Source organism: Rhinopithecus bieti, unplaced genomic scaffold, assembly GCF_001698545.2.
Source record: "Rhinopithecus bieti isolate Rb0 unplaced genomic scaffold, ASM169854v2 scaffold_15813, whole genome shotgun sequence".
In the NCBI taxonomy this organism is placed as follows: domain Eukaryota; kingdom Metazoa; phylum Chordata; class Mammalia; order Primates; family Cercopithecidae; genus Rhinopithecus; species Rhinopithecus bieti.
Genome location: NW_016809040.1, coordinates 799,291 through 870,270, shown reverse-complemented (window position 1 = coordinate 870,270; position 70,980 = coordinate 799,291). Strand labels below are relative to the sequence as shown.

At 42.2% G+C, this 70,980-nt stretch overlaps 2 protein-coding genes and 1 pseudogene across 9 annotated transcripts in view; all 3 read left to right on the top strand.

The window, feature by feature from the left end:
* The first annotated feature begins 11,790 nt into the window (after window positions 1–11,790).
* HSD11B1 (hydroxysteroid 11-beta dehydrogenase 1) lies at window positions 11,791–42,422 on the top strand. Its single transcript, XM_017888319.1, has 6 exons — window positions 11,791–12,030; window positions 12,810–12,940; window positions 13,701–13,812; window positions 13,936–14,121; window positions 40,216–40,359; window positions 41,814–42,422. The coding sequence occupies exons 1-6, from the start codon at window positions 11,943–11,945 to the stop codon at window positions 42,029–42,031; spliced, it is 879 nt and encodes a 292-aa protein (XP_017743808.1). The 5' UTR covers window positions 11,791–11,942; the 3' UTR covers window positions 42,032–42,422.
* Window positions 42,423–51,634: 9,212 nt separating this feature from the next.
* On the top strand, window positions 51,635–52,618 carry LOC108539532 (adenosine receptor A2b pseudogene; annotated as a pseudogene).
* An 11,430-nt stretch (window positions 52,619–64,048) lies between these two features.
* Window positions 64,049–70,980, top strand: part of TRAF3IP3 (TRAF3 interacting protein 3) — a 32,737-nt gene continuing 25,805 nt past the window's right edge. For 3 of the 8 annotated variants that reach the window (XR_001888418.1, XM_017888305.1, XM_017888300.1), the window contains exons 1-4: window positions 64,049–64,309; window positions 65,178–65,344; window positions 67,319–67,628; window positions 68,266–68,668. Coding sequence is in view for 7 of the 8 variants with exons in the window: in XM_017888305.1 (XP_017743794.1) it covers window positions 67,591–67,628; window positions 68,266–68,668 (441 nt within the window). In the remaining variant the exon portion in view is untranslated. The remainder of the gene's footprint in view (window positions 64,310–65,177; window positions 65,345–67,318; window positions 67,629–68,265; window positions 68,669–70,980) is intronic. The other 5 variants (XM_017888302.1, XM_017888304.1, XM_017888301.1 and 2 more) reach the window with 5 other exon arrangements.

Here is a 70,980-nt window from a genome sequence, read left to right as displayed (position 1 = left end):
CACAGATATATATATATATATATATATGTCTCTCTCCTTCCCTCCCTCTTTCATTCTCTTTTATTTTCAGTTAACCCATAAATCCCTCTGGACTGCTGACAGCATTGCCAGAAATTGTCACCATCTGAGCTATGGCTCCCAATCCTGGGGCTCCCTCTGCTGGCAGAAGCATGTTAAAATTCTTAGCATCCTAAATCTAGAAATTCTCTTTCAGTTTCGTATTAGGTCAGTTTTTCGAGACTGTTGCCAAACCCTCAAATTTCATGAATCCTCCCATCAGATATAAAATACAAAGTGAAACCTGGGAAAACTTTCTTGACTTAAATTTGTGAATATATAAAGATTAGGAGGGAGCAGGACAAGGCAGAAATGAAAATGAAAGGTATATGCTGTGGTCAACACTGAGGAAGAGGAGACACTTTAGAATTTAAGGTCCCACCTTCTTCCTGGCCCTCCCTCAGGAGATACGAATAGATGGGGAAGCTGCACTTAGCTGCTTTCCAAAAATGCAAAGAAGGAAACAAGTTAGACTAAAAAGCTCACTGAATTTGGAAGCAGAAGGCAAGGATTCAATATCCACCCATCCTCTACTTCTTCGATTCTCAAAAGAAATGGTCTCCTTTTCCAGAGCTATGTGCCATATATCATCTGGAGTCTGACTCCATAAATCATGTCCTTCCAGTGATCTTGTTTTTAGATTCTACTGGATCTTTCCCATAAACAGAAAAGATGCTCAGCCCAGCACACTGTCTGGCACAAATGCTCAATGCATTTGAATATTTGAATGAAATTTGAATGAAAGTTTAACTCATTTATATCCCCAAAATCAAAACACTCTTTTGGATCTCCATGCTTCTCAAATGCCTCAAAATTGTGGACCAGTAAACACTGCATTCCCTCAGGTACTTCACTCTTCAACTCACAGCATTTCCACTTTAGCTCCTCTGGAACTCTCTGGCAAAAATCTCCAATTATTCCTTTAGGCCAGACCCCCTGTATTCTTGGCACTTCTCACCTTCCTTGGCCTCTCCCGTCTCACTGAGACCTGTTCCCTTGAGTTCTGGGCTCTCTGTCCTCCTGCTCCCAGCTCACCCTTGTTCTTTGCTGGCCCTCCCCTTCCACCCAACCCTCAAACATGAGTGTAAGATTTCCCTCCTAGCCTTCACTGTCCCTGGTGGCTTCATCTACTCCAATGGTTGCAACATTAACTTCCATGATTTAATTCTTCCATTTCTATATCTTTAACCTCGACCTTCCTTCTGAGTTCCAAATACCTACCAGACATCTGTATCTGGATGTATCAGAATCAGTTCATCCACTGAACACTCAAAAAATGCTTACTGAGCAACTACCCTGTGCCAAACACCGTGCTAACACTGGAGATGCAGGGGCAAGCAAAGTGGAAATGGTCTCTGCCTTCTCAGAACTATCTGATGGGAAAGGCAGACAGTGAACAGCTAGGAGTAAAAAGTGATGAGTGCAATGATTAGAGAAAATGCCTAGGGTTCAGAGAGCATCTTCTCTGGTCCCCAGCATTCCCTGAAGGTGTGACTTTGAAGAGCAGTACCTGAATGATAAGGAGTTGGGGCAAGGGGAGGTTCTTGGGGAAGAATTTCAAAAATTATGAAGAACTTGTAAAGCTACAATAGGTACTTTGGACTTTATCCTAAAGACAATAAGGAGCCATTGAATCTTCCAAAGCAGAGAAATGTGCTGATCAGTTGTGGTGTGAAGAATTGGATGGATTAGAGCCCACGGGGAACTTTACAGTACAGGGATGTTCATGTCTTAAGTTGGATGGTGAGCCACAAGGCTTTTGTTTCATACTTATGCTTTATACATTATTCATGTTTTCCTATATTCTTTTGTGAATACCAAATATTTCACAAGCTTGTTTTAAAAATTAATAGATTGGGGAAGGTGAGGTGGCCAGAGAAATGTGAGGAGGTCACTAAAGCAGAAAACAGTGGTGGACTGAGTTAGGATATGGTCCGGCTCTGTGTCCCCACCCAAATCTCATCTCAAATTGTAATCCCCAGGTGTCCAGGAGGGAAGGACCTGGTGGGAGGTGACTGGATTATGGGGGTTCCCCCATAATCTCATCTGTTCTCATGATAGTGAGTTCTCATGAGATCTGATGGTTTTCAAGTATTTGGCAGTCCCCCCTTCCCCCCCGCCCCCCGCTCTCTCTCCTGTCACCATGTAAGATGTGCCTTGCTTCCCCTTAGCCTTTCACCATAATTGTAAGTTTCCTGAAGCCTCCGTGGCCATGCAGAACTGTGAGTCAATTAAACTTTTTTTTTTTTTTAATAAATTACCCAGTCTCAGGTATTTCTTTATAGCAGTGTGAAAATGGACTAACACAGATGGTCACAAAGGGTGAAGATTTGGAGATGGTTCTAGAGATACTTAGGAGTAGAATCGACTGTACTTGGTGATTAATGGAATATGGAGAGGAAGGAGTAAAGAACTCCTAAGTTTCTGGATTACTAATTAGATGGTGGTGAAGCCATTGATTGAAATAGAGATCAATGGGAAATGGTGATTAAAAATAAAGTCATTGGAGAACAGTTTGGCAGTTTCTTAAAAAGTTAAACATGGCTAGGTGCGGTGGCTCACACCTGTAATCCCAGCACTTTGGGAGGCTGAGGCAGGCAGATCACGAGGTCAAGAGATCGAGACCATCCTGGCCAACATAGTGAAACCCTGTCTCTACTAAAAATACAAAAATTAGCTGGGCGTGGTGGTGCCCCCTGTGACTCAGTGCTCCTAGCTACTCAGGAGGCTGAGGCAGGAGAATTGCTTGAACCCGAGAGGCTGAGGCTGCAGTGAGCCAAGATCATGCCCCTGCACTCCAGCCTGGCCACAGAGCGAGACTCCGTCTCAAAAAAAAAAAAAAAAATGTTAAACATAAATTTACCATACGACCCAGCAATGCCACTCTTGGGCATATACCCAAGAGAAATAAAAACATACGTCCACAAAAAAAATTTCATACTAATGTTCATTGCAGCACTGTCCATAATAGCAAAACAGGGGAAAATTCCAAATGTCCGTGAACTAGTGAATGGATCAACAAAATGTGGTATATCCATACAATGGAATATGATTTGTCAATAAATGATACATGTTACAATATGGAAGAATCTCAAAAACATGTTAAGTGAAAGAAGTCAGACAAAAGATCACATGTTGTATAGTTATACTAATACAAAACGTCCAGGGCAGGCAAGTCTATACATGGAAATTAAATTACTGGTTGCCTGGGGCTGGGGGTAGAAACGGGGAGTGACTGTAAATGGGCAAGAGAAATCTTTTTGGGTGATGGAAATGTTCTAAAATTAGATTGCAGTGGTGATTTCTCAACTCTGCAAATTTATTCAAAATCATTGAATTGTACACTTAAAATGAGATAATTTTCTAGTATATAAATTGCACTGCAATAAAGCCATTAAAAAAATAATCATGTCAGTTTCAGCATGATGAATCTGAGATATTTAGGAGGCCCTCAGAAGGAGAGCATTTGGGTAAGCTGGTGGTTATATTACTTGAAGCTTAGGAGAAATTCCACAGGAAACAGAGACTTTTAAGACTCATCCATCAACACAAAGGTTGTAATTATAACCATGAGAGAGAAGGAAATTATGCAGGGAATATAGAAAAAAAAATGAGAACAGAATGAAGGCCAACTCCAACATTCAAGGAATCCAGAAGAAAAGATAAGCCTATAAAGAAAACTGAGAAGCAGTGAGAGAAATAGGAAGAAAAGCCCAGTGACTATGAATTGACAGAAGCCAAGGGAAGATGTCTGGGGAGGTTAAAATGGCAAGTGATGCTTAATGAGAAGGATCAAAGAGAAAAAAAAGCATGGTAGAGAAATCCAGTTGGTTATGGGGGATCCCAATAACATTGCTGGGCATAGCTCCAGGGGTTGCAAGTCCTCAGGGTCAAGGCCATACCCAGTGCAGCCTGGCAGGGAGAGTGAAGTGTTGATGGAGGGCGTGAGGCTGGATTGAAGAGCTGAAACAGTGTAGAAGATTCAGAAATTTTTGCATAAGGCAATGAGGGGATACAAAGAGCCAGTGGATAGAGTTCTGGGGTGAGAATGAAGAGGCCACAGAAGGCAAAGGCTTCATGACTTGAGAATAAATGGCCAGAACTACAGACTCCAACAGTGGGCACTCATGGCCCTCAAAGATGTGCCTCTGCTTGCTTCTCCAGGCTTCTTCCTGTGTAACCCCACCTTGTAAAATTCAGTTATCCAGCCATATGGAACTTTTCATAGTTTCCCAAACATGCCTTTCTCTTTCACACCTCTATTTTCCCACACAGCTTCCTATGCAAAGAATGTTCTACAAACTAGCCCGCCCCTCTCCCCACACACTCCTGAACCCAACTCAATGCTGTTATCATTCTTCATTTCCTGGAGCATTCCTGCTCATATTCCAACATGGATCAAAACAAACAACTTTCTGGAAGCAGCTCCTGCTTGCCCGTCCCACATGTAGAATGGGCTACTCCCTTCCTTATGCCCCTACTGTAGACTTCCATTAGTGCACTGGTAATGTCTTACACATTTCATTTATTTCCACATCATCTTCTTCTAGGGCATGGATAGCATTTCACTGGTGTTTTTATTCATAGTATCTGACCAACAGTCAATACCTAACTAAATAAATGTTAGTAGATGATTCCTCCACCCAGCTACCATGTGGTATATACCTCTTTTGCTACTTAGGGCCTTTTGGGGCTGTTTGTGGCCAGGATGCTGGGCTCCACTTTGGTAAAGGTGGACTAGATGGCTATCAGTAGCCATGGTTCAGAATGTTTTGTCCACACCTAAGACCATTTCTCAGGTTCTCAAAGCCCAGTGCCACTTCTAAGCTTTTCAAATCAAACACAGGACACCCAGTTAAATCCAAATTTCAGATAAACAATGAATGATTAATGGTTTTGTTTTTTGAGATGAGGGTCTTGCTATGTTTCCCAAGCTGGTCTCAAACTCCTGGCTGCAAGAGATCCTCTCTTTGGCCTCCCCAGTGACTGGGATTATAGGCAAGAGCCATTAAACCTAGATTGAATCATGTTTTAGTATAAGTATGTTCCTTTCAAGACATCTTCCCTTCAGTAGTTTAGGTATATTTCTTTTAATAGTTTATCCCATCTTGACAGGTAGACAGCTTAGATAGAGGACAGGTAGATTAGATGATTGATAGATAGATAGATAGATAGATAGATAGATAGATAGATAGACAGACAGACAGACATCCTTAAAATAACTATTTGTCATTTATCTGAAGTTCAGATTCAACTGGACATTCTGTATTTCCATTTGCTAAATCTAGCAACCCTATGTCCCACCAGGGACAAGTGACTTCCTTCTAATGCTGACATCCCTGGAACCTTGAGATGCCCACCTGGCTGGGGCTGTGGTGTCACCCTAGTATGCTTCCTGAAAGTTGAGCTGACCAACCAAGAAAAAACACAAGATGGGCCAAAGCCCTGTGGTGGCCATGCTGAGGTCAGTCCTCTCAGCTGTGCGGGGCTCTTCCGCTGCTCCCCATGCTGCCAGTGTTTCAACAAACCTTTCATTGAATAACTTTGTTTAGTTATTACATGGCCCCCTCTCTCTTTTATGCTCAGGTGTAAATCCACAGGAGCTAGGCAAGAGGGAAAAACCTGAAAAACTACAACTACAACATGCTTAGAACTGTCTACTTAGATCATGCCCTTAAAACATAAAAACAACAGAATTTTTTTTTAATTATAGAAAGAACTGTTTGCACCTCCATCTCCACGGGGGGCAGGGATCAGACCATGCTCGTAACCTCGTGAGGGTCTCTTCTTTCCTAGAAGGCCCTTGGCTCTCCAAGGCAAATAGATTCCAGGTATTCTACCCCCTCAGTCCCCTACCACAAGCTACATGTGCCAGGCAGGAACGGGAAAGCACACAGAGGGGAATTTATCCTATGCCTACTTCATTCTCTCAGATCCAAGATTCCATTAGGTAAAAAATAGAATAAATCCGTCCATTGAGATTGACATGAAGGATTGACAAATGAGAACTTCTCCCCTCATTAGACATACACACGCGGGAGGAGAACAGGAGGAAGGGAAGGAGGAGGAAGTCTATTATTGGATAAAATCGCATGAAATGATAGTTCTTTCTATAGTGAGGAAAAGATCTTGGCAGCTGTGAGTTCCTAAAATCAGACCTGAGGAACTGGGGTGAGAATGGGGTTGGGAGTGGCAAGAAAGGGAGAATTTTATGCATTATTGTATTAGCTTGTTTTCACACTGCTAATAAAGAGATACCCAAAACTGGGAACAAAAAGAGGTTTAGCTGGATTACAGATCCACTTGACTGGGGAGGCCTCAGAATCATGGCAGTAGGTGAAAGGCACTTTTTACATGGCAGCAATAAGAGAAAAATGAGAAAGAAACAAAAGCAGAAACCCGATAAACCCATCAGATCACAAGAATAGCAGGGGAAAGACCGGCCCCCATGATTCAATTACCTGCCCTGGGTACCTCCCCCAACACGTGGGAATTCTGGGAGATACAATTCAAGTAGAGATTTGGGTGAGGACACAGTCAAACCCTATCATTCCACCCCTGGCCCCTCCAAATCTCATGTCCTCACATTTCAAAACCAATCATGCCTTCCCAACAGTCCCCCAAAGTTTTAACTCATTTCAGCATTAACCCAAAAGCCCACAGTCCAAAAGTCTGATCTGAGACAAGGCAAGTCCCTTCTGCCTATCAGCCTGTAAAATCAAAGGCAAGCTAGTTACTTCCTAGATACAACAGGGGTACTGGTGTTGGGTAAATACAGCCATTCCAAATGGGAGAAATTGGCCAAAACAAAGGGGTTACAGGGCCCATGCAAGTCTAAAATCCAAAGTGGTAGTCAAATTTTAAAACTCCAAAATGATCTCGTTTGACTCCAGGTCACACTGATGCAAAAGGTGGGTTCCCATGGTCTTGGGCAGCGCCACCCTGTGGTTTTGCAGGGTACAGCCTCCCTCCTGGCTGCTTTCATGGGCTGGTATCGAGCGTCTGCGGCTTTCCAGGCAGATGGCACAAACTGCCAGTGGATCTACCATTCTGGGGTCTGGAGGATGCTGGCCTTCTCACAGCTCCACTAGGCAGTGTCCCAGTAGGGACTCTGTGTTGGGTCTCCAGCCCCACATTTCCCTTCCACATTGCCCTAGCAGAGGTTTTCCTTAAGGGCCCTGCCCCTGCAGCAAACTTGCTTGGGAATCCTGGCATTTCCGTACTTTCTGAAATCTAGGGAGAGGTTCCCAAACCTCAATTCTTGATTTCTGTGCACCAGGTGGAAGGCTCAACACCATGTAGAAGCTGCCAAGACTTGGGTATCCACCCTCTGAAGTGAAAGTCTGAGCTCTAGGCTAGCTCCTTTCAGCCACTTTCAGCTCCTTTCAGCTGGGACGCAGGGCACCAAGTCCCTAGCCTGCGCACAGCACAGGGACCCTGGGCCCAGCCAACGAAACCACTTTTTCCTCCTGGGCCTCTGGTCCTGTGATAGGAGAGGCTGTTGTGAAGGTCTCTGACATGGCCTGGAGACATTTTCCTCATGGTATTGGGGATTAATATTTGGCTCCTACGTATGCAAATTTCTGCGGCTGGCTTGAATTTTTCCTCAAACAATGTGTTTTTCTTTTTTATATCATCAGGCTGCCAATTTTCTGAACTTTTATGCTCTGTTTCCCTTTTAACATGGAATGCTTTTAACAGCACCCAAGTCACCTCTTGAATGCTTTGCTGCTTAGAAATTTCTTCTGCCATATACCCTGAAAACCTCTCTCAAGTTCAAAGTTCCACAAATCTCAAGGGCAGGGGCAAAATGTTACCAGTCTTGTTGCTAACACATAATAACAGTTACCTTTGCTCCAGTTCCCAACAAGTTCCTCATCTCCATCTGAGATTACCTCAGTCTGGACCTTATTGTTGATATCACAATGATATCATTTTTGTCAAAGCCATTCAACAAGCCTCTAGGAGGTTCTAAACTTTCCCACATTTTTCTATCTTCTGAGCCCTCCAAACTGTTCCAACCTCTGCCTGTTACCCAGTTCCAAAGTCACTTCCACATTTTCAGATATCTTTTCAGCAATAGCCCACACTACTGGTACCAATTTACTGTATTAGTTCATTTTAACACTGCTGATAAAGACATACCTGAAACTGGGAACAAAGAGAGGTTTAATTGGACTTACAGTTCCACATGGCTGGGGAGGCCTCAGAATCATGGAAGGAGGTAAAAGGCACTTCTTACATGGCAGTGGCAAGAGAAAAATGAGGAAGAAGCAAAAGCGGAAACACCTGATAAACCCAGCAGAGCGTGTGAGACTTATTCACTATCACGAGAAAAGCACGGGAAAGACCAGCCCCCATGATTCAATTACCTCCCCCTGGGTCCCTCTCACAACATGTGGAAATTGTGGGAGATACAATTCAAGTTGAGATTTGAGTGGGGACATAGCCAAACCCTATCAATTCTCATTTAATATTAAGATCCTCTCCTGTTTCAACGTTGCAGTGTTATTCTCCCAGGAAAGGCAGAACCTCTGAACACAGTGTTCACCTACTTTTTACTCAGGTTTGCCCGAGAAGATTCATTTACGAAAGAGACTACTTGCTTAACAAAGCTATTAAACAGTCATGAAAAAGCACTACAGCTGCCACCTTCTAAATGGCAGGTGTTTCTTTCATGATCTACGTTTTATGCCAAATGCAAGGAACTTCCCCTCTGGCTGCCCCTCCTCACATTTTTGCCATCTTCTATCAGTCTCCCCAGATCTGGCCCATCCTTCACAGTCCCATTCTTGTTCTCAGCCCCTATGCACTTTTCACTCTGTTGCTTGTGCTTGATTCCATTTATTCCAGTGGGAATGATCAAATCAGAGAGAATTCCTGGCTGGGCTCTAATACTCACCTCCAGCAGTGAAAAGCCCATTCTGTGCAAGTGGGCTCCAGGTATCCCATGAAAGCCTGCTCTGGAATATGAATGGTCAGTGCATTACAAAGGAGGGCGCAAGGAGTGGAGTGAACAGTTCGCTCTTTTGCTATGGAACTTTAATTCAATCAGGGAATACTTGACTTGAGACAAATGCTAGCCGAAACAGTTGTATTTCATTTTGTCTTTGTTATTTTTTAAAACTTTGTTGAGAACCCCAGAAAGAAGATTTGGGGGATGGGATTGATCTGTTCTGACCAGAATGCTGAATCCCAGTGATTTCCCCAGATTAAACCAGGCTCCAGGAAGACAGCAATTTTCTTATTGCTGCAGTATCTCAAAAACACTAAAACAGCAAGTTTATTGAATGCCTATTTTGAAGCAAGGCTAGTGGGAAATGGAAAGAGACAAAGATGAAAAAGACATAATCCATGTCCTCCAGGAATTTACAAGCTAATGAGAGAACCAGTCGTGTAAATATGGACACAAAGCAGATTAGATGTTTATTATATAATATGGTTAAAGTGTGGTCCCCATGGGTCTCTGAGACCCTCTTGAAGGGTTGAAAGGTCAAAACTATTTTCATAATTACACTAAGACATTACCTTATTTTTCCAGAGGCTACGGGATGTATGCTAATGCCACTGCCCTGACTGCTAATGGAATGTATGCTTATGTATTCTTGAGTTTTAGAAAAAAATCCTCAGTCTTAATTTCTAATGCATCAACTGTAATAGCAATATCAATAGGTAAAACCTGCACAGGCAAAAGTTCTTTGAGGTCCTTGGAAATTATTAAGAGTATACAAGGGTCCCTGAGACCAAAAATTTGAGAACTGCTAAGATTTAATGCATCAACTACCATTACACAGTGTGCTTGTTTCTCATCAATGCATTTTATATAGCAATTATTTTATCTAATCCCATGAAAATCACTTTATTGGATGCTTTTGACATATCCTTATTTTCTAGCATCGTAGCTATTAGGTCATCTAATTATTAATCTGTTTGTGTCTTTGGGTTTAAATGTGTCTTTTGAGGCCACACAATGTTGGACTTCATTTTTTAATGGAGCCAACAATCAGCAATTGTTAATGCATTTGCTTTGTGTTCTATTACTCTGCAGTTTATCTTACTCATTGTTATTTTTGCTTTCTTTAAATTTATGTTTTCTTAATGGACTTTAAAATTCTTTATTTCTTTTTTATGTCAGACAATAAAGGTCCCTAGTCTGCCCATCTTTCTATCATTTCAGTATCATCATATTTCAAAATAACTTTTCATTGTTTCCTACAATCTTACTATTAATAGTATAGGATTAAGAAAATAAACCTTATCTGGGTTCTGGCTGGCACTTCCTTTCCTCTAGGGATGAAAACGGAGTCTAGTCTGTAATATATCTTGGTATCATGCATATCTTTATAAAATTATACAAATGTATCTTACAGTTCTAAAGGCATGTAATCTAATTTTTACTTGAATTTTATCTTTTTTCTCTTTTTATCCTTCATAGACCTTGAGCTCTGTCTAGCCCTCAACTGTTCTCAAATCTCCATTGTTTTCTACAAGTGACCCTCACAGCTGTGAGCCTTTGTTGACAAATTGTTTCATCTCCTCTGGGTCTTAAATTATTTTCTCTTACTCTAAAGTGAAAATTTGATGAGTGTTTCCAGATACTGCACTTGGAATCATAACTTAATTTCCCTTAACCTTGTGTAAATTCTGTCCCCCACTACTCCCAACTCCTATCCCTCCTCCAAAGCACTGATACTTATTATCACATTTAAATTTTTTCCCTGCTTTACTGATAACTTGCAGAACTCAGGATTGCATTGTGATGGGGTAATTTCCATGATTTGATTGGTTGGCTTTGAGTTGAAAAACTTAACAATGATACAGCTTAAATTCTTTGAGGATTGTTCCTTAATAAATTCATGCTACAGACATACTGAGGTGGTTATTTTTATATTCCCTGATAATAAATTCTAAATTGCTAGGGGTTTCTCACCACCCTCATCCTTTTACTGTTACTAGATCTATTTTTAGCTGGTGTGGGCGTCCCCAGCTAGTTTCACTTGCCTAATGCTAGTTCTTTTTTCTTCTACATCAGGTCGCCTCTTCCTAGCATCTTCTCCATGTTTCTTGTTCCTCTACAGAATTTACAAGACCCAGTTTAATAGTTTAGTGCCTTTTTTGTCACTCATTATTTCTTCTTTGTTCTCTGTTAAAGTAATAAGTGTACGATCCATTGCACTTGCCTTAGAGTCTTGAACCAGTCTTGGATTTCCCGCCATCTGGGTTCTGGCTGGCTTGCAATTTCTCCTTTGATGTTGTAATACTTTTTCATTGAACTTGAGTGTGGAGCTTATAGAGCTTGTTTGCTTTCATTATTTTTTCCCAAAATGTGCACATTTTTTTTCTTAAGCTTATTTTGCTGTTTTGTGCTGTTATTTTTAATTGCTTCCGACTGGGTGGGGGAGTAGGGGACTGAAAGTGAGATTTGGCTTGAGTTTGGCTCTCTTTGCTATTACTCACATTTCCCCCCAGAAGCCCTACATTCACTCCTCTCTCTCTCTGTCTTTGACAAATCACTTTCGAAAGATCATTGATCCCTGGCGTAAATGGTGTTAAGAGTAAGATGGACTTGGGTAGGGATGCTCAGGAATCCAGTCCTGTACAGTCATGAGCTTGGCCATCTGGAAGTCTCCTCTTGCTCAATGAAATGGAGTAAACATTGTCCATTATGAAATCCACCACACAGGCTGCCAGGGACGAATGGGATCCCACCCAAAGCCAATCGCTGCTCTGACAGGGAAATTGGCTAGCACTGCCTGAGACTACTCCAGCCTCCCCCGTCCCTGATGTCACAATTCAGAGGCTGCTGCCTGCTTAGGAGGTTGTAGAAAGCTCTGTAGGTTCTCTCTGTGTGTCCTACAGGAGTCTTCAGGCCAGCTCCCTGTCGGATGGCTTTTATGAAAAAATATCTCCTCCCCATTCTGGGGCTCTTCATGGCCTACTACTACTATTCTGCACATGAGGAATTCAGACCAGGTAAGTACCCATGTGTCTCACTTTGGAGGAATAGGTTTTAAAAACACAGGGGTGCTTAGTGTTCCTGAGGACCAAGATGGTTCTTGATCCTCAAAGTTGGTGAAAATGAGGGAACCCTGAGGTAAAACAGTACTTTTGTGTCCTCCAGCTACAGGCTGTGGGCAGGGGGTATTGTGTAGGGAGGGTAATCGTGTAGCCAAAATCTTGCCAAATAGGCCATGCTTTATTTGGCACCCTTAATGGAAAGCAATTTCAAATATTCTACAAAAATGAGAGTAATACCTAAATTCACAACTCAGCCAGCTAATTGGGCTCTATGAAGAAACTGATAAGTGGGAGACAAAGAAAAAAAAATCTCTGGAGATGATGACTACATAGAAGTGAGGGAAAATCCCTGGAATTTCTATGAACACATGTGTTTTGATTCCTTGTTAAATATACTTTCAATTGAGCAAAATTGAAAGAGTCCAGAAATGTCTGGAACTCCAGCATTTTAGCTGAACCATGCATGACTTTTCTGGCCTCATCCTATGATCTCTTTCCATGGAGGTTTTTAGAAATGACAGTAGGGAGGCTGTCAGCCCAAACCTCCCACTTCAGAGCATGTTTATGAAAGACGTGGCCTGTTCCCACAGTGATTTAGGCAGTTTGTGACAAACCGATCTGGGCTCATAACCTTTAAGTTACAAATTGAGATAAGGCTGCCTATATCCAGAGAGGGAGAAAGAATTTTGCTGCCAACTTGGGTATGGTCCTCACTTCCTTTTGGGGTTCCTCAGAGATGCTCCAAGGAAAGAAAGTGATTGTCACAGGGGCCAGCAAAGGGATCGGAAGAGAGATGGCTTATCATCTGGCGAAGATGGGAGCCCACGTGGTGGTAACAGCGAGGTCAAAAGAAACTCTACAGAAGGTGAGGGTTCCATGCCCGCAGATACATGTACCCTCACATGCCCAGATGTGTTCTTATATATGCTCACATATACACAGAAGCTAGCATATCGCAGATCTATATACAGATGCACATGCACACACACACACACACGCTTAATTTTGCACTCTCATATATAGATTCAAACACCAATAAACCCACAGGAATATAAAAGTATGCATTTAAATATTCATTCGTGTGTGTGTGTGTAATATATTCTGCAACAGAGTCCTTGAGCTATATATGCTCACAGACATGCCTAGTCACACACATTTACACATGGAACTACAGATACATAGAGATGTGTTCAAAAACTTAAATCCCAGTACCTGCTCATGAATACGTATCCTCATACCCATGCAGACTCCCAGGCACATGCCCTCTCATGGACTCACAAACCCAAGGATGTACAAACATTCACAAACCTAGAGCTACCCACATAGTAACCAGCATCTACACTCATATTGCCTTCAGAAATACCTATTCACAGAAGCCATGAGCATAAATCATGAACTTAAACCCCAGCACTGTGATGATTTATTCACTTAAACACCACCATGTTCCAGAAAATATTTCAGACAGAGGACGATGATCATTCGGTAACACACACACAAACATACTTACCATTTCTTACCTAAACAGGGCTATGAGCAATCTCTTATTTAAGCCCTCCATTACTTCAGATACTATACCCCAAAAGTCTGTAGCTGAGACTGATGCCATTTCTGCTTTGTCACTGCAGGTGGTTTCCCACTGCCTGGAACTTGGAGCAGCCTCAGCACACTACATTGCTGGCACCATGGAAGACATGACCTTCGCAGAGCAATTTGTTGCCCAAGCAGGAAAGCTCATGGGTAAAGCTGTTTCTCTTCCCTCGTCCTCTGAACTTTGCCCTTGGGGTCACCAAAGAGCTTTTGGGAGGAGAATGAGAAAGGTATCAACCCCAGATGACTTCTTAATATAACCATCTCTTGCAGGAGGACTAGACATGCTCATTCTCAACCACATCACCAACACTTCTTTGAATCTTTTTCATGATGATATTCACCATGTGCGCAAAAGCATGGAGGTCAACTTCCTCAGTTATGTGGTCCTGACTGTAGCTGCCTTGCCCATGCTGAAGCAGAGCAATGGAAGCATTGTTGTCGTCTCTTCTTTGGCTGGTGAGTGGGAGAGGGACCAATGTGGAAGGTAAAAGAAAAAAAAAGTGCCAGGGATGATGCTAGCCTCTGAAGTAGACATAAATTTTTATCAGTTTCCACGCAGAGAAGTAATAAGGGATTGGTCAAGGTAGGTGGGCTACAAGATTCTTTTAAGTAATGGAGACAAAGCAGCAGCTCAGATTGCCCATTGGAAGCCTGAATTGTTTTCTGCAAAGGAAGGTCAAAGGGACTTGAGGGGCTGCTGGAGGTACAGCCTGTTCTGGTCCTAAGGGAGAGACCTAGTTACAATATTAACTTGAAGTTGAAATGTTCATAGTAATATTAAACAAAAGCTGATTAACAGCTTACTCATAGGCATGAGCAGGCAGATGTACTGATAAGAGACTTGCAGGGGGGTGATTTGTGGACTCAATGAGAGGCATGTATCCTGAGTAAAGGAGACACTGTTACAAACTAGTGACACCATAAAAAAATGAGGGATTGGTCAAGGTAGATGGGCTACAGAATTCTTTTAAATAACAGAGAAAAAGCAGTAGTTCAGAGTGCCCATTGGAAGCCTGAATTGTTTTCTACAAAGCAAGGTTGAAGAGACTTGAGAGGCTGCTGGAGGTACAGCCTGACTTGGTCCTAAGTGAGAGACCTAGTCACAATGGATAAAAAGGACTTTGCTTCCTACCAAAAACCATAGGTTGGTGAAGTTATGTAATGTGAAGGTAGAACAGAGAAGTGAACTATTTCAACAACACACCGTTGTCTGATAAGTGGGCTAAGCTAAAGCTAAATAAAATGAACAACAAAAAAAAAAAAAAAAAAAAGATGAATAGACCTGCCTATACTGGGTGTATTCTCCAAAATCTGAACATGTTAACATGAAAAGATCAATTTAAACAACCAGCTGGGTAGGGAGGAAATGTGTCCAGGGAAATATTCATGAAAAGATCTCTGTGGGATCAAGAGAGGTCCCTGGTGTTCTGGATGGTGGTAGTATCAGAAGCCATCACCAGTGAAAAAACCAGTGAGTTCCCAGCTCGGGACATTTCTAGGCCCATTTTTATCATAGATCCAGGAGACAAGTTCCGCACATCTTTGTTGATTAGTCAGTTAGAAGGAGAGTGCACACACCAGGATCAAAATCTGCCATCTAAGTGTAGTTCCTGGCAAAATAAAAACAAATAACCTAGAGGACTCTGTAAACTATTAAGCACTTCACAAACATTCTTATTGAAACTAATAGCACCATCTGTGTTGTAAAGAGTTCTCCTTTCTGGCCCAGGGAGGGCCTGCATAGTGATTGGATAAAGGGCAGTGTGTCTGTGCTACCCACCAAACAGAGTGATTGATATGCATCCCGGTGCTTCCCAGACAACACAGACTCCCCACCCCTCCCCAGACACAGACTCTCTCTGGGCTGGAAGAAAGGGAGAGCTTCCGGATGCATACTGAGTGGGAGGGTGCTGGGCACATCCCCAATCCATCCCAGGGCATTGGCCAAACTTCTCACATCAGTCATGATGTAGGTGGCTTTAATGATTTCAGTTGATTAAATAATACATTGACTCTAGGCAAAGGATGTATTTCACCTTTGAAGAATGTAACTTTCTAGAATGTACCCATGATCTAAATGTGCTCAGAAGGACTAAGAATTACTGTTGAGCCCAAGGACGTGATGAAATTCTGATAATCTCTGTTTCCCTGTATCTCCTACACTTATTGAATGAAACTTGGTAATTTCCGTGAACTATGGGAGGCGGGAAATCTAGCTGGATGAGTATCTTTGGTGTTTACTGTTTGTGTAGCCAAAAGATTCCAGCTTTTTTGCCTTGAAAGCTGTCTATGAACTTGCAAAGTACAGACACATTGCTGTCTTGCCGCAACTGAAGAATATTCTCTGCTTTATGATGTATTCTTTTAATCAGTCAGTAAACATGTTCATTAATCCTTCCTCTTTAAAATCTAAACTCTATAAATATGGGATGCTAAACATCAAGTTGATCTTAAGGTCAGCCAAACAGTACTGGGATGGAGTTTTAATCATTTCTTCTAGGGAATACATTGTTTATTGAGTTTCAGTGATAAAGAATTGTTTTTATCCACAATGCATTTCTGGGTATTGCATTACATGGGAATGCTATACTTCTAATATGTTCCTTAAAGGCTTGGTTATCTCTGTAGCATTAACAGAGACAATATTGCTGCTTCTGGGAACCTCTTCGTAGTCCACATCTGTCCAGTATTCACCACCTTTTCTTGGCAACCTATTAAGCAAGTTTCTTGTATGTGTAACATCCCGTTACATTGATTAGCCTCCTCTCCTTCCACCACTTGCTAGTTAGGATGTAAGTTCAGCTACTGTAACAAAGACCCGAATTTACAATGGCTTAAGCAAATCTAAATTTATTTATCTCACACAAAACAGGCTGGATAGGGAGTCCAGGGCTGATACAGTAGTTCTGTCCCATGAGGCTGTCCAGGAGGCCTTCTATCTCAGAACCACCAGTCCTAGAGTGCTTGTTTACAACTGCGTGTTCAAGATGGCTCATTGGCATGTCTGAATTCTAACTCAAGAAAATGAAAAAAGAAGGATACCACCTGGAAAGTGTACACTTTTCTTCTGCCACAGCTGGCTGCAATTGTTACCTTTATTCAAAGGGAACAGGTGTCCAACTAAAAATCAGGAGTTCTATTTCTGTAAAATACACTGACATTGATAAACAACTAGCAACCTCTCCCACATCACCCATGCTAAAAACACGTAAGACTAGAAAAAGAGTATACCCTCCAGGCCATCCCACATATGAACCACACACACACACACACACATACATACACACACACACACACAAAGACTCATTCCCTCCACATGCAAGGTCCATCACAAAAAACAAAGTCCTTCCATCAGGCAGTGTGTGCAGGGGACAGTGGGGTAGGAGAAAGAATGGAAAGAGGATACCTATATAGTATTCATGAAACAAACTGAAGTAGAGATATTAATACTTCAATTTGACTGAAAAATCACTGGAGTGGGCAGAGAACATTTGAAAATATCTGGAAAAAAAGTTTATCTGACATTAGTCAAAATAGGTCATCTTAGGTTCAACACTAGAAAAGTAAAGTTGGTTTCATTTTCGGGCTCCTGGGCTTGGTGAATCCCATCACTGTGGCATGTGTCATCAGTTGCACACATGGCAGCTAGAACTGAACATCTAAGGCCATTTCTCCATCTGCTTTATGCCCCTGAGAGGAATCATGGACAAAACCCTGTCTTCCTCTGCTCCTTTCTCCTCTCAAAATCTACTTAGCCCACTACCTCCTATGAAGTCTTTTTCAGAACTCACCAGAGCCATTTCAATGTTTCTTCTTTGTCTTTATCTACTATATTTTGGTAAGTTAACCTTAGAAATCTGACTTCCTCATCATTTCTCTTTTTTGGGTTTATTGGTAATTCAAATACAACTAATACTACTCATAATTACTAATAACACAAACGTTAAACATACTCGGCAAGCAATGTGTAGGGATAGTAATCCTTCTGGATCAAGGAAAATGCAAGGTATATTTTGAAGTGAATTTGGACATCATAAAAGACTCGGTTGCTTTAAATATTCAAAATGAAAATAGATCAAAAGGAATAAAAGAACCTTGTCAAAAACTTTTGAATGCTCAGACTTCTCTTGAGAAGCTCCATAAAGTATCTCCAGTTAACTATTCACCTTTCTCCAAGTAAGTCTTTTTAAAAAATCAGCTTTCTCTATATATAGATAGTCTTATTCAAATGTATTCCTTTCTGTTTTACTCATTCGCAGCATTGTTTCATACTGTTTTTTAATGTACGTGTGCAGTCTTTCAGGCACTTTGAGTTGACTAGCCAGGGGCAAACATTCATAAGACAGTGCTTTGTGGGAAAACTCAAACCAACAGATGAAGTCACTTGCTGGATCTTAACCTATTTGTCAGTGGAGGTCTGCCTGTGTGGTCTAAACCTATTTCAAAAATTCAACATTATGAAGAGGGGAAAAAAAAAACAGGTTTTTCAACTACACATATCAACTAACAGGACTTGGAAGACCTATAGCAATGTTTTGCATAGACAAGGATATACAGATGTTAATGTCATCCCCGCCTTCAGTTCAGTTCTGGCATACCCACTCCTTCCTGAAAGGTGGGCCAATGTCTCAATGTATGGCTATGCCTTGGGGTATTGGTGGAGGTGGGAACCCAAACTCTAGATTCTGAACGGGCCTTAGAACTAAAGTGGAAAGGGGCAATTTATCCCTTGCCACAATTGTTCTCATTTTTCTAAGAAAAGATGCCTCTTTACCCTTAAATCCAATTACCTCAGAAATAATCTTCAGGAACCAGGATTTCTGAGGTGAGTGGAAGTGTTTATGCATGTGAACGTAAGCATTTACATGAGGGATGGGGAGCAGCGACGGCCACACAGGGTTGAACTGTGTGTTGGGGGATGCGTAGAAGTATGCAGAGGTGAGGTATGTGTGTATGTAGACGTGTCATCCATAGGGCCTATAAGAATGCCAAGAAGGAGATCGGAGATCAGAGTAAAATCAGCAACCTGGGCATAAAAATTCCAGAAAATTTGTTCTATAAAATGTAATCATTCATTGTTGCCTAACTTTAAGAGATTGTGTTTGGGCAACACTGGGAGGATTGAGACAGAATCTGCTAGATTTTTCTAGGAATTCAATTCTGCATCTGCCCCAAAAAGAAAGGAGTGGGGGAGATTTGAAAGGGAGGAAGACTCTTTGATGAAGACAGTGACAATTTAGTGCAGGCTGAGAATAATACAATGCTACCCATAATCACTGTTGCTTCGTGTTTTCTTCTGGAAAGGCTAGGTAGTCGAGGTTACTTATCTCTGCTAGACCACAGGGTTCATTCAAGTGCACTTGTGGATGGAAATAGCAAGGTTCTACCATCATTTGTGTCTTTATGTCTCCTTACCAAGGAATTTGAGAAGGCTTACAACAGATACATTCTATCTGGAAAAACACAAATAGAAAACTAGGTCTTAAGGAAAGGAGAATATAAATGTGCCCAAATTAGACTCGGTATAGATCCTGTGCTTAAGCTTCAACATTGGCACTTGAATTTCTTAACAATAAGAAAAAGAAAAGAAAAAGGACAGGATCAGTATACAGCCAGCACTCTGTATGCCTGGGTTCTACATCTGTGGATTCAACCAAATGTGTATCAAAAAAAATGGGGGGAATAAATTAACAGAGTTATAATAAGTAAAACTTGAGTTTACCACATGCTGAGTACTATGTTGAATTCACAGAAATGATATAAGATGTAGGCACCGAATTAGGTATTATAAGTAATCTAGAGATGATTTAAAGTATACAGGAGGATGTGCATAGGTAATATGCAAATACTACACCATTTTATATATGAGGGACTTGAGTATCTGTGAATTTTGGTATCCACAGAAGATCCTGAAACCAATCCCCCTTTGAATACTGAGGGATAACTGTACTCAGAGTAGGAAAAATGCATGATTCTTATATTCATTTAATTGTTTTTTATTTTGTGTATTTTTTAAAGTCTAGGTCTTCATTTGTCCTTTTGTCTAAGGTAATTTGGAAATATGTACCAGTAGCCTTAAGAATGTTTCCTTTGGCCGGGCCCGGTGGTTCATGCCCATAATCCCAGCACTTTGGGAGGTTGAGGCGGATGGATCACGAGGTCAGGCGTTCGAGACCAGTCTGGCCAAGATAGCGAAACCCTGTGTCTACTAAAAATACAAAAATTAGCTGGGCATGGTGCTGGGTGCCTGTAGTCCCAGCTACTTGTGAGGCTGAGGCAGGAGAATCACTTGACCTGGGAGGCGGAGGTTGCAGTGAGCTGAGATCGTACCACTGCACTCCAGCCTGGGCAAAACAGAGTGAAACTCCATCTCAAAAAAAAAAAAAGAATGTTTCCTTTATTTCACCCAGTCTAAGTGCAATACTATATCAAGGAAATAGCTATTAAATTAGTCACAGATTTAGGTACAAAAACATTTGTTGTAGGATTTTTTAAATTGCAAAACATTGGAAGTAACCTAAATGTCTGGCAGTAGGAAAATAACTAGTTGTACTATATATAATTTATATCTGTATCTGTATCCATAGCTATACCTATATCTCTGGAAGGACATTTTCCAAAATACTAGCATGATTATATCTAAACTACAGAACAATGAATGATTTTATTTTAGCTTCATATTTTCTTCATTTTCCAAATTTTCATTGTGTGTGTGTGCATGCATGTGTAACTTTTATAATCATAGAAATAGTTCAATAAGTTGTTGGGAGTGTTGTTTTTCCATTGCTTTGTGCCTCTTTTCATAACCTTTTATGAGAAATCCATTTCAGAAATTATTTGCTTCTTGCTGTGCTTCCTTCCTTTGAATATAATCGTATACACTCACAATATCTTCAATGGATTGGCTCCAGGGCCTCCCACAGATACCAAAATCCATGGATGCTCAAGTCTCTCGTATGAAATGGCATAGTATCTGCATATAACTTAGGCATATCCTCCTGGATACTTTAAATCCTCTCTAGATGACTTATAATACCTAATACAATGTAAATGCTATGTAAATAGCTGTTATATTGTATTATTTAAGGAATAATGACAAGATTTTAAAAGTGTGTATGTGTTCAATACAGACACAAAATTATTTCCTGAATATTTTCTTTTTTTTTTTTTGAGACAGAGTCTCGCTCTGTCGCCCAGGCTGGAGTGTGCAGTGGCTGGATCTCAGTTCACTGCAAGCTCTGCCTCCCAGATTCACGCCATTCTCCTGCCTCAGCCTCCCGAGCAGCTGGGACTACAGGCGCCCGCCACCTCGTCCAGCTAGTTTTTTGTATTTTTTAGTACAGACGGGGTTTCACCGTGTTAGCCAGGATGGTCTCGATCTCCTGGCCTCGTGATCCACCCATCTCGGCCTCCCAAAGTGCTGGGATTACAGGCTTGAGCCACCGCGCCTGGCCCCTGATATGGAAATCAATACAGGCAGCCCTCTGTATCCATGGGTTTTGCGTCTGTGGATTTAACCAACCCTGAATATTTTCAACCCATGGTTGGTTAAATCCACAGATGCAAAACCCATGGATACAGAGGGCTGCCTGTATTGATTTCCATAAGTAGAAGTTTGCTTAAGTACTTCAAGAGGAATGGTTGGGGAGAGAGAGCATAACTTCATGTCTGAGAAGTTTATTCCATAAACAAACTTGAACAAGTGCTTCCCAAATATAGTCATTCATTCATTTATTCAAAAAATATGCATGAGGGTCAACTCTGAGTCAGGCACTATGCTGGATGCCAGGGCTATGGCAGGGAGCAAGAAGGCCAAGGCAAGATACTTGTTGTGCACCCACATTCTAGTGTAAGCCAAGTTGTTACTGCATTGTTTATAGTTGTAAAAACAAACTAAAAAAAACTAGAAACAACGTAAGTAGCAACAAACATAAAACAAACACTCTAAGGGATAAAAATCATGTTACAGATCTATTGGAAGGCTTTTTATTTCTTGGTATACAAAATAAGAGTATGTTTTACAACTGCTTGCCTCTGAAAGCTGTTGAAATACAGCATTTTACCCACAGTGACTAGGCTGTGCTCTCCTTAAAGGCAGGCACATTGTTCATTCATCTCTGATTCCCTGGAGCTAACAAATTTGGCAAATAATCAACACATTCTTCTTGAATGAACAAATGCTAAAATGGCTTGCTAGTACCTGGATTTCTGACTTCATGTCTTTCCTTAAACTGTGTTGGAGACTCACAGTCATATTTTCCCTCCATATTTCCTTTCTGTTTCTAGGCCTTCGTGTCAGGGCTTCTTAATAAGGATACTATTGGCCTTTGGTGAGGGACAATCCTTCATTGTGTGGGACTGTCTGATGCATTGTCGAGCATTTTTTAGCATCCTTGGCTCTGAATAATTCAATCTAAAAGCCACTCATAGAGGCCAAACAAGATAGGCATCTTCACGGGGGAGGAAGGTGGCAGCACAGATTGACAAACTTGAGTAGGATGGGACAGGTTTGTGTCATGGAGCAGATTTGGGACATCAGAGACTGAGTGAGATGAGGATGGCATCCTCACGTGGGGCAGCAGTGGTGGCCTAGTGTGAAGTTTCAGAGCCCAACTGGGCCAAGGAGGGCATTCATGTGGCATCTGGCACAGGGTATCAGAACTAAGGGGGGTGATGACGGCGTCTGCAAGGGGGCCTGCCATGGGCAGCCCAACATAGGGTGAAAAAGGCATTCACCAGGCATTCATGTAGTCTGGCACTGGGGTGTCAGAACCCAGGTGGGATGAAGAAGCCAAATGAAGAATGATCACATACAGGGGCATTAATCACATAAGTAATACATATTGCAGATCTTGGAAGCCCCAGGTTCTCACTGTCAATGTTACAAATATGAAAGGGAAGAAAATGAGAATGGATCCTCTAGTGTTGGATTGCAATTGGAAGTGTGGGTATGAATTAATAGTTGTTTAATATACATGGACAGATATATAAATATAGATGTGTATCTATATATACATGCATGTATTCGCTCACTCTGTCCACTGACAGGACCTGGGAGCACACTTGGTGCCCAGATCTTGTTTTCTAAATATCATTCTCCACTAAAAAAAAGAAAAAAGAAAAAAACACTGAGGCTTCTTTGAGAAATGATTGATTCCAGGGCAGTGGCAAGAAAGGTACAAGATAAGCCTGAAAATCTTGTTCTGCCAGTAAGTACAGAACTGCTCAAAGGATAATAGGCACACATTACTAGGACACAGAAGCTAACTTTAAAGGGATCCCATTAGCCAAACCAAAAACCATTTGGGGCATCAAAATAAATAATAGTAACAGATTATCACCCATTGCAAAAACAGGAAATAAGTCCATAAAGTCATAAATAAATGCATGAATAAATAAATCAAGAGAGGGGAAGGATTTTTCATGAATAAATAAATCAAGACGGGAAGGAATGAAAGCCAACTAATAAGAAATGATGAACTTAGAAAATCATCATTTGGTAACCATAATTGTAATAATTCAGCCAGGAAGCAACAAAGGATGCTAAAACTAGTGGGTAAAAGTTAAACAAGGAAGAGGATATTTACATAGTCTCAAAGTACTACCCCCTGTGCAACAACAACCAAAAACACCACAAACGACCTGATTCAAAAATGGGCAAAGGATATATGACAGACCCACAGCTAACATCATACTGAATGGGGAAAACTGGAAACCTTTCCTCTAATAATTGGAACTAAACAAGGATGCCCACTTTCACCACTCTTATTCAGCACAGTATGGGAAGTCCTAGCCAGGGCAATCAGGCAAGAGAAAGAAATAAAAGACATCCAAACTGGAAAACAGGAAGTCAAATTTTCACTCATTCACGTGACATGATTTTATAATCAGAAAAGCCTACCTAAACACTACACAAAAAAACTCTTATAACTGATAAACAAGTTCAATAAAGTTGCAGTATACAAAATCAACATACAAAAATCAACAGTGTCCCCATATGCTAACAGCGATCAATCTGAAAAAAAAAAAAAGTCAAGAAAGCAATCCCATTTACAATAGCTACAGAAAAAAAAAAACCTAGGAATAAATTTAACCAAGGAGGTGAAAGACCTCTACAGGAAAAACTATAAAACACCCATTAAAGAAATGGAAGAGGACACAAACAAATGGAAATATATGCCATGCTCACGAATTAGAATAAATTAATGTTGTTAAAATGACCATAATACCAAGAGCAATCTATAGATTCACTGCAATTCCTATCAAAATACCAATGACATTTTTCACAGAAATAGAAAAAAAAAAAAACCAAAATTTGTAGGGATCCAAATAGCCAAAGCAGTCCTAAGCAAAAAGAGCAAAACTGCAAGTAATACATTACCTGACTTGAAAATATATTAAAGGCTATAGTAACCAAAACAGCATGGTATTGGTATGAAAATAGACAGAACAATGGACAAGAATAGAGAACTCAGAAATAAACGCATGTATTTACAGCCAAGTGATTTTCAACAAAGGCACCAAGAACATGCATTGGGGAAAGGATAGTCTCTTCAATAAATGGTGCTGGAAAAACTGAACGTTCATATGCAGAAGAATGAAACTAGATCTCTATCTCTCACCATATACAAAAATTAATGCACAACAGATTAAAAACTTAAATGTAAGACCTGAAACTATGAACCAGAAGAAAATGTAGGAAGAACACTCCATGACATTGGTCTAGGCAAATATTTTATGACTAAGGCCCCAAGAGCACAGGCAACAAAAACAAAAACAGACAAAGAGGACTATATTAAACTAAAAACCTTCAGCACAGCAAAGGAAACAATCAACAAAGTGAGAAGACAACCTGTTTGATGGAAGAAAATATTTGCAAAATATCAATCCAACAAGGACTAATATCCAGAATATACAAGGTACTCAAATAACTCAATAGGAAAAAAAACTATGTTTTTAAAATGGGCAAAAGAAAGCCGGGCGCAGTGGCTCAAGCCTGTAATCCCAGCACTTTGGGAGGCCGAGACGGGCGGATCACGAGGTCAAGAGATCGAGACCATCCTGGCTAACATGGTGAAACCCCGTCTCTACTAAAAAAAATACAAAAAAGCTAGCCGGGCGAGGTGGTGGGCGCCTGTAGTCCCAGCTACTCGGGAGGCTGAGGCAGGAGAATGGCATAAACCCGGGAGGCAGAGCTTGCAGTGAGCTGAGATCCGGCCACTGTACCCCAGCACGGGCGACAGAGCGAGACTCCGTCTCAAAAAAAAAAAAAAAAAAAAAAAAAGGGCAAAAGACCTGAACAGACATTTCTCAAAAAAAGACATACAACGTATAAATGGTTAACAAGTATATGAAAAATGCTCAACATCACTAATCATCAAGAAATTCAAATTAAAACTACAATGAGATATCATCTTATCAAATTGCTATTATCAGAAAGACAAAATATAACAGATACTAGTGTGGATGCAGAGAAAAGGGAACTCTTATATACTGTTGGTGGGAATGTAAATTATTGCAGTCACTATAGACAACAGTTTGGAGATTTCTCAAAAAAATTAAAAATAGAACTATCATATGATACAGCAATCCTATTACTGGGTATTTAACCAAGAGACAGAAAATTGGCCAGGTGAAATGGATCGTGCCTCTAATCCCAGCACTTTGGGAGGCTGCGGTGGACGGATCACTTGAGGTCAGGACTTAAAGACCAGCCTGGCCAACATGGTGAAACCCCGCCTCTACTAAAAATATAAAAATTAGCCAGGTGTGGTGGCCTATGCTGTAATCCAGCTACTTGGGATTATAGCTACTTGGGAGACTGAGACAGGAGGTAGAAGTTGCAGTGAGCCAAGATCGTGCCACTGCACTTCAGCCTGGGCAAGAGGTTAGACTCCATCTCAAAAAAAAGAAAAAAGAAAGAAAATCAATATATCAAAGAGATATATGCAACTCCATTCATTTGCAGTAATGTGGATGGAGCTGAAAGTCATTATGCTAAATGAAATAAGTCAGACACAGAAAGACAAACACTGCATGAACTCACTCATATGAGGGAACTAAAAAGGTTTCTCTCATGAAGGTAGAGAGTAGAATGATAGTTAACAGAGACTGGGAAGGATATCAGCATGTGGGCAGGAGGGTGAAGAGGGGTTGGTTACTGATTACAAACATGCAGTTAGAAGCAATAATTTCTATTGTTCAATAGTAGAGTGACTATAGTTAGTAACTACGTATTGTACATTTCAAAATAAGTGAGGACTTGAAATGTTCTCAACACAAAAATAATAAATACTTGTGATGATGGATATCTTAAATACCCTTACTTGATCATTACATATTCTATGGATGTAACAGAATATCACAGGTACACCATAACTATATACAAATATTACGTATCAACTTAAATTTTTTAAAAAATTTAATGGGCAAAGAACTTGAATAAATATCTTACCAAAGACAAACAAGTGGCCAGTAAGCACATGAAGAGATGCTAAACATCATTAATCATTAGGGAAATGCAAATTGAAACAACAATGAGATACCACCTCACAGCACTAGGATGGCCACTATCCCTCACACTCCCCCAAAAAAACAGAAATAGCAAGTATTGGTGAGAATGTGGGGAAATTGGAATGCTGTGTACTATTGATGGCAATGTAAAATAGTACAGTCACTATGAAAAACAGTATGGCAGTACCTCAGAAAATTTAAAATAGAATTATCATGTGATCCAGCAATTCTAGTTCTGGGCATATACATAGAAGAACTGAAAGCAGGAGGCCGGGTGCGGTGGCTCATGCCTGTAATCCCAGCACTTCGGGAGGCCAAGGCAGGTGGATCACCTGAGGTCAGGAGTTCAAGACCAGTGTGGCCAATATGGTGAAACCCGGTCCCTACTAAAAATACAAAAATTAGCTGGCCATGGTGGCAGGCGTCTGTAATCCCAGCTTCTCAGGAGGCTGAGGCAGAGAATCGCTTGAACCTGGGAGGCGGAGGTTGCAGTGAGCCGAGATCGCGCCACTGCACTCCAGGCTGGGTGACACAGTGAGACTCTATCTCAAAAAAAGAAAAGAAAAGAGAAAAGAAAAGAAAAGAAAGGAAAAGGAAAGGAAAGGAAAGGAAAGGAAAGGAAAGGAAAGGAAAGGAAAGGAAAGGAAAGGAAAGAAAGCAGAGTCTCAAAGAGATACTTGTATATCCATGTTCACAGGAACAGTATTCGTAATAGCGAAAACACTGTATGTTTCACTATTAGCAACCCAAGTGTCTATTGGCAGATGAATGGATAAGCAAAATGTAGTATGTATATACAATGGAATATTATTCAATCTTTAAAAGGAAAGAAATTCTGACACATGCTACAACATGGCAGGACCTTGAGGACATCATGCAAAGGGAAATAAGCCAGCCACAGAAAGAGAATGAACCCTCTGGTGTTGGTTTGCAATTGGAGGAAACTGTATGATTCCACTTATATGAAGTTCTTAGGATGGTGAAAGTTATACAAAGTCAAAAGTAGAAGGGTGGTTGCCAGGGGCTGGGGAAGGAGAGAATGCAGAGTTATTGTTTAATGGGTATAGTTAGTTTTGCTACATGAAAAGAGTTCTGGAGATGGATGGCAGTGATGGTTACACAATAATATGAATGTACTGAATGCCCCTGAATTGTCTGCTTAAAACTGGTTAAGATAGGCCCCAGTGTGTGATGTTCCCCTCCCAGTGTCCACGTATTCTCATTGTTCAACTGCCACTTATGAGTGAGAACATGCAGTGTTTGGTTCTCTGTCCTCGTGATCGTTTGCTGAGAATGATGATTTCCAGCTTCATCCATGTCCCTGCAAAAGACATGAACTCATCCTTTTTTATGGCTGCATAGTATTCCATGTTGTATATGTGCCACATTTTCTTAATCCAGTCTATCATTGATGGACATTTGAGTTGGTTCCAAGTCTTTGCTATTGTGAATAGTGCCACAATAAACATACGTGTGCATGTATCTTTATAGTAGCATGATTTATAATCCTTATAAAGGATTGCTGGGTCAAATGGTATTTCTAGTTCTAGATTGGCTGGGGGAGGGATAGCATTAGGAGAAATCCCTAATGTAAATGACTAGTTGATGGGTACAGCAAACCAACATGGTTCGTGTATACCTATGTAACAAACCTGCACGTGGTGCACATGTACCCCAGAACTTAAAGTATAATTTTTAAAAAATGGTTAAGATAGGTTTTTTTTTAAAGTACCACCAGAAATTAAAAAAAAAAAAAAAAAAAAAAAAAAAAAACTTACTGATTACGAGGGGGAAAAGAGTAATTTTACAGAAGAGAAACCTGATAGACGGCACCTGAATCAAATGATCGTGGTTAAATAACATCACCAGTAATGGAATGAATTGAAAACATGTATCACTTGATGGGGTGCAATGTGAAGAACACAAGTTACTTCTGTGAACCTGCCAAAATGCATAACCTGAATCAAATCATGAGAAAACACCAGACAAATCCAAACTGAGGGACATTCATCAATAGTGCGCTAGTAAATGTTTAACAACAAGCTATCCAGAAAGGAAGAATCAAAAGCCCTGATTTGTAGCCTTTCCATGGAATCAACACTCCCATGATGACCATATCCACATGACATTCTCTTGCTTGCAAAATTTATAAACATTTAACCACCAGCTCTCACAATCTAGTACGAGCCAGCTTCAGCATATCAGCTTGTACAAAATAACTGGCTGTACTCTCCAACAGTGCCAAGGTCATGAAAATAAAGGAAAGACTGCAGAATCGTTGCAGAGCAAAGGCAACTGAAGAGTCATGACAACTAAATGCCAACACATGATCCTCGATTGGACCCTTTTGCTATAAAGGGTATTATTGGGACACATGACAAAATTTGAACAGGGTCTGTGGATTAGATAACATGGATACGTCAATGTTACTGTACTGGGTTGAACAGTGGCCCCCAAAAAGATATATGTACATCCTACCTGCCTGAACCTGTGAATACAACTTTATTTGGACAAAGGGTCCTTGCAGATGTAATTAAGTTAAGGATCTTGTGATGAGATCATCCTGGATTAGCCAAGTGGGCTCTTAATCCACTGCCAAATGTCCTTATAGAGTCAGAGGAAGAGAAGACACAGACAGAGAGAAGAAAAGGCCATGTAAAGATGGAAAGTAGAGATTGTGACATAGCCACAAGGAATGCCGGCGGCCACCAGAAGCTGGAAAAGGCAAGGAAGCACTCTCTCTTAGAGCCTTTGGGGGGAATGCGGCCCTGCCAACACATTGATTTCAGACTTCTTGACTCCAGCACTGTGAGAGAATAAATTTCTGTTGTCTTAAGCCACCCAGTTTGTGGTAATTTGTTATGACAGCCCTAGGAAACTAATAAATTCCCTCATTTTGATGACTGTATTGTGATTATGTAGGACAGTGTCCTTCTGTGTAAGAAATGAACACTAAGTATTTGGGGGAGATGGGACATGAGGTCAGCAATGACCTCAATTACAGCTATTACCCTCAAATGGCTCAGCAGAAAAGAAAAAAAAAGGTTGTGTGTACTATTCTTGCAACTTTTCCTTAAGTTTAAAATTATTTCAAGAGAAAAAATAATAATAATAATAATTCCCCATCCTGGGAGTCTAGTGACTTGGAGGATGTATGAGAGTGAATTTTGTGGGGCTTTTTCTGGGTTCTTCGGAGATCCCCTGCAGGAGACACCACCGCTGCCGCCCATTCTCCCTGCAGTTCCCTTTGTGTGAGCAATGCCTTCTCTACCTCATTACTTTCAGTTCAGCTTTCTCCTCAGCTCCTAGGCTTCAATCAGCCCAGCCCACTTGGCCCAGTCTACCCCACCATCCCTGGGCAGGTGACCCCAGGCGAGCCCCCATCCACAGGATCCACACTGGGCCTCTGGGAAGTCAATCCTTGCACTACATGGTTGATCCCACAGTGCACTCAGCTTTGTTCTCAAGCAAGGGCAGTTCCAGCCCTCCCTGTTGCCTTTAGACTTTAGATGTGAGTCAAATCCCAGTCCCTGAACTCCAGGGGACATATTAAAAGTTCTCCAAATAATGCTGTTGAGACCCCTCTCATGTGGCTTAAGGAGAGAGGGATGAAACTGCCCTGAGCATCGGTGGATATAGGCACAGGACACTGAGAACTCTCTCTTATCCAAGGGTGATTTAGGCTAGGCACGGGTGATTAGGCAATGCAGGCAGAACTGGTTTGGGCCCACCCTTCAACTGTGGATGTTCTTCAAATCTATTCTTTTATTCTTGCCTTAGAAGATGTGCTGATACTCTGAGACTTTAGGAAGAACTCCATTTTACATCCTGTCAACAGGCCCCATACCTGCATAGAAATATTCTTGCCAAAGTCACCTTGTGAAATTTAGTAACAAGTTTTATCTTATTTATCTCTGCTACATTTTGTGCTGTTTCAACACCATGTGCTTTTTCCTAATGATCAGCCAAAACACTGCCCTGGGTTTTCTCTGGCCACCTTAACTGTCCCCTCTCAGTCTCTTAGGTTTCTTGGCAACTCGCCAACCTTAATTGTTAGTTTCCTCAGGATTCTTCTATCCTAAACCTTCTCTTTTCACTCAACACACTTTCCCTGGATACATCCATTCTCTGCATTGCTTCAATTATCACTGGATTGTGGGATGTCTCAATACTTATGATGACACCTCAGGTCTTCTGGGGTATGGAGAAGATAGGTGGATTTATCTTGAGAGCCCAACTCGATCCAAACAACTAAAGAGTTTAGACCATGAGGGTCTCAACTGAGCAAGGATTTTTAGGAAGAGCTGGGAAAAATGGGGGGCAGGATCCAGGATGACTCTCTGGCCTTGACGCCATTTAGGCCTGATGCACCTCAAATTTGGGCTCATTCATTTGCCTGGGGTTGCTCTAAAAGTGTGAAGGCAGGCAGGAATGAAGTTTTTCAATCCTTGTGCACTCCCTTCTGAGCAATCAATTAAAGCAGTCTAAAATCCACCTTTGAATTGGTAATCATTTCAAAATATCAGCAAGGCAGTTAGGGATGGAGGGTAGAGAGAGGATGAACGAAAGCACGTAGGCCTCTTTTTGACCTCTTCTACTCAGCTAACAAGGCTCAGTTCATGGTTTCTTTGCCAGCTCTCTGGCTCTTACTGTTTCTACAGTGGCTGAGTCCCAGCATTTCTAGGACAGAGCTAATTACAAACATTCTGTCCCACTTATCATCATGTCTGCCTTCATCCTTCTAAGACTCTGTGTCCCATATTTTGCTTCAGAAAATATAGTCACCATAGCTCTGTTTCTTAGTGTTCTAAAACTTCCCAGAAAGCTAGCTGCCATCTTTCTCTTCTGCTGTGATGGCCCCACCCTCCCACATAAGCCAAAACTTAACCTTGGGTAGAAACACTCAGGCTTCCGACCCCCTCAATTCCATGACTGCTTCATGCATATTAGAACAGTGCATTTATTTACTTATTAATTTTATTTAATTGAACACATACACTAGCACATCTTTTTTAAAAAAACTGGCAATCCAACAAGTGGATCTCACAGGGTGCAATCAGAAAACAAGTTGATTCTTTCCTCCCACTGCCTGTTCAAACCTGTTCTGTGGGCAGGTCCTCCCTGAGCCTGGACATGAGCTAGGGCAGATGGTAATACTTTTCTGGTTACTCCAGGTTAGTAAAAAATCCTATGGCTGCCCCCAGTCCCCAGAATAGTCTCATTTCTGAATAGGTAAAATGTCTAGTCATGTGCAATTTAACTTTAACCAAAGCTTCTCCCCTTGCTAAGCTGGAACCTGCTGTTGGTAGGAAATGTGTTTGTTCTTTCCTCTCTTTCCTCACCTCCTCCCCACTCCTTGACCGCCTCTAGCCTGTCTTTGGTTAAAGGAAAAGGGAGAATGCAGGGAAGAGGATAAGGAGTAGGAAAGGTCTTATTTGGCTGGCACCCAGCTAACACATTGGTCTTCTCTCGACATTCAGAACTCATGCTCTCTGACCACTTGGTGGATGTTCAAATCTGACTCTTGCATTGCATGCTTTTGTGGAATCTTTGGAGGCCCTTTCTGGAATACTAGCAATTCTTCTCGTGGTTTGGGCAGCAGTTGCTTATGTTATTTCCTTTGGGCCCTGGGATTACAGTGGGAATACAAGAGAATACACTCACTGCTTCAGGCTGTCCTTTTGGGCAGAATTGGAAATGGCTCCAGAAGAGAAGGGATAGGTCCTGGGACAAGGCCCACAGAGTGGTGAGCAGAGTGTGGGCTGGATTTCAGGTCCACCTACAAGGGAGAGTTTCCATAGGTGTGACACAATTTGGGCTATGCAATGGCTTTGCCCATAGCCATGGCCTCTCAGATTGAGTCAGACCCCAGTCCCCCTTGTTGCTCATCAAACTCTTTGGGACGAGCTCTCTGAGGTCTCTTTGAAGTCACTCTCACAAGGACTGACGTGAGGAAAATCCCCCACCCCTTCTTTTTAGAAGATCAATGAGACATTGCTAATTTCTTCTCCCTAACTCCCATCCTCTCTGGCCTCCCAGTGTCAGCCCCTTTATTTCCTTGGGATGTTTGTTTGTGTTTCCATGTTCCCTGTAAGTGCACAGGTGGTCTGGAACCTCCCTTCAGAACGTGGAAGCCTTTGCCAATTACTGTGATGTTCTCAGCCTTTGAACCTCAGCTGAAACTAAAGCAGAAAAAGTCAAATTTTAACATCCTGTTACATGTTGTTTACTCCACTTTGACCAGGCCTTTTGACTCATGGAACCTTTTTTAAAAAATAAAAATCTAGATTTTTAGAGGGATTTTGCCCTTTTCAGCTTTCTGAAACTTCTAAATATAGTTTACATAGAGCAGAACGTAGGGTTTCCTCACACAAGCTAATTCGCACTATGTGGAAAAATGTTTAAGAACAGACTTGTAAATAGAAATAGACTTTAATTAAATGCACCAAGGTTGTTAGAACCTGGAAGATTTTTCTCTCTTCTCTTCATTTTTTTTCTGCTTTTTTTTAAAAAAAATATATATTCCAGATCTCCTTTAGTGAGCCTAGACTGGTTCACAATCCTTATCTGCAATTCCAAAATCCAAAAAGGCTATGGGAAAACAAATGGAAACAATAATAAAACTCCAAAAACTAAGGATTTTCTTTGCATAATTAAATGTACCTAATGAATTTAACCTGAACTGAAGTGAGGCTACGCAAATCCTTCCTTTATCTCAGTATTAACTTTCCAATGTTTTAGTGCAGAAATAATAACATGTTCTCATACAGGCTGCCTCCTCCAACCCTACTGGAGATGCAATGTAATATCTATTATATGCCCATACCACCATCTAAAATCCAAAAATAAATTTAATTTCCATAATACATCTGACTCTAAGAGTTTTGGGTAAGTGTTCATAAGTCTATACTTTTGTAAAAGAATAAATACAATAAACTTTGCTATTATTTTCCTTGTCTGACTAGTTTCTCACTATCTAACTCCTGCCTCTAATTTTTGTACAAGCCATTCTTCCACCTCCCTGGTCCTTCATGTACTTCCTTTCATCAAGTAGAATTTACAACCTACCTCCTCCAGGTGGAGTTTCCTGATAGTCCAATATATTTCTTCACCTAAGCATCCAGTTTAGATTTGAAATACATGTTTTCCTTAGTCATGCCAGTTTGGGTTTTAAAGAGACTTAATTCATAATTCAGTGACTGCTCACCCAGCTGTCATTGTGGGACTTTAGCCTCTTCCAAAGACCTCTCTCCATTTCTTCCAGGAGTTCCTAGATGATGTTCAACAAGCTTAGGCCACCATGTCTTTCCTGCCCCACGCTCATTCTCAAAATGCACTATGAATGTCATTTATGGATAAAGCCACTCTTTCCTACTGAGCTCTTTAGCACAGTCCTCTACTCCAGAAACAGACTAGAAGAATGGGGGGGAGGGGCAGAGCTCAAATCCACAGGTTAATGGTCCTTATTTGCACATGGTCCTTATATGCATTGAATTTAAGTACTGGCACAGATCAATAGCAGGTCACAAAATCTGAGAGATGTCAACAACAGCTATAGTCATATGTAATTATGTTACAGTGTACCTCATGCATAGTCTTCATAATAAAGGCTAATCATTTTTCAATAGTCTTTGTCCAACCTTATATGCTTGCATAATAGTTCATTTTTTTCACCATCTAAAAGTGGGCAGATCTCAAGGTCAAGAGATCAAGACCATTCTGGCCAACACAGTGAAACCCTGTCTCCACTAAAAACACAAAAATCAGCCGGGCATGGTGCCACACGCCTGTAGTCCCAGCTACTCAGGAGTCTGACACAGGAGAATCACTTGAACCCGGGAGGCATAGAATGCAGTGAGCCAAGATCGCGCCACTGCACTTCAACCTGGCAACAGAATGAAACTCCATCAAAAAAAGAAAAAAAATTTTTTTTTAGGCTGGGCACAGTGGCTCATGCCTGTAATCCTAGTACTTTGGGAGGGCAAGGCAGGAGGATCACTTGATGCCAGGGATTTTAGGCCAGCCTGTGCAACATAGTGAGACGTTGTCTCTACAAAAAATAAAAATTAAATTAGCCAAGCGCAGGGGCATGCATCTGTAACCCCAGCAACTCAGGAGGCTGGGGTGGGAGGATGAGCTATGATCTCACCACTGTGCTTTAGCACTTCAGCCTGGGTGGGTGACAGAGTGAGATCCTGTTTCTAATAACAAAAAAAAAAAAAAACTTTTTTAAACTATGCATGCATCCATGTCATGAATTTTTCAGGTGGTCTTCTGACATGTCTGGCTCCTTCACTACTTCTCTCCTTTCTTCTGCTTTCACTTTCTCTCTTCTCTTACTTAACGTCCTTCTCCTACAAAACCATTTAGGATTCTTCTATGTACCTTGAGCATAACCCGAGGCATAATTAAGGATGGGCAATGTGATGCATGAGCTCCATGAGTGGTATAAAAATAACTGCTCTATGAATGCAGACTATGGCTTCACAGGATATCTTGCTTCTGCATCTCTGTTGCCACCTAGACAAATACATTAAATGTCACAGTCAATATCTTTATTGTCATCTAGGGGTGTGTAGTGGGCTGAATGGTGGTCCTGCCCCAAAAGATATGTCCACCTAGATCCTGTGAACGTGACCTTAATTGGACACATAGAAAGTCCTTGAGAATGTAACTAAGATCTCAAGATGAAATCATCCCAGATTATCTGAGAGGCCCTAAATCCAATGACAAGTGACCTTATAAGAATAGTAAAAGAGACAGACAGAAGAGAAGAAAGCGATGTGAAGATGGAGGCAGAGACTGGAGCTGTCAGCACAACTCAGCTCCAACTGCCAGCAGACATGAGAAGCTAGAAGAGACAAAAAAAGGATTCCTTGCTATAGCTTTTGGAGGAAGCATGGCTGTGCTGATAACTTAGTTTTGGACTTCTGGATTCCAGTACTGTAAGAGAACACATTTCTGTAGTCTTACGCTACCAAGTTTGTGGTAATTTGTTATGGCAGCCCTGGGAAATGAATACAAAGGGACTAGGAATTACTAGCCCTGTCTATTTATGGGTATCCTCATCTGTCGGCTTAGAAGTGAAAATAATACTGCTATTCATAAATTTTGCCTATTTTGGACTCAACTATCAAAACAGAGAGAATCCTCACCAATGCTCTTCCTGCATTGGGTTTAACACATGGCTCCTGGAAAACACACGTATAAAGAACGGTGGTTTCTGTAGAGGAAGTACCACCTAGTGTTCAAGAGTGTGGGCCACTAGAGTCAAATTTGAATCCTAGTTTGAATCCTGCTTCTCCCCCTCATGAACCTTGAAACTTTGAGCATTTATTCTTTAGACTCTAGACTGGCACATAAGAGCTAAATAAATTTCAGAGGTTATTGTGTTTGCTCCATATGCTTGCTTACTTTTGCAGAATACTTGTCTCTGCTTACTTATCCCTCTCCATGGCTGAAAATGGCTATCCCAGTCCCAACCTTACATGACCTTTTCATTCAAAATCCAACAGCAGCAATCAGAATCTTTTCGTCGCTCTTTCAATTTATTGAAAGAGAGACCATGATGTGTGTTCAAGCCAGTGTGCACATTCGTGATAACTGGGCCAACCTTCCATGGCTAGAAAGATAAAGTCTCTGTGAAGGGGATGAGGGCAGGAAGGCCATGGCAAGCATTTCTAGTACACTGTAGCTTTTCACATTTTATATATTCAAACCTATTTATGTCTTCCTTCATAATATGCGCCTCCAGTTTCATGCTTTAAAAGGTACCTCTAACTTTGAGATTAGAAATTCACCCACAGCTTATTTTAGTTTTTTACTTTTCACATATACTCTGTGATCTAATTTGAATTTATTTATTAGAATGCCGCTTTTTTCTCCAAGTAACTAGCTATTTGTCCCAACATTATTTTTTGAATAGCTCCTACTTTTCTCACCAATTTGAATACTAATACCACTAACAATAATAGCATTTTCTGAATGCTTTCTATGTGCCAGAGTTTGTGCTAAGTATATTACATGGGTTACTCCAGCTTGGTTATATTATTATCCACATACTACAGCTAAGAATTGGCATACTTGGGATTCACACCTGGGTCATCTGACTCCAGAGCTCATACTTTTAATTACTATTCTATTCTTATAAGTAATGTGGATCTATTTTTGTTTCAAACAATAAGGAAAATTATTGACATAACTGGAAGTCCAGATGTAGGGCAGGCTTCACAGTTGACTTGGCTGAAGCTCAGTGTCCCCGTGATTCTCTTGGCTCTGCTCTCTTCCATGTGTGGCTTCATCCTCAGGCTGACAATGAGATAGCTGCAGCAATTCCCACCCCATATCAATGCACAAAATGTGTCAGAAGAAAAAAAGGATTGCTACTCTCAGAAACTCTTCCAGAAAAACACTAACTTTTTGAGACACTCCAACAAAATTTTCTTCAAGTCTCATTGGTCCAAAATGAGCCACATGGCCATTCCTGTATCAATCATGAGTAAGAAGAATGGGATAAAATAGATTACATAAACTCACACCGACAGTTAGGAATTATGTCAGCTTTCTTTTGGCACATGGGCTGCATAGAAGTGGGGATAACTATCAATAAGAAGTAAGTTCAGCTGTCAGATACAGAAAACCTAAAATAATAGTGGACTCAATAAACTAGAATTTAGGCTGGGCATGGTGGTTCATGCCTGTAATTCCAACACTTTGGGAGGCTGAGGCAGGTGGATCACTTGAGGTCAGGAGTTCAAGACCAGCCTGGCGAACATGGCGAAATCCTGTTTCTACTAAAAATACAAAAATTAGCCGGGTTTGGTAGCTCACACCTGTAATCCCAGCTACTCAGGAGGTTGAGGCAGGAGAATCACTTGAACTTGGGAGGCAGAAGTTCCAGTGAGCCAAGATCATGCCATTGCACTCCAGTCTGGGCAACAGAGCAAGACTCTGCCTCAGAAAAACAAAACAAAACAAAATACCAGTAAGTTAAAATTTAAATCAGGTCTGAAGGTAGGCAGTATAGGGCCAGTAGAGTATGGCAGCTCTATGGTCACCAAGGTTCCTTCCTTCTATCTAAACTATCTAAATGTTTTGCCATCCTCAACATGTGGCTTCTACCTCATGGTCCAAGATAGGTCTGGAGCCACAGTCATTACATCCACCTTCAGACACCAAGAAGGACAAAGGAGTGGGAAGGAGAGACTGGCTTCTCCCTTTAAGGATGTGTCCCAACATTGAAACCAAAACTAAAGATACAACAAAAAAGAGAAAACCACAGGCCAAATCCCTGATGAACACAGATGCAAAAATCCTCAACAAAATACTAGCAAACAGAACTCAACAACATTTTAAAGGATCATTCATCATGATCAAGTAGGATTCATCTCCAAGATGCAAGGATGGTTCAATATGAGCAAATCAATAAATGTGATACATCACAACAATAGAATCAAAGACAAAAACTGTATGATCATTTCAGTAGATAATGAAAAAGCATTTGGTAAAATGCAACATCCCTTCATGATAAAACCCTCAACAAATTGGGTATAGAAGGGATATACCTCAACATGATAAAGGCCATATATGACAAATCTATAGCTAATATCTTACTGAACAAGGAAAAATTGAAAGCCTTTCCACTAAGATTTGGAACAAGAGAGTGATGCCAACTTTCACCACTTTTATTCAACGTAGTACTGGAAGTTCTAGCCAGAGCACTTAGACAACAGAAAGAAATAAAGGGCATCCAAGTTGGAAAGAAAGAAGTCAAAAACCTCACTGCAGCTTAACAAAGAGAGATTCCTTCTTCTCAGGTAGGTTTTGGTGGACTTACATGATGTCTTCAAGAATCCAAGGTCATTCCACATTTCTGTTCCACCATAATTAACATTAGCTTTTCCTATAGTTCACAAACTGACTGCTACAATTCTAGCCATCATATCTGAGGTTCATTAGGAGGAAAGGAGAAGGGCAAAATGTAAAAGTTGCATGCCACCTGAATCCATCTAATTTATCAGGATATCAATATCTTTCCTAGAAACCTCATCTGTTAGATTTCTCATTGGCCAGAACTATTACGTAGCATGGCTTATTAGGGCAAGAAAATCTCAGGGAGATGAGATTTGCACAATGGAAATGTAATAATAATGAATTTTAAAATGATTACATTGCTGTCCTGAACAAAATCAGACTCTATTATTAAAGAAGGAGGAATGGATATTGAGTAGATTACACTGTTTACTGTAATTTTCCATCTAGAATATTTTTTGCTATATGATATAAAACAAACAGTTAATTTTTTCCAATTAGTTAACCACCTTTCTCAGCATCTTTATTAAATAACCCATCCTTTCTTCATTGGTTTGACATACAACATATTATATTTGAAACATATAGAAATTCCAATTCTGATAACTGCAGAGTGGCACCTGAAAGACCATCCTTCCCCAGATTACAACTATAAACTTTTGACAAAATATCGACAACAACCATTGAAAGTACTGGAGATTAAGCAAGAGCAGATAGAAAATGGAGGGTTATTGACACTTGGAAGAAGGAAATGACAGGAGGCGAATTTCCCACTTATATAGCTTTATGCCTAAGGGCAGTCCCAATCAGTGCCATATCTGGGATAGAAACCTGCCATCTTGCCAACATGAATAGCTAGAAGGAAGAGGTTGAGGTTACCGTAACAGCTGGAATATAAAGAGGGATATGCTGGAAAGGAGAGTCAGAGTGGAGAAACACTGAATCCTATACATAAGCTCCGTCCAAATCTCTAGTTGTTCTCTGAACAATGCATGGGCAATGCAGAAATCAAGCAGCCAAGTTAAGATTCAAATAATTGAAAAGAGATTTCAGCTGATACTTATTACAAGAGACAGCGTTTCACCCAAGTTAACTGGCCACTTAAAAAAAAAAAAATCAACACTCTTTGGAGGAATGTGATAGAATCCAGGCACCCTGCAATGTATCATTCACAACATCCAGGATACAATAAAAAATTAACACCCGTACAAGAATAGTAAATATGACCCATACTTGGGAGGAAAGGAAATCAATAAAGATCAATCTTAAAATTACCCAAACTCTGGAATTAGCAGACAATTGATTTTAAAGTAGCTCGGTAAAGACTGTAGGGTCTCAGGTCACTTCTACTCTCCCCTCCTAAAAAGGGTATTAATAATATTTTATCCTATTAGGCATATGTTCACATATCCTTGAGTGATAAGTGTGTCTTAAGCAGTCTGGTGAACGTTTTTTAAAAAAGTGGTTTTGGGTAGAAAAGCAAAGACAGGATTTTGTTTTTTGTTTTTTTTGAGATGGAGTCTCTATCACCCAGGCTTCTGTGTGGTGGCACGATCTCAGCTCACTGCAACCTCCGCCTCCCAAATTCAAGCGATTCACCTGCCTCAGCCTCCTGAATAGATAGGACTACAGGCGTGCGCCCAGCTAATTTTTGTATTTTTAGTAGAGACGGAGTTTCACCATGTTAGTCAGGCTGGTCTCAAACTCCTGACCTCAAGTGATCTGCCCACCTCAGCCTCCCAAAGTGCTGGGATTATAGGTGTGAGCCACCGCACCCGGCCAGGACAGTGTTTTTTTAAATCCCTTTGTAAGGAAAGTAAAACATACCCTTTCCATTGTCAACAGGTCACTGAGTTGGCAGAGATCACTTATCAAACTCTTGGATCCCCACACTTGGTTCAGAGGTGGAAGAGTTAGCAGCTGTGGAATTACATGGCTCTTTTGTAGCCTCACTTGTTTATCACCTTTACTAAAACCCTAAACAGTCCCTCTTCAGTGAAGGCTGTCCTGCAGCCCAATCCCACCCCATGCCTTCGATACCTTAATGTTTTTCTTTTCAAAATTCAATACAGCAGTATAATTTCCATGGGGAATATAGAGAAACTAAGACTCAAAGGGGTAAAAGGACACCATAGGAGTTACAAAGCCTACTACAGATAAAGATCAGCTCTGTCAGAAGCTGAAATGGGCTGCCTTATTAACCCATTTCTTTAATCTATCATCTAGGGAAAGTGGCTTATCCAATGGTTGCTGCCTACTCTGCAAGCAAGTTTGCTTTGGATGGGTTCTTCTCCTCCATCAGAAAGGAATATTCAGTGGCCAAGGTCAATGTATCAATCACTCTCTGTGTTCTTGGCCTCATAGACACAGGTAAGGTTAAGACTTTGAATAATTACCTGCAGATGAACTGTCTGCCTTACCATTGTGGATAAACAAAGGTGCTGAACTCCCCAACCTCATGTGTAATGCACTAAAAACGAACCAGTGCAGAAAGCACTAGCTGTCTCATTTAAAGGCATTTCTGTCACCAGTGGAGGCTCTGGATATTCTTTGAATCTCCTTTCCAGTTTGATTACCAAGGTGGCTGGGTCTCACCACATTCATCACTTAACCCTTTGCTGAACACCTTATGTCCTCATGGACACTCAGTGACCATTACGTTCCTATATGAGACTTATCAAATACAAGTTTGTGTTTCTTAAAAGCATCACCAATAATAAGACACACTGGTATGTCATGAACTCTTTGATGTGATGTGCTGAGAAGGACACAACATCATTTTTGTAGTGTTCTTGCCAAAATACATGACCCCACTCCAATCATAAGAGAACAATGAACAAACCCAAATCAAGGAACATTTTATAAAACATTTGGTCAGCATTCTTCAAAAGTATCAAGGCCATGAGATGCAAAGAAAGGCTGAAGAACTGTCACAGATTAGAAGAAAGATGGGAAGAAATTACTACTAAGTGGAATCCTGGATAAGATCTAGGAACATAAAAGGAATATTAGTGAAAAAATAAGTTCTGTAGTTTAGTTAATATATTGTATCAATTCTATTATTGTACCTGTCCTAAATCATTGCACAATGGTTATGTGTGATGTTGCAAACAGGGGGAGCAAATGTGGAATATAAGAGGTACTGCATGTAATTTTTACAACTTTTCTGTTAAGTCCAAATACAAGTTTATCTAAAACATGTGGCAGATATTAAAAGAAAATTCTCTTTGAAGAGTAATTGAGTAGTAGTTAGAGAAGTAAAGAAAGAGACCGAGGCCCAGAGGGAAACAAGAAAGGAATGGAGACAGAGAGAAGTTGTACAAGATGGACATGAAAACTTGGAAAGAGAGAGAAGTGAAAGTGGTGACAAGGGAGCAAAAGCCTGGATTCTTGAGTATCTCTTCCTTTTATAAGACAGTAAGTCATTATCATACAGCACTCTGGTTTTGCCCACTGGCACTTCCCATTAGCTACTGAGTCATTATGAGACTTCTATCCTCATTCTGCTCCCCCATATTACTTCTCCGCCTCCAAACAAAATACCCAAGAGAGAAGCATGATTCAGATCTCCTGAATAATCATCTCTAACTGCTCCCATCAATCTCCATCCCAGAAGGCAAGGCCCCTATTAACACTAAGGCCTCTCTTTGCCCAACAGACTCTAACATACCCAGTCTCTCCATGTATTACCTATAGCGCCTGTAAGGCTTGCAGAGCAAACACTGCCAAAAGCCCCTGACAGCTAAGTGGTTGATGTCTCCAGGCCTTCCATCATGTAGACTGTCATAGTCGGATAACCCTACTCTTCCCTTGTCATTCTATAGACACAGCTATGAAGGCAGTTTCTGGGATAATCAATATGAAAGCAGCTCCAAAGGAGGAATGTGCCCTTGAGATCATCAAAGGGGGAGCTCTGCGCCAAGAAGAAGTATATTATGACAGCTCACTCTGGACCACTCTTCTGATGAGAAATCCATGCAGGAAGATCCTGGAATTTCTCTACTCAACGAGCTATAATATGGACAGATTCATAAAAAACTAGGAACTCCCTAAGGGCTGGGCATGCTGAGAGATTCTGGGACTGTTCTGTCTCATATTTATCTGAGCTCTTGTCCATGAAGACATCTTCCCAGAGTGTCCCCAGAGACATGCAAGTCACACCTGACAAATGGAAGGAGTTCCTCTAACATTTGCACAATGGAAATGTAATAATAATGAATGTCATGCACCACTGCAGCCAGCAGTTATAAAATTGTTAGTAAACATAGGTATAATTACCAGATAGTTATATTAAATTTATCTCTTACATATAATAATATGTGATGATTAATACAATATTAATTATAATAAAGGTCACATAAACTTTATAAATTCATAACTGGTAGCTATAACTTGAGCTTATTCAGGATAGTTTCTTTAAAATCATAAACTGTGGTCTGAACTCTTTATCTGTTCCTGAGTGGAAGAAATCACCCTAATCTTTGTTTGGTGGGGAATATTGTGTCTTTATCTTTTCTGTATATTTCTGAAATTCTTCATATTATTGCATATTGCTCCTCTGGGAAAGAAGACACCTAGGCCTAAGGAACTAGGGCAAACCCAGGGAAATAGAGGTCCCAGAAACTTGAGCCACAGACCCAATGGCCCATTTACTGCTCTCAGAGGACATCAAGCATCTGTACGTTACATGTGAACACTAAACGCTACATTGGAAGTTTGGAGAGGGAGAGTTGGAGTTCAAATCCTGCCACTCACTCATTTAGACATGTATTCATTCAACAAATATTTAGTAAGCACTTATTAGGCATCACCTAACTATGATTAAATGGGAAACAAAACATCAGCAAGATGAACAACTCACCAAAGCCCTATATTGATCAGGGCCCAAGAAGTAAGAGATGACACCCTCAAATTGGGTAATTTTGGTAGCATTTAAGAAAAAAAGGGATAAGGCATAGGGAAATCACAAAAGATAGTGATGTCTCAGGGTTAGCTGCAGCTGTTTCCATCCTAAGGCCCACAGGGACAAGAGAAGAGACCTGTTACACAAACTCTGAGATGTGAAGACCTGTGTGGAGAGTACCACATGGTAGGAGCTGTGACATTTAGTTAAGAGATGCAGCCAGCCAGCCAGCCAGGCACTGTGGCTCACGCCTCTAATCCTAGCACTTTGGGAGGCTGAGGTGGGTGGATCACCAGGTCAAAAGGTTCAGACCATCCTGGCCAACATGGTGAAACCCCATCTCTACTAAAAATAAAAAAATTAGCTAGGTGTGGTGGTGTGTGCCTATAGTCCCAGCTACTTGGGAAGCTGAGCCAGGAGAATTGCTTGAACCCGGGAGGTGGAGGTTGCAGTGAGCTGAGATTGTGCCACTGCACTCCAGCCTGGCAACAGAGCGAGACTCTATCTCAAAAAAAAAAGAGATGCAGCCAGCCCACTAAGGATTGTGAAGGAGGTATCTAGGGGGAACAAACACTCCAGCCTCACCTCACACTCTTCCCTCCCTCTGATCTCTGGCCAGTGTTTCACATTAGCTGAACAGAGGAGCAAGGGAGCAGATAGATATAGACCATACAGGTCAGCTTCCCCATGTACAGAGCAGATGGAAAAGAATAACAAATGTTCTGGAGAAATGAATGGGGTATATCCATCAGGAACTGCAACACTCCCAAACATACAGCTTCCAGGGTAAGTAATGCTGGGACATGAGACATGTGCCTAAAAGTGCAGGGGAAATTTTCTTTTCCTGCCTCTGAATCTAAATGACTGGGCAGCAGAACATAGTGGAATCTATTGAGGCTGCCAGCCCCATGGACAAAGGGCTGGATCTGAGCATGCTAATATGGCTGCACTTTTCTTAGAGGTCCTTCCAAAGCTATGCTCAGTGCAAGGGAGCAGGAGAGACCTAGCTGCATCCATGTGCAAAACAAAATGAAACAAAAAGGGCCACAAAATGTAGTCTGGTTTCTGACATGAAATGCGCCCACACTTGCAACATGGCCTAATATATGTCTTGGTTTCTGATCAATCAGATTAACATCCTTCAGTCTCTTGTAGAAATGAGACTCCTTCTTCACAGTGAGATGAAGCACAGTAATTCCTTTACTCAAGGGTAGAGATAATATTAAAGCTGAGTTAGAATTCGCTTGGGGAGAGGTTAAACTTCTTTCTAAATGAGACTTTCTTCAGAATCCAAAGGGGAAGATCTCAAAAAGTAGGTCTGAGAACTGAAACCATCTACACCCATATAGCTTATTATTTTCATTAACATGATTTCAACATTCCATTCTCTTATCAGCATGACTTTACTATTCCAAGAAACTCTTGTCCGCTAAGATAAATGTTGCAAACCCATTTAAAAGTGCTGAACTTTTCAGTAGATAGCATCAAATAACTGCTACTCTTTAAGACTGCTTGGAACCCTTAGTTCCAAACCCCAGCTTCACTGTGCTCACCAGTCTCCAACTATGGCATCATGATCCTTATCCAATTCAAATAAAGTCACCATGCTGAAGTCTCACCTTAACCTAGACTTCAAAGCCCCATAAAGACCCTGACTTTACCCTCTCTACTCTCAGAGTCTACTAAGACTCCATCAAGACTCCAGCTTTGCCTTATCAACAGGTTGTTTGGTGGTCTTTTTTAGGGAGCCAGCAATCAACAAGTCCTTCCTAAGAGATTCTCTCAAGGGTCCTCATCCAGTTCCTAACCTGGCTCCCCTGCCCCTTAAATATCTGCCCATCTCTCAGGAGTGGCAGGGGTTCCAGCAGCTGGAGCCAAGTTCCAATTTCAGTGGTACCGGCAGTACAATAACGCTTGTCTTTGGACTAGTTCCACTTAAAAGAACCTAGGCTTCCTAGCTCACTTTATCACGAGCTCAAAAATATACATCCAAGGATGTCCATTTTCACATCCTATGTGAAATCCAGATGTGCATCGTTCACGTCTCACCCACATTAACACAAAAATTCAGCATCTCTTGTAGGTTCCAAAAGTAATTATATTCTCACTGAAAGTATAAGTAAGCAAGGTAGCATATCTCAGAGGGGAGAAGGAAGACTAAGTTTACATTCATTCAGCGTACATCCTTTTTTTTTTTTTTTTTTTTTTTGAGACACGGTCTTGCTCTGTCACCCAAGCTGGAGTGCAGTGGCATGATCATGGCTCTACTACAGCCTCGAACTCCTGGGCTCTAGCAATCCTCTGACCTCAATCTCCCAAGGAGCTGGGACTACAGGCATGTGCCATCATGCCTGGCTGGTATTTTAAAAATTATTTTTAGTAGAGATGAGATCTTGTTATGTTGCCCAGATTGATCTCAAACTCCAGAGCTCAAACAGTCTTCCCACTTCAGCCTCCCAATGTGCTGGGATTACAAGCATGAGCCACCACGCCCAGCCCGGTGTGCATCATTTAACTCAAAAGATCCCCCTTGGCCATGTTGCCCTCAAAGTGCTTCCTCTGGGCTTCCCCTCTTAATCTGACTTTGACCCCCAGAGAATCCAGCCTCCAGCCTCCTTCTTCTCCCTCGTATATTTATGCACAGTTGATTCTGACTCTAGCTTGAATATCTTTTTTAACAAAAATAGTCTCTTCCCACAAAGAAATTCCTTCACCAAATATTACATTTGTAGTAGCCAAGACAATTGAAAACAACCTTAATGTCTAACCATGGGGAAATGTTTAAATTACAGGAATTAAATTCAATATTATGAAATCACTGTGTCATGGTAACAAGGGATTAAGTCAATTTATATGTACATCCATGGAAGGAATTCCAAGGCATACTGTTAAGTGTATAAAACAAGTTGCTTACAAAGATGCATAATATAATTCCACTTATGTTAATAAGTTACACACACACACTCATGGAATGAGGATATGTGGATTCCATGTGAATGGAATGGGGAAGCTAACTAGCATAAGGCATGATTGTAAGACCTGAGAAAATTAGGAACAGCTTTCTTCCAAGGAATACACCTATGATTCTCAAACTGGCAGTGTTGTGAGTTGAGCCGTGTACCCCAAAAAGACATATTAAAGCGCTAATCCCTAATACCTAATACTTCAGAACATGATTTTATGTGGAAATAGATCATTCCAGATATAATTACTTAGGTGAAGAGAAGGCTGCACTGGATTCAGGTGAGCAATATGACCAGTGTCATTTTAAGAAGAAGGCCACATAAAGGCAGAAACACACAGGGGCAACACCTTGTGATGACAGAGGCAGAGATGCAAGTGATGCAGCTGCAGGCCAAAGGACACCAAGGCTTGAAAACCCCTATCAGGAGGCAAGAAGAGGCAAGGAAGCACTCTCCCCTACAGGCTGCAGTAGAAGTGTGGCCCTCTCAACAACTTGATTTCAGTATTCCAGCCCCCAGGACTGTGAATCAATAAATTTCTATTGTTTTAAGCCACTGCGTTTGTGGTCCTTTCTTTGGCAGCCTTTGGAACCTAATACAGGAAGTACTTTATTTGGCAGCCCTAGGAACCTAATCCCCATATTAGGGATCCTTAATACAGGGATATGTACCCCTTGCCTTGCTTCTCTTGGTGGCCCAAGATTATGATGTTATCATAATGTTATGATTATAATATTATCATCATCTTGGGCCACCAAGAGAAGCAAGGCAAGGGGTACATATCCCTTGACTCAGAATTTTACTTCTAGGAATCCTGACATACAAATGTGATGTAATTAAAACAGAATCAAGTCATACCTCCATCAAAACCCATAATTATCCCATTTCATTCTGAGTAAAGGCCAAAGTCCTTACAGAGACCTAAAAATCTTACATGATCTGGGTCCTCTTTGGCTCTGAGATGGCATCTCCTTCTCTTCTCCCTCATTGCTCAAGCACTCCAAGAGGCCTCGCTTGGCCTCCTATCTATTCCACAGCATGCCAAATATGCTTCTACTTCTCCATACCACATGGCCAGCTGCCTTACTTCCTTCAGATTCATTCAAAAAGTTGCCTTTTCATGGGCTAAGGACGTGAATAGACAATTCACAAAAGAAGATATACAAATGGCCAACAAACATGTGAATAAAATGCTCAACATCAGCCAGGCATGGTGTCACATCTGTAATCCCAGCACCGTGGGAGGCTGAGTTGGGTAGATCACCTGAGGTCAGGAGTTCAAGACCAGCCTGGCCAACATGGTGAAACCCCATCTCTAACAAAAATACAAGAATTAGCCAAGCATGGTGGCAGCACCTGTAATCCCAGCTACTCAGTGGGCTGAGGCAGGAGAATCACTTGAACCTGGGAGGCGGAGGTTGCAGTGAGCCAAGATTGCACCACTGCACTCCAGCCTGGGCAACAGAGCAAGACTCTGTCTCAAAAAAAAAGAAAAAGAAAAAATGCTCAACATCTCTAATGATCAGGGAAATGCAAATCAAAACCACAATGTGATACCACCTTACTCCTGCAAGAATGGCTATAATAGAAAACATAAATAAAAAAATAATAGACGTTGGCATGCACGTGGTGAACAGCGAACACTTCTACACTGCTGGTGGGAATATAGGCTAGTGCGATCACTATGAAAAACAGTGTGGAGATTCCTTAAAGAACTAAACGTAGAACTACCATTTGGTCCAGCAATTCCACTACTGGGTGTCTACCCAGAGGAAAATAAGTCATTATACAAAAAATGATATCTGCACATGCATGTTTATAGCAACACAACTCACAATTGCAAAAATGTGGAACCAACCCAAATGCCCATCATTCAGTGAGTAGATAAAGAAACTGTGGTGTATATATATATACATACACACACACACACACACACACACACACAATGGAATACTACTCACCCTTCAGAAGGAATGAATTAATGGCATTCACAGGAACTTGGATGAAATTGGAGACTATTATTCTAAATGAAGTAACTCAGGAATGGAAAACCAAACATCGTATGTTCTCTCGTAAGTGGGAGCTAAGCTATGAGGATACAAAGGCATTAGAATGACACAACAGACTTTGGGGGCTCAGGGGAATAGGGCAGGAAGGGGGTGAGGGATAAAAGACTACAAATTGGGTGCAATGTATACTGCTCAGGTGATGGGTGCACCAAAATCTCACAAATCACCACTAAAGAACTTACTCATATAACCAAACACCACCTGTTCCCCAATAACCTATGGAAATAAAAAAAAAGAAGTTTTTAAAGTTGCCTTTTCAATGAAGCATTCCTTAGCCACCCTAAATAAAATTTCAAACCCACCCTGAAATGTTCTTTCTGTTTTGTTTTTTTGAGACAGGGTCTCACTCTGTCACCCAGGCTGGAGTGCCATGGCATGATCACAGTTCACTGTAACCTCTACCTCCTGAGCTCAAGCAATCCTCCCACCTCAGCCTCCAGAGAGATGGGACCACAGGCATGTGCCATCATGCCCAGCTAATTTTTGTATTTTTTGTAGAGACAGGGTTTTGCCATGTTGCCCAGATTGGTCTCAAACTCGTAGACCCAAACGATCTACCCGCCTTGGCCATCCAAAGTGCTGGGATTACAGGCATGAGCCATCATGCCGGGCCTACCCTGAAATTTTATGTCTGTCTTCCCTGCTGCTTTTTTCTCCTTAATACTTATTATTATCTATATTGTTGGTCATTTGTCTTGTTTATTATCTACCCTTGTCCCAATTAGTATGGTGACATAACAAATCATCCCAAAACTCAGTGGGTTAAAACATAAAACAACATTCGCTTTGCTCACAAATCTGTAGTCTGAGCAGGCTCAGCAGGGATAGTTAATTTCTGCTCCACTCAGTAAGACTGGGTGGCTTAAAGGTCAGGAACTAGAATCACCTAAAAGCGTGATTGTGCCTGCACTGGGAAGACATGAACAGCTGGACTCTGCAACAGGTAGGGCACCTTCGGTGCCTAGCTCCTTGGGCACCTGGGGCCGAGCAGGGAGGGCACAGTGGGTGTCTCTCTCACCTTTGTTTGGTCTCTCCACATGGTCACTTGGAATGGCAACTTCAGGGTTGCCAGACTACTTGGAGGACTTGAGATCTCCAAAGGCAAGTGTCCCAAGAGAAAGAGCCAGGCAGAAGCTATATTGCCTTTTAGGACTGACCATACACTTTTGGTTGAAGCAGTTCTGAAGATGCACCTCTTTTCAAGGAAAGGGAATACAGACCCCACCTGTTGATGGAGGAGTGTCACTGTCACATGGTAAGAAGAGCATGTGGGATGGATGGGCTAAAAATTGCTGCAGCCATCTTCAGAAAGCAACATCTTCCTCACTCCCCCTGCTAGAATGTTGGTTTCATGAGGACAGGAGTTTTTTCTGTTTAGTTTAGTGTGCCCCCAGCACCTAGAGGAGCACCTGGCACATACGTGCGGGCCAGAGAAGATCATGAGGTATCTAGATACAAGTGATAAACTGTTTTGCCAGATCCAGTATCAGGAGCTTCTGAGAGTAACATAAACACAGCGAGAAGGCAGGTTTGCAGGAGTCAAGGCCCTGCAGATTGTCAAAAGGACAGGAGTGGGAGGGCTGAATAGGAGGTGAGGAAATGAGTGCAGAGACAGAAACACGGTCAGGGACAAATTGATAGCTAAAGTCAAGTTAAAAATTAGTTTTTGCCTTTAATCCGAACATGTAAGAGTTCTCCTTAGGCCCAAAGATACTGTAAGGTTTCAGCCTGTGTTCAGGATAAAGCAGCCTTTCTGATTCTGCTAATTTTGGGCTTACTCACCCCTCCATAGCATTATGGGAGCAGAAGATATGAAAACTAATAGCCAGTATCTAGGAGTTAATATTAAACTAAACCTTTGGTCTCTTCCAGGGCTGTGCTGAGAAATGTTTAACAACTAACTCTCCAGAAAAAGAAGAAACAAAGCTTTAATTTGCTGATTGGTAGCATTTGCCTGTATCTATGATGTAAAGACTCTCACTGTAGCCAACATCGAGTCACCAACAGGACATCACTGCATGTGGACTGGGAAGAGATGGGCACCCCCGGCTCTCTCAAGCCTGTGTACTGGCTCCAGCACATCATCATGACTTTCACTTTCCACATTCCTGACAGAATTCGTTATTCTCAAGGAGACAGTTCACTCTCTCCTCCTCCAGGACTTGAAATCAAACTCTGATAACACGAGTCAAATCGGCATTTTTTTTTTTTTCTGTCAGTGAGCGTGGCCAAGCTGACTAGCAGTGACAAGACATCTACATTCTATAATACCATTGCCAGGGAAGGAGAGACAGCAAGGGCTCCTGAAGACATGAGATGCTCACACTCTTTCATTCTAAGGGCGTCAGCATCCTGCATGAAGTCAACAGCCTCGACCGAAGTGTCAGGGAGCCCTGTAGTCATGACTTTCAAGTTTGTTAGCACTGCATTCCCCTGGGAGCAACAGAAAATCCAACTATCTGACAGTGGCTGGCTGAATCAGGCAGAGATTTATTTTCCTCTCCTAACAAAAAGTCTGGGTGGAGCCGACTAGGGCCTTTGGGGACCTGGGCTCCTTCTGTCTTTGCACTCAGCTCTCCATCCTCCTCCTTGATGCTGGGTATTCACAAGACAGTGGTCCCACCCTCAGCACCGCTCAGTGTTTCTGGCAAGAGAAGGAGGAAGGTGAAGGGTACAGGATGCACACCAGCTGACTCTGACCCCTGATAATGAGCACAATGGGAAGTCCCATCCAAAGACTTCAGCTTACATCTCACGGCCCACAGCCATGGCGTGTGGCCACTGTTCCCTTCAGGGGAGGCTGAGAAATGGAGCTTTCAACTGGACACATTGCCACGCCAAACAAAACTGTGGTTCTATTCAGCAACCAATAGTGTTTGTCATAAATATAAATCACCAGAGAAGCAGGGAGATACAGTCAGAGTAGAAGGACACAGGTCCTAAGACGTCAGCCTCCTAACCATGCTGACAGCATCCACTCACATTGACCATTTGCAAGGTCCTACTTGGGCACCGCAGCTCTACCCATGCTGGAGGAAATCCCAGGCTTCCCACATCTGTAAATTTCCCTTTGAGAAATTGTGATTCCCTCTCTTCAGTAAAGAATGATATCAGTAGGAGGGAGCCCTGAGGAGGAGATCTCAGAGGAGGAGTACACATTGGCACAGGAGACAGACATCCAGGCTGCTCTTCCAGAGATCTCCTTCTCAAGGACAGTTAAGTCCCTCCTCACCAACAAGTCCCTCTCCAGAGCTTCTGTGCTACTATTCTCCACACTGACAGGACCCTGCTCCTTGGTTGGACCACTCCGGGCCAGCATGTGAAAAGCACCCCAGAGTACAGTCCACGGCAAACTTCAAAGGATGGCTGGATCGAAGACTCTCTAGAGCAGGGTTCTCCGAAGCTTTTGATCGCATACTTCATTATTAAAACATGATTACACTTGGGGAACTCAAAAGATCCCCAAGTTGGAAAAAAAAATGATTAAGCATGTGTGCTTCTAATAGACATATGGTTACTATTTATTTAATATATGCATATAATTTTTGCTAGCATAAAACATATACAAAAATTGAAATCTTAAAAGGACAAACTAAAAATAAATAGAGAGATGCAGCTGGCAGAGGCGTAGTGTGGGCACATACAACTGTCCCACGTGAGGCTCATGGTAGATGAGGCCCTAGTAGATGAGCCATGGGCCCAGGTAGATGAGGAGCCTGGCTAGCCGGGCCATGCTGCTGGAGGTGCAGGGTGCACCCACTCATGGTACTAGGGCTGGCATGCCAAGTGCACTGCAGTCGTCCACCAAGTGCTTCCTGGTGTCCCTGATGTGGCCATGGGGCTATTCACCTTCCCCTTTCCCATCATCATCAGCCTGGGTTCTGCACTGACTTCCACAGCCACCTCTTCCTTGCCTGCTTCATGCCTGTGCTCACACAGAGCTCCATCTTTAGCCTCCTGTCCACGGCCATCAACAGGTACCTGGCCAGCCACAGTTAGCTCAGGCATAAAAGTTTAGTCACTGGGACCCAAACAAGAGGGGTTACTGCTGTCCTCTGGGTCCTTACCTTTGGCATTGGACTGACCTCATTCCTGGAGTGGAACAGTAAAGATACTACGTCCAACAACTGCAAGGAGCCCTGGGATGGAACCATGAATGAAAGCTGCTGCCTTGTGAAGTGTCTCTTTTAGAATGCAGTACACATGAGTTACATGGTATATTTCAGTTTTGGGGGTGGGGGGTAAGTCCTGCCCCCACTGCTCATAATGTGGCTGATCTCCATCAAGTTCTTCACAGTGACCTGCAGGCAGCTTTAGTACATGGAGCTGATGGACCACTCAAGGACCACCCTCCAGCGGGAGATCCACACAGCCAAGTTGCTGGCTGTGATGGTGGGGATGTTTGCTCTGTGCTCGTTACCAGTGTGCACCATGGACTGTGTCACTCTTTTTCAGCTAGCTCAGGCTAAAGATAAGCCCAAGTGGGCAAGGAAGATGACCATTCTCCTGTCATATGAAAATTTGGTTGTCAATCCCATTGTCTATGACCACTGGAACAGAGACTCCTGCTATACTTTTCATAAAATTATTTACAGATATGTTCACTGCTGGACTGATCTCAAGAATGGGAATGAGAAGGTCAGGGCATAGCCTGTTCTCAGTGTGGCCTGTGAACCAGCCTCTGGCCTCTTCGAGGAGAAGACATAAATACATAATAAACAATGGGACAGGACATGACCGGCTTATTCTCATTGTGAAAGGTAGCTATACCTCCCGAGCACATGGGCTACCTCTTTTGAGCACTCCCCTGGAGCTACCATATATCTAGCTAATATATACCTGTTATTAGTAGGCTCCAAAGGTTGACAAATATATTTATGGTTCTATTTGACTGCTCTTACTGTGTTGATGATGTTGACAGCTTGAATGGATTCTAAAAGCATGTTTTGTTTTAGAGTCTGCCTCCTTTATGGTAGAAAATGACAAACTATTTTACTGTGAAACACTGTGAACTATTATAACACAAATATGTTTTAAATTAGAGGCAATGAAACAATAAAAGTTGCCTGTACTAAAAATGTATATTTGTTCCTAAGAAGGCAGCCAGGAAAATTAAAAGTATAATTCTTCATTCAAGAAACTGCCATATTAATTTGAGGAAATGATAGTCTCCTAAGTTCTTAAGTAGAATTGTCATCACATAATAATTTTAAGCTCCGTTCTTTTCCATACACAGAAAACTACCCGAGGGGAAGAAATTGGAAGAATGAGATCCCTCTTCTACCAAATTCCCCTTTCTAGAGCTAGGGAGTGAATTTCGCTTCTCTCCAGAGTTCAAGTTTGGCGAAGTTCTTGGAACCTAAAACATGAACATTTCACTAAGTAAAATTATATAACTATGTGTGCGTATTAGGTGAAGTAAAATAAAACATTTTAAAATTAAATTAAATAGAAATTCCAATATTCTGCCCATCCTAGTGGTTCTCCTGCATGTCCCCCTTTGGAGGCTATGGCTCTAAAGTTGTATTAGAGAAAGAAGTCAGCATATGTTATGCTTTTAACTAGTCCTTTGGGACGTGAGTTATGGGACAAACGTTCCCTTGGCTTAGGGTGAGCTCCAATAAGTCAGATACAGAAAGAAAAATATTGCATTATCTCACTTTAAAAAAAAAGAAAAACTTGAATATATAGAAACAGAGAGTAGAAAGGTGGTTGGGGTAGAGGGATGATGGGGAGATAGAGGTCAAAGGGCACAAAGTTTCAGTTATGTAAAATAAATAAGCCTAGAGATCTAATGTACAATATAGGGGCAGCAAAACTCCACCTCTCTTCTCAGAGGGTCCTGGCTGAGCCCAAGAATTAAGCTGACATAAGACAGATTAACAGAAGACAAGCAAACAAATTTATTTAATAGAAATTTTACATGGCACAGGAGAACCTCATAAGGAAATAAAGACCCAAAGAAGCAGTTAGAGTCAGTTACAAATTCAGTATACCGAATTTGACAAAGAATAGCACACTGCAAAATGTGATAGGGCAAGGGCTAGGGTATTTAATTGGGTAGAGATGCAACTAGGAAGATAAGGATTAGTTTAACAAGGTTTGTTTGTACAGATTTCTCTTGGCTTCAGCTTCTCATCCTTGATGATAAGACTGTTCCTTTTTTATCCTACTACAGGGAGGATGTCTTTCCCATGAGAATGTCATTTGCTTTTAAGAAAAGGCTCAAAGGTCAGAGTGATCATCTTACACTTGCTGGTTTTTAAGTGTCCTTAACTTAAATAGTCAATATGCCAGAATGGTGTACCTTTAACCCCTGAAACATCACGAGGACTATAGTTAATAGTATTGCATCATATACTGGAAATAACAGAGTAGATTTTACATACTTTTACCACAATAAAAAGGTGACTATGTGAGATGATGAATACGTTAACTTGCTTGACTGTAGCAATTATTTCACTATGTAAATGTACAGTCATGCATGACTTAACAACAGGGATAAGACCTGAGAAATGCATCACAGTTGATTCCATCATTGTTCTAACATCATAGAGTGTACTTACACATACCTAACTGATAGAACCTACCACACACCTAGGCTGTATGGTGCACCTACAGCTCCTCAGCTACAAACCTGTGCAACATGTTACCATACTGAATGCTGCAGGCAATTGTAACACAGTGGCAAATATTTGTGTATCTAAACATATCTAAGCATAGAAAAGGTATAGTAAAAATACAATATTATAATCTTATAGGACCACCATCGTATATACAGTCCCTCATTGACCAAAACATCATGATGCTATGCATGACTGTATATCAAAAAATCAATTTTTAAAAGATGGAAAGTACCAGATGAACACTGGCTGAGTTGGGAAGGCTTTCTGGGAAGGATGATAGGAAACAGAAGCCCTAGGGGAGGACACATTGGTACACCGCATAACCTGGAATCAGAGGGTGGAAACTGGGGACTGGCCCAAAAGACCCTTAATAATGAGGGGCTAAGGCCCATGAGACAAAAGAAATGGCAGAGCGTTCGAGCATCTCTCTGCTGAGCGACTGGCTGCCCGGGGACCGCTGGGGTGGTGTGCGTCGGGGCTCCCTCACACTGTCCTTGAACAGTAGTACTGTGGACCACAAAAGAGCAAGGCTGTCCTAAGACTTTGCCTCTTTGCCGGCCTCCCTTCGGGCCGTCAGGGTGGCAGCGCCACCCCGTGGCTGAATGTGGTGGTGTACCACGCTTCACACAATCTCCTTGCCCAGTGCGTAGCAGGTTCTACCCCAGGGCAGCCACCACCTGAACACCAGCGTGCCTACCAGTGAGTCATCGCTTAGGGCTCTGAACTGACCTAGAGGCGGGGCTGGACTCCGGCATCCGGTAACTCCGCCCGGCTGCTGGGGCCTTACGTTTGACATTGAGCCCTGGGGAACTAGACCTGTTCAATAGCGACAGCTAGTGGTCACCCTAAAAATAAGGTGCTCTGAGCCTCGCGGGGAAAGCACTGTCAAGATACGGGAAAACAGGACAGATTCTTGGCCTTTAGTGGAAGCTGGCACATTTCCAAAGCCACTCTTGGGTAAAATGGCCTGTCGAAAACCCAAACGCTTTAAAGCGATGTACCAGGACCTTGGCTGCCTCTCCAGCCACATCTCGGGCCACCTGCCTTGCTTTTGATTCCCCAAGGACAAAGAACTGCCAGTCCTCTGAAGCACCCTGATGATCCCACTGTGTGTTGGCCATGCCATCTCCTCTGCCCTGAGCGCGCTTCACTCTCCCCATTGCCTGGTTAACTCCTGTGCCTCCTTTAAGGTTAAGTCCAACCATTACCTCCTCCAGGAAAACTTCCTTCCCTTCCGCCCAGCCTACCTCTCAAGGCTGGGGTAAGTGAGCTCCCACCCCTATCCCATGCCTTTACAGTTTTCTGTATTTGTTTATCACTTGAGTTTACCACATGTTTTAAATTTACCTGAAAATTGTCTTGTGCATCTGTAACTAAGAAAATACTGACTATGTTTTACTCCTTGTTGCATCTCTAGTACTGAGCGCAATTTTAGGCATTTAGAAGGTATTTAATATTTAAGAAATAAAGAACTCATAGACCCTCATACTGGGAAAGGCTTTAGAAGAAATGGAGACCCACAGGGGCAAAACAACCTTGCATTTCTTTTTTCTTCTTTTCTTTTTTTTTTTTTTTTTTTTTTTGAGATGGAGTTTTGCTCTGTCACCCAGGCTGGAGTGCAGTGGCACAATCTCAGCTCACTGCAAGCTCCAACTCCTGGGTTCACGCCATTCTCCTGCCTCAGCCTCCCGAGTAGCTGGGACTACAGGCACCTGCCACTACGCCCAGCTACTTTTTTGTATTTTTAGTAGAGACGGGGTTTCACCATGTTAGCCAGGATGGTCTCGATCTCCTGACCTCGTGATCCACCCGCCTCAGCCTCCCAAAGTGCTGAGATTACAGGTGAGAGCCACCGCACCCGGCCGCAGCCTTGCATTTCAACAGAGAGGTGGAGATGGATCTAAAAGTCATCTCACTGGATTCCAGCCATTGTGTTGCCCCACACTCCGCTGTTTTTGCCCCCTGCTGACTCCCAATATACTGAGCTCTCAAGCTGGTGAGACAGCCTCCCAGCTCTACTGACCCTGCCATCTCCACAATGCCCTAAAGCCCAGCTTGATTCCCTCCCACCCACTTCCTGGAAATCTTTGCTGTCAGAACTAACCTACTTCTTCACTAAAATTCAGCAAACCCACTCCAAGGTTTTATCCTAAGGAAAGTATTTTAAAAGAAGAAAAACAAATAAATGCATGCATGAAGATGCCCATCGGCAGCATTATCTGTAAAAGCTAAAATTAGAAATGACAAAATCTCCATATAATTAAATAAAATTAAATTCCTCCATGTAATTTCCACATGAATAAAATTCCTAATTATATCATGCAAACTAAAAAGAGTTTCACCGCAACATTGGAATGGTTTTATTTTTACTTTATTGTATTACCAAATACTTCCATAGTATTTACTATATTTAGGAACTATTCTACTGAATATTAACTAATTTAAATCCTCAAAAGAGCCTTGTGAGACAGGTGCTATTATGATTCCCATTATTACATCAGAACACATTTGTTTTGGTCTAACTTAGAATTTAAATGACCTGGGATAGAATAGAATTTAAGTGACACACAGTGAGAAACAATACGAGCCACTTCAAATGTTTTTCTTCCACAGAGAACAATGTAAGACACATTCTTGAAAAAACTTAGTTAAATGAGTTTTAAAACTTACAAGATTAGATCAGACAAAATGCATCGACTCACTGAAACTACTCCTCCATTTTCACACAGCTACAGATCTGTGAGTCCATTTTGTCATAACCATTAATAAATCACAAGACAGAAGCTCCAAATTGCAGGCGTTGCTAATAGTGATAGCTTACATGTCTTAGTGCTTTACAAGTGTTATATCTCATAATCCTATAACAATTCTGTCAAGTAGATATTATCAGTTATAGCCATTTTACAGAGGAGGGAACCGAGATGCAAAGACCTCAAACATAGTGTTCATGTATTCTAAGCTCAAACAGATAGTAAGGGACAAAGCCAGGCTTCACACCCAGGTAGTCTGACTTCTGGTGCCCCTGCCCATCTAGCCCCAGGCTGTCACTCAGGACAGCTTCAGAGTGAGCAATAGTCTTGAGGTATAGATGACAAATGTGATCGATAAAGTAATCTTGTTACAAAGTTAAACATAATCACAGCTCTGAATTATTACAATTACAGAAAATTATTATAACATATTAATCTCTATTATGTGTATTAAGTTGTATTTGCATTGTATTTGTCGGTGGCTAATAATTATCCTGAGCAATGCTGGGTCACATGGCTACTGTTTAATATAAGGATATTACTAAACACATTGTGGTACACTAATATTATGAAAGACTATGATGATGTGAAAAGCTTAAAATAGAAAAAATGGAAAACAGAAAAAATATTTATAATATAGTATCAAGTGAAAAACATATAATTCATATAATCACATATTACAAATATGTAGGTTTCACTATGCTTAAAATATTATTAAAAGAAATGCACATGATCAAAACCAGAAGGTAGTGTGAAAATATGAAACTAATTTGTCTTTGGGTAGCAGGGTTAGGAAGATTATTTTCTATTTTAAAATCTTTTAGTGATATTATATTAAAATTTGTATAAACCTGAAAGAAAATGAAAGAAAATCCGAATGCTTTCCAACTCATTTCTCTGTCCATCTGCCTTTAGTTTTCTTTTTTTTTTTTTTTTTGAGACGGAGTCTCGCTCTGTCGCCCAGGCTAGAGTGCAGCGGCCGGCTCTCAGCTCACTGCAAGCTCCAACTCCTGGGTTCACGCCATTCTCCTGGCTCAGCCTCCCGAGTAGCTGGGACTACAGGCGCCCACCACCTCGCCCAGCTAGTTTTTTGTATTTTCAGTAGAGACGGGGTTTCACTATGTTCGCCAGGATGGTCTCGATCTCCTGACCTCGTGATCCACCCGTCTCGGCCTCCCAAAGTGCTGGGATTACAGGCTTGAGCCACCGCACCCGGCCTCTGCCTTTAGTTTTCTAAGCAAGCCCTAAAGTTGCTCTCTGCAGGTGGGGGTGAGGGCATGTGCAGGGAGTGCTGACAGCAATCTAATATGTGAGCACTTTTGGTGAGATCAGTTTGGTTCAGTGTTACAGCATCAAGTTAATATTCTTTGTTATGGATGATAAATCGTACTGAGTATAAAACAGATTCTAAAGGTTTGTGTAGAAATGTATAAAATGTATAGAAAAGTCTCTGGAAGATATCTCAGTTTGGAATGTGAAGGCATTTGTGAATTAGGATAGTTTCATCGAGGCTGTGCCAAGAGATGACAATTTAACTAGGAAGGAAAATTGTCAGTTTCAAAAAGAGGATCACACTATTAAATGACCTAATTTTGTTAGACATCCCCAATATCGGAGTATTAATGAGTACAGTAACTGGTATTGAGGCTCTCAGAAATCTTAGCTAAAGACAGTGATCATGGCTCTGACTGCCTAGGCCATGTGAAAAAACGTGACATACAAAAAGTAAGTAGAAGAATATTTTAATCAACAGAAACCTCATATTTTTTATTTTTATTGAATGATAGCTTTTGGAAACTCAGTAATTTACATAAGAATATCTTTTCAATAAAGAATGTGGGCCAGTCACGGTGGCTCACACCTGTAATCCCAGCACTTTGGGAAGCTAAGGCAAGTGGATCACTTGAGATTAGGAGATTGAGACCAGCCTGGCCAACATGGCAAAACCCCGTCTCTACTTTAAAAAATACAAAAATTAGCCAGCATGGTGGCATGTGCCTGTAATCCCAGCTACTCAGGAGGCTGAGGTGGGAAAATCACTTGAACCTGGAAGGTGGAGGATGCAGTGAGCCAAGATCGTGCCACTGCACTCCAGCCTGGGCAACAGAGCAAGACATCATCTCAAAAGAGAATGCGATTTTTTAGTCACGAACTAGGAGTCCTATTTATTGGAAAACTCACACATACACTGGGGAGAGGAGGTTGTTGCTTCGGCTGAGCTCTAAAAAGCAATAATTTTTCATTTAGAAAAGGGCATTGTATGAACAGAAGACAAGTCATTATGATATTGAACTCAGGAACAGCCTATTTCATATTCTGGCAGGACTCAAGGGGACAGAACCTGAAATGAAGGATAAAGGAGAGGAATGAAATCTCCCTGAAGATTAACTTGTGGTTTGTCCTTTCCATCCAAATAGAGATTGGTGCCTGGGAGGCCCCCCTTTTTCTGTTCTACATTACGCTCTCATTTCCTGTTCCCTAATATACATACACTCCTACCTCTATACCTACCCCACCTTCACCCCTAAGCCTGAGGCTGCAGCCTGTCAAGGCTCTTCAATCTCACAGCCAGTGAGACCACCTTTCTTATGAGCCCACGACAAAAAGTAACTCATCCCTTGCTCAATGCTGGACCCACAAGAATGGATCAGCAGTTATTTGTACCTTATGGTTAGGCTTTTCAGATTCTTAGAATCTAAACAACAGATAAATCTCTTGCTAATATTGAACGTCTCTTACAGCATAAATTTGAGGTTTCATTACATGAAAAGGCTCTCCACCAACAATGACGATACAAAGCAAGCAAAGGTAAGAGGAGGACTTAGAACTCTGTCCTGCCACAAACGTACAGTCAGAACTCTACGACGGAGCAGCAACCTTGCAAACATAGGAGTCAAGGAAATACTTATCTTTCTCCTGGTGAGTTTAGACTGTATCATCTCTGAGAATGAATATTTGTCCTTGGGATGTTTGTGTGGACATGAGTAAACATTTACCAGCTAGACACTTGGGAGACTAAGGAGGAAAGTCTGCAAGTCACCTGATAAGGAGAACTTGAACTTGAATGGGAACAGACTCAAGTATGCCTACCCTGAGCTGCTCTGCAAAACTTGGAGTGCCAAGGCCACTGTGGACTATCCTAGTAAGAGTGTCTGTGGCATTATTCTAGAATGAATAACTTAGACTTGAGGAATGCGGTGCTGAAGAAACATTGTCAGGAGTGTAGGAAAGGATTCTAAGGCAAGAACAACTCTTATGAGTGAGGTTAACATTTCCCAGAAGATAGGAGGAGTCACCCAGTAGAGTGGAAAGAGGAGTGGGATTAGAACTGGTAACACCCATGAGGGGATGCCCATAAAGTGTTTAACTTCGTGGTGGCTCACGCCTGTATTCCCAGTACTTTGGGAGGCCAAGGCAGGTGGATCACTTAGGGTCAGGAGTTCGAGACCAATCAGGCCAACATTGCAAAACCCGGTCTCTACTAAAAATACAAAAACTTAGCCAGACATGGTGGCACATGCCTGTAATCCCAGCTACTCAGGAGGCTGAGACACCAGGAAGGCAGAGGTTGCAGTGAGCTGAGATCACGCCACTGCACTCCAGCTTGGGCAACAGAGTGAGACTCCATCTCAAGAAAAAAAAAATTTTAAAACTCCTTAGTGCTGTCTCTTGGAGTATGGGAGAAGTCATATTAGCATGTAGTTTGGTTATTACCCCAACTGTATAATAAAATCTGATAATCTTACACATGCCTGTGTGGTCTTGTCAAGCAACCAGGCTATAAAGGAAAGGGTAGCTTACCCCATACTCATCGCCTCATGGGGGCCTACCCAGGGCCCAGCATCTATCAAGGAAACTGGTTCAGAATATGACCATCAAAAAAAGGAGCCGTTGTTCCCATTGAACCTGGAAATGATGAGGAGAAGCACAGGATACTGGCCACTAAAAGCTAGCTGCCCAGCTCAAGAGCAGCCTGAATTAAAACCTCCATTGGAGGCCAGCTGATGATCACACTACAAATCTCTACTTGAGCCTAACTTGGTAAATCGTTTTCTTAAGTCCATTTTATCTAGATTTTAAAAATCATTCGCATCGTTACACAAATGACTCTCCACAATTATTTTAATTTCCACTGTATTGTGGCTACTTTCCATGTATCATTCCTAAACTTTTATAATGCCTTTTCTCTTTTTTAAATTGATTTGGCTCATTGATAGTTTATTTTATTGATTTGTTTTCTATTTGTATGTCTACCCTTCCTCCCCCTGCCAGATGCACACACAAAAACTGATCTTTTTTTATCAATTTTAAACAGAATTCTAACTTATTATATATTCTCCTTTTACCATTTCAAAATTCTCACCTCCTTTTTTTCTGATCATTTTTTAGCAATTCGTTTGAAAATAAATGAATAGGAAATTTATTTTTAATCTTCTTCATTTAAGTAATGAAAATGTTTAAAGCTAGGGATTTTCCTTGAGTTCTGCTTGGCCATACCTCACAGATTTTGCTCATAATGTTGCCACTATCACCGTTTTCAATCCATTCTTAATTGCAGATTTGAAATTCCCTCTATATTTCAAAGTAAATGGGAAGAATTTTTTTCCAAGAAGTTAAAATATTTCTTTCTTCCATCTTTTGTTATTTATTTCAATTGTATGGTACTATGGTCAGAAAATTCTGCCATAGTAGATCAACTTTTCAAAAGATGTACTGAGGCTTGCTTTTTTGATCAATATGGTCAATATTTTAAATATTTCATTGGCATTTGAAAATAAGGTATATTTTCTGTTCTCAAAGTTCTGTGTGTGTATGTGTGTGTGTGTGTGTGTGTGTGTGTGTGTGTTTTGATATAGATAGGTATGACAACCTTATTAATTGTTTTTTTCTCAGAACACAATGTTAAGAGCTCAAGCCTGCTGTCAAGCAAACCTGGGTCCAACACTTTCCGTAGCATATCACTGACTGCTCTAAATCCCAGTTATCATGGGGGTAGTATCCCAATGACTGCAGAGCTTTGTACACATTTCTTTCTGGTGTTTAATGGAGTCCAAATAGTAGGTCTCTATAGGGATTCCTATTAAAATCTCCTGTCTTCCTTTACGCTCTAATCCCCTGAACTCCCAGAATCTTCTCACTCTTCTATGCCAATAAAAATTCTCTGGCCAGTCGCTGTGGCTCATGCCTGTAATCCCAGGACTTTGGGAGGCCAAGGCGGTTGATCACTTCAGGTCAGGAGTTTGAGACCAGCCTGACTAACATGGTGAAACCCCATCTCTACTAAAAAAAATTTTTCGGGCATGGTGGCATGTGCCTGTAATCCCAGCTACTCGGGAGGCTGAGGCAGGAGAATTGCTTGAACCTGGCAGGCGGAGGTTGCAGTGAGCCGAGTTCATGCAATTGCACTACAGCGTAGGCAACAAGAGCGAAACTTTGTCTCACTCTGTCGCCCAGGCTGGAGTGCAGTGGTACATTCTTGGCTCATTGCAACCTCTGCCTCCCGGGTTCAAGCAATTCACGTGCGTCAGCCTCCCGAGTAGCTGGGTTTACAGGCACATGCCACCACACCCGGCTAATTTTTTATATTTTTGGTAGCGATGGGGTTTCACCATGTTGGCCAGGCTAGTCTTGAACTCCTGACCTCAAGTGATCCACCCACCTGGGCCTCCCAAAGTGCTGGGATTACAGGCGTGAGCCACTGTACCCAGCCAAAATTCTCTTATTCTGACATTTTGGACTCCCCAAACCCTGTCCTCTACTCATTCCCATCTCTATGTGTCAGGCTCCAGACATTGGGCCTTGAGCTATTGTCTCTCATCCTGAGTAAGTGCCACTTATCTTCAGCCCTACTGCTTGAGAATCCGTCCTCTGCTTTTCCCTGCTGATTGCTTGTCCTTTTTCTCCTCAAAGAACAGAGAAAGAAGCAGTAGCAGAGAAAATGGTGGCAAACTCTCCACATGTTAATAAATGTGATCACAGCTATGTTTAAGTCTCATTACCTGCCTCACGTGTGTCAAAACTTAGAATTCCAAAGAGCCACGTACATCATCCAACCACCACAGTGAGTAGCATCCAGACAAGGTGAATTTTACAAGGTTACAAAGCTGCTGGGTTAACTTGTCCCAATCCAGTTTCCCCTCCACTATTTTAGCTTGAACTTCTTGGGAATTTCCTGACTGCATCATTTGTGATGGCTTCATCTTAATGCACACAAATTAGTTCCCTTTAGATTTTCCCTAAATTTCCTAGTCTGGTTGACTGGATAAAAAATGTGTAGAAGATTCTGCCTTCTATTCCTTCCTTCATCCCCCAGCTACCCACCTTTCTACCCCCCTCACTGCTCTAGAAAGGAGCAAATGCAGAATTGGCCTCATTCCAGAATCTGAGAAGGACACCAGCTACTTCAGAAAAGCAGAAACTCTTTACAACACCAGGATTGGGAAGAGGTAGCTAAAGAAAAAGGAAAATCTTTGCACAAAGAACTACCTGATACACATGAAAGCCTACACTGAGAACATCTCATCTAGGTCTTACCATCAAAAAGGAATTTTTTTTCCCTTCATAGAAACCACAAAGGTCTGAATCTGACCTACAGGACTATCCTTGTCTAATCGTGGAAAGGAATCTTGACTTGAAATTGTCCAAGAGCTTCAACCAATCCAGTAGCAAGAGAAAGGGTGGCTAGGGTGCCTACTGATGGGAGGAGCTCCTGAGCCCAGCCCTGGAGGCCTCAGAGTTCAGAGGCCCACTCAGATGATGCCAGAGAGCCAGAGAGAGGAACCGGGGTTTGCAAACCTTGTGGCTTTGTCTGTTTCCTGTTTCAGCAAGACTGCTGTGCAAAAAGAAAGACAGTACCAAGAAAGGACATGTTAATGGGGCCCAGACCTATGGATTGAAAGCGTGTGCTTTATCCATCTGCTGTCTTGCTCCATCTGAGACCAGAGCCAAGATCTGCCCAGAAGCTGGAATGCTTTCCTGAGTGGCTTGAGTTGGAGCCTGGGACTCGGAGGTAACTGAGAAGGAGGATGCTTTTGTGTCCTGGTTTGGGAACTCCAACTTTGGGGTGGGGCAGAAGATGCTCTACCATCCCAGCTCCCCTGGGTGAAGAGAGAGCAGGTGGCATAGTTTACGGGTGTCGGGGGTTTGGGTAACCAGGAAAGTATCCTGTGGCACAGCCTTGGCACAGGGTACAGCTTGTACCACTCCTCTGTTCCAGTAGATTAGATTACATTAGATTAGGAGTAAGTCAAATGACTTAGTTCAGGCTATCCAGTGATATGGGTATGAATTAAATGACCTTTTATAGTTTTCTTCAAAGCAGGGATCCCTGAACACAAGACTGCCTTCCTAGCAGCTTAAGTGTAGGCCCCTCTCCCCTCAGTTCCCACTGAGAGCTCTGGGCCGGGAAGGCCAACCCATGCAGGAAGTCATTCATTGCCTCTGTTGCACACATGGCCAGGAAGTAAAAGCGAGACTCAGAAAGGCATGTCAAGCCACAGTCAGGTGAGGACCCGTGCCCTGTTCTCTCTCTGCAGCCTGAGAGACCAGGCTGAGCCTTCCAAGCCAGTAACCCTTCCTCCAAGCTCTAAGTGAGCTCAGTCATGCTGCCAGGGGGGAATGTCAGAGATGCCAGAAAGCCTAGGCAGTGGCCCAGTGATCTTTCTTTGAACTCTACAGGGACTAGTTTCCTTTTCTTTAGCAGCCTATCCCTGTCAGCCATCCTGCATACCTTCTTGTTTTTAAGCAAGTCAGTAGGGTCCAGATATCCCAGAAACTGGGGTAGGGTTCTATGCAGCATGCTGCACCAAATCCTAGCAGTTGTGGTAGCCAAGGCATCTGGGAACACTCCCCTCTCTAAGAAGCCATTTCCACTGCAGCTCCTTTCTTGGGTAAGAAGACTCAACGTCTGCCCCGAGGAAGCACTGAGCAGAGCAGCTGTGTGTTTCAGTGGATGAAGGTGGATGGCCTAGGTGGAGAGCCCAGAGAGACCTCATCTCAGGCCCTGTGTTCTCCCCCATAGCCCTTTCCTCTTCATGGCAAGAAGGTAGGAGAATTCTCAATGTTCTGCCTCCACTACAAAACCTGCAGGGAAGCTGGAGCCAAACAGGGAGGGGACCTCACACCTTATATGTGACACAGGCAGACCCCATCTCTTCCTTACCTTTCTGCTTAGTGTAATTGGGATGCTGATTATGTCCAGACCACAGAGAAGCCCTTTCTCCTTATAGCCTAAACCCAGGGTCAGAAGAACCAGAGAAGTAAATATGACTCCAACCTGGGTCCAGCATCCCCTCAATCTGGTAAACAATATACTCCGTCAAAGAGAGAGGGTTGAGAGGATGAGAGAAGGCATTCTTGGTCTTAGGAGTGCTAGTTTAGCTTGGAACCTTTGTCTTACAGCACCAAGTCTTCAATATCCAACATCAGCATAACAAGGATAATATTTGGTTTTTGCCATTACTTTTAATGGCAAAAATGTCATTTAATCCTTATAACCTACAAGGGAGGTTCTAGCCCTATTTTATTTTATTTATTTTATTTTATTTTACATTTCATTTCATTTCATTTCATTTTTGAGACGGAGTCTTGCTTGTCACCCAGGCCGGAGTGCTGGAGTGCAGTGGCACAATCTTGGTTCACTGCAAGCTCCACCTCCCAGGTTCACGCCATTCTCCTGCCTCAGCCTCCCGAGTAGCTGGGACTACAGGAGCCCGCCACTACGCCTGGCTAATTTTTTGTATTTTTTAGTTGAGACCGGGTTTCACTGTGTTAGCCAGGATGGTCTCGATCTCCTGACCTCATGATCCGCCCGCCTCGGCCTCCCAGAGTGCTGGGATTGCAGGCGTGACCCACCACACCCGGCCAATCTAGCCCCATTTTATAATGAGGAGACTGGGGCTTAGAGATGTTTAATAGCTTACCTAAAACCACACACAGGTAGTAGGTGACAGAGACAGGATATGAGTCCACACAGTGTGACTCCAAGAGCCAGGGTTCTCCACTGCAATCCATGGCAGAATAGCCAGGGGCTGTGACTCAGGGATGCTGTGAGTGTAAGTTCCAGACATGGAGTTCACATGCACATAATCCTGGGTCTCCTCCATTCAGTCATTTATAACAATAGACATGGGTCTGTCAGACCCTTTTTTTTAAGTCTCTAAATAAAGAAAGTGGCAGGGAGAAAGTCAAGGGACCATCCCCTATGCCCACTCCCACCCTTATCCAAGAAGGAGTAAGTAGAAACACCTAAAGAAAGAAGGCAGCCATTCAGAATGGGTATGTAGAAGACAAACATTAACAACCTCACATTTCTGTTTGGAATCAATGCTGCCTGACACCAGAGTATGCTCCTCCAACCCTCAAGGGTCAGGCATTTGAGTGTCCAGGGCTTGACCACACAAAACTCCTCTCAGGGAAGAAGACTGCCCCACCCATGACCCTGGGGAATAAGTGGTAGGATCAGAGAGAAAACAAGAATCCTGCAGAGAATTCCAGACTGAGCCAGGATAGCGAAGTACCAGTAAAGGGGCAGAGACTCTGCTACCTGTTGAGTCTGTTTAGCCTATAAATAAACCCCGAGGGGTTACAGCTAGCAAATGCCTGCTGGTTGGTGAAGCTGAGATACCCTCCTCCCAGGGTGGTGGGTAATGAGGTCGTGGGAGGAAGAGAAGCAGCAGCAGCTGTGAGGGGGAGTCCCTCTTCCTTCATCAGTCCTTGGTCTGACTCCAGTGATCAGAGGAGGCAGGACACAGAATTTCCAACGCTCAGGATCCAGCTAATCCAAGTCCAGCCCAACTCAGCAAAGTGACCAGAGGGTTCTAGTAGGATAAACTGCAGAAGGTAGGTGGGGAAGAGTAGGAAAGAGAAAGGCACAGAGAAGGAAAGGGGGATTTGGTCTGGGTGCTATGTGAATACCAGGTAAGGCCATGCAGAGGGACATCCTGTGGCCCCTACACCAACCCTGGCTCCCTGGAAACTTCTGATTACTATTTTTGTTTTGTTTCTTTTCTGATTGCAGCAGCCTTATTGAGGTATAATTCATGTGCTTGTGGGTTTGGATGGCACAATCTGTGTCTTGGCAAAGGAAAGCAGACTTGGCACCAGAATTAGCCCTGACAAGAAGATGATCCTAAAGAAATGGAACCCTCATTTCCAAGAGTATTGGAGCCAGATGCTCTGAAATGGGTTTCGGCCAGCACTAGGCATGTGGCAGATGCTCAGTCAATACTGATGGAACTTGATCTGCACCTGAGAGACATGGCCCAGTCCTGAGCTTGGAGTGGGGGGCCCATGGACCATTGTCAGGACAGCAGGTTGGAGGAATTAGGGTAGGGTTTCCTCCTAAACCATGCCAGGTCCAGACTCATAAGCTAGTTGCTAAAAGTCACGAAGAGAGCAGCGAGTGCTGGTCATAGGACTGGTCACCACCTGAGGGGGGTGTGGTTAGCCCTCCAGATCTTGAGAAGTGTCACTCAACTATGTTAGTAACAGCTTGGACCAGGGGAGCAGTAAAGATACTGACTTTCTTTTTCAACTGGGGGATAAGAGGGCAGAGGGGCTGAACTTAGCTGTTTCTCTAGAAGTCTGGAAAATGAACACACATCTTCCATCCAAGAGGCTATAAGCTCATTATTATTTTAATCAATTATTTATCATGTTCCCCTGACTTAGAGGCATGGTAAGATGTTCAGTCAAGGAGTAAGTGGCAGCCACAGAGACCCTTTTACTTTACAAAGGGGAAACATCGGCTAGAGAAGAGCAGGAAATCGCTGTTATAAGGTTGTATTAGTTCATTAGAGACTGAGACCAAGAGTCCTGACTCCCAGTTTGATACCACCATGTCCTCAGTTTTCAACCCACATGGATGGAACTCTGTGCTATTTCTGCCCCCTGGTCTAGGGAGATAGTCATTTTTCTGCCCATCTTCTGACCCCTCCCCTTCTCCTCCCTCTTGGCATTTGGCAGATCCAGGCATCTATTCCAGGAACGGGAAGCCAAGCGCAACAGGTGCTTGGAGGTCATCATGATCAGCCCAGACCCCAGGCCCTCCCCTGGCTTGGCCCGGTGGGCTGAGAGCTATGAGGCCAAGTGTGAGCGCAGGCAAGAGACCCGTGAAAGCCGCCGCTGCCGTCCCAATGTGACCACTTGCCGCCAGGTGGGGAAGACGCTGAGGATCCAGCAGAGAGAGCAGCTCCAGAGAGCTCGACTGCAGCAGTTCTTCAGGAGGAGGAACCTGGAGCTAGAGGAGAAGGGCAAGGCGCACCGTCCCCAGGCCAGGGAGCAAGGGCCCTCCAGGCGGCCAGGCCAGGTGACTGTCCTCAAGGAACCTTTGTCTTGTGCCAGCAGGATCTCTTCTCCCAGAGAGCAGGTGGGCCATGTCAAGGGACATACTGCTCTGTGCTCCGGGACCTTCTCTGGACAAGGAGGATGGGTGGGCTCAAGGTCGCTAAAAGTGATCTAAATCAAGTCCTTCTTCCTCAGTCATATAGTAAAGTTGCTAAGAGCTTCTTACAGTAAAGTTGCCAACAGCTACTTATTCAGAGATTTTTGCTATTGTGTTTTTGTTTGTTTAGCTCTTTTTGTTCTGCACTTGACTTGTAAGAGAGAAAAAAAAAATTTTTTAAAACAATTCCAGGCTGGGCATGTTGGCTCATACCTGTAATCCCAGCACTTTGGAAGGCCAAGACATGAGGATCACTTGAGGCCAGGAGTTCGAGACCAGTCTTTTGATAGAGACAAGTCCCTGTCTCTATCAAAAACTTTACAAACTAGCCAGGCATGGTGGTGCATACCTGTAGTCCTAACTAATCAGGAGGCAAAGATGGGAGGATTACTTGAACACAGGAGTTTAAAGCGGCAATAAGCTATGATCACACCATTGCACTCCAGCCTGGGCAACAAAGGGAGACCCTATCTCTAAAAAACTTAAAATAAAACAAATAAAAATAATTCCAAAGCTAACACCTATATCAGTTCAAACTTAGGCAATATACACATATCTTCTACAGCTATCTTATAGCATTCATTCATCCATCAGTCACCAAATATTTACTGAAAGCTTATTATATGCCAAGTACACAGGGCAATCCTGTTGACACACACACAGACATATCTGTCCTCTCTTCTTCTGCAAGGCTGTTGTGCCCACTCTTCTCTCTTTCTCTGGTGTCATTCCAATTCTATTAAATCACTCGGCTACAGCCTCATCTGGTCCAGGAAGCCTTCCCTGGCTTCTCCAGGCCACCTCTGCTGTCTATGGGGCTTGTGAGGTTAAAATCTTCAAAGATTGTGTAACCCTTAGAGGGCCCATTAGTCTGGCCTGGAAAGGAACAGTGTTGGCAAAAACCAGGGTATGCTGAGATGACCTTGGCCAGCGAACCATCTGTGTCTTCCTACTGAGATTGTGAGCATGTTCACAGCAGGGATGTGTCCACTATGTTCCGTGGAAATGCTTGGCATTGTGTCCTACCCAGAGTGGGTACTCCATTAGGGCTTCTTAACTAGTGGATCTGTTATGCTCAATAGGAGATACTGTTCAGAGCAATGATCCCAGAGCCCAGTTGCAAAAGAAAACAAACTGTTTACTAAAGCAAAAAACCTCCCCACAACTCCCCACTTTACCTAGTCTTCACACAAAACCTCAATGATTTTCTAGCTGTTACTAAGAGGAAGGAAGTTTTCCTTCGAATATGGAAGGAATCTTATGGATTATCTACTCCAAATTCCTCACTACACAGACAGAAGACTGAGACCTAGAAAAGATGGGATCTGAACCCAGATCCCCTTACTGGCCCCTCAGACCAGTTCTCTTTCCACATCACCATGCTGGCTATCTAAGTGGCCAAAACCAAACAAGGTAAAGAGAGAGAGGGAAAAAAAAACAAAACAAAACAAAACAAAAACTAGAGATTCTAGAGAGAAAAACTGGAGAAAAGTACAGCTCCACATATGCCTGGCCTGAGGAGGACCATTTCTGCCAGTCAGGACAAGGATGTCAGGAGCAGGAGAAGCCCATGTGGCTCTGAAACTTGAGTGGGCTACTTTGGTTTTGTGGACCTGAAACATTGTCCTTGTCCTGTAATGAATTACCACAGACTGGGCGGCTTAAATAACAGAAATTTATTTATTACAATTCTGGAGTCTGGAGGTCTAAGACCACGGATCCTGCAGATCTGGTGTCTGATGAGAGCACTCTTCCCGCTGTGCAGATGGTCTTCTTCTCATTGTGTCCTCAGAAGGCAGAGAACAGAGACAGAAAGCAAGCTCTCATGTCTATTCTTTTTTTTTTTTTTTTTAATTTTTTATTATACTTTAAGTTCTAGGGTACACCTGCATAACGTGCAGAGCAGGTTTGTTCATATGTATACTTGTGCCATGTTGGTGTGCTGCACCCATCAACTCGTCAGCACCCATCGTCATTATATCAGGTATAACTCCCAATGCAATCCCTCCCCCCTCCCCCCTCCCCATGATAGGCCCCGATGTGTGATGTTCCCCTTCCCGAGTCCAAGTGATGTCATTGTTCAGTTCCCACCTATGAGTGAGAACATGCGGTGTTTGGTTTTCTCTTCTTGTGATAGTTTGCTAAGAATGATGGTTTCCAGCTGCATCCATGTCCCTACAAAGGACGCAAACTCATCCTTTTTTATGGCTGCATAGTATTCCATGGTGTATATGTGT

What these genes read in the sequence shown, in the direction of transcription:
- HSD11B1 (XM_017888319.1), top strand. Translation starts at nt 11,943, where the DNA reads ATGGCTTTTATGAAAAAATATCTCCTCCCCATTCTGGGGCTCTTCATG. An exon ending in CAAAAGAAACTCTACAGAAG is followed by an intron (nt 12,941 to 13,700) that starts GTGAGGGTTCCA and finishes TTGTCACTGCAG; the next exon opens with GTGGTTTCCCACTGCCTGGA. An exon ending in TGTCGTCTCTTCTTTGGCTG is followed by an intron (nt 14,122 to 40,215) that starts GTGAGTGGGAGA and finishes TCTATCATCTAG; the next exon opens with GGAAAGTGGCTTATCCAATG.